This window comes from Coffea arabica, chromosome 5c (assembly GCF_036785885.1).
Source record: "Coffea arabica cultivar ET-39 chromosome 5c, Coffea Arabica ET-39 HiFi, whole genome shotgun sequence".
NCBI lineage: Eukaryota > Viridiplantae > Streptophyta > Magnoliopsida > Gentianales > Rubiaceae > Coffea > Coffea arabica.
The window spans coordinates 6,750,425-6,822,513 of NC_092319.1; the positions used below are offsets into that span (position 1 = coordinate 6,750,425).

At 34.6% G+C, this 72,089-nt stretch overlaps 2 protein-coding genes and 1 pseudogene across 2 annotated transcripts; 2 read left to right on the forward strand and 1 right to left on the reverse strand.

The window, feature by feature from the left end:
• The first annotated feature begins 23,889 nt into the window (after nt 1-23,889).
• Nucleotides 23,890-33,348, forward strand: LOC113690896 (V-type proton ATPase subunit C-like). Its single transcript, XM_027209016.2, has 12 exons — nt 23,890-24,029; nt 28,128-28,265; nt 28,401-28,469; nt 28,590-28,717; nt 28,801-28,900; nt 29,663-29,730; nt 29,883-30,024; nt 30,280-30,396; nt 30,504-30,629; nt 32,252-32,335; nt 32,451-32,530; nt 33,040-33,348. The coding sequence occupies exons 2-12, from the start codon at nt 28,146-28,148 to the stop codon at nt 33,134-33,136; spliced, it is 1,131 nt and encodes a 376-aa protein (XP_027064817.1). The 5' UTR covers nt 23,890-24,029; nt 28,128-28,145; the 3' UTR covers nt 33,137-33,348.
• Nucleotides 33,349-55,527: 22,179 nt separating this feature from the next.
• Nucleotides 55,528-59,087, forward strand: LOC113690132 (putative disease resistance protein RGA3). Its single transcript, XM_027207957.2, has 2 exons — nt 55,528-58,443; nt 58,799-59,087. The coding sequence occupies exon 1, from the start codon at nt 55,570-55,572 to the stop codon at nt 58,426-58,428; it is 2,859 nt and encodes a 952-aa protein (XP_027063758.1). The 5' UTR covers nt 55,528-55,569; the 3' UTR covers nt 58,429-58,443; nt 58,799-59,087.
• Nucleotides 59,088-60,335: 1,248 nt separating this feature from the next.
• LOC113690049 (pentatricopeptide repeat-containing protein At4g16470-like) lies at nt 60,336-70,268 on the reverse strand (annotated as a pseudogene).
• Between the last annotated feature and the right edge of the window lie 1,821 nt (nt 70,269-72,089).

Below are 72,089 nucleotides of genomic sequence, written 5' to 3' on the forward strand. Positions count from 1 at the left end.
GTTTTCCTTTCAAGTCAAATGATGACTTAATATGAGATTTCTTGTCCACATGGTTATCATTATATAGTGAACATCAAAGAACATACTTGTTCAGGTAGGAGATAGGAGTTGACAAGAATTCCTTGTCCCCATGCTATTTCGGCACTTTGGATAGCTAAGAAAAATCCAATGTTGTATGTATTTAGTTAGTACATAGTAGAGAAATACTTCAAATACTAGGAAGGATGTATGTGTCTAAAGAGTGAACATTGATTTTAAAGATCCAAAACCACCTACATTTAGTAAAGCACCTAGAAGACCAAATAAACAAAAGAGAAGAAGTGCAAATAAGGTAAGGCAAGCAAAGGAAAACGAAGAAGAAGAAAATTAGCAAAGTTGGGCAAGTGATAAAGTGCAAATGCTGTCTACGAAGAGGTCACAATGTGAGATCTTGCAAGTTAAAAAAGGATGAGTAATGTGCGACATCTACTGAAATAGCCCCTATAGCCTCCCAAGTTCTTGAAAATACCACTACACATGTTGAAGACATCTCCAGAGATTACAATGAAAATGAAGGTCTGGTTTATATGTACTCCCCAAATATTTGAGTAAATTCAATTGATAAGGCAGCTAAAATACCAGTAAGTATTATATTTGTTTATTATTTTTATTGCTTCAAACTTTCTTGAACTCACTACAGGTTCTATTTCTTGCTTTTGCAGAAAATAAATAAACAAAAAAAAGGGGATAGAGCTAGACCAACAAAGTTTGTTGATGTTAGTGTCGCAGGTTTTGCCCTGTCTTCACCTAATTTGTATAAAGTTTTTGGTCCACAAAGGTTTCAAGTGAAGTATATTATACCCAAGAAAAGAAAACGATAATGCGCCTCCCAAGATCAGGACTGGACACATGCACATTGCTGCTACCAAACAAAGTGTTGCTATTTCTTCTAGACTAAAGAGAAAAAAGAAACAGCTGTAAATATGCACATTAGATGACTTAGTTATGTCTTTTGTTGATACTTTTTCTGCATGTAGTTAATTTAGAATGAAAATTGTAGTTGGGTTGTTAAACTTTTGAACAAGATCGCTCATTATGATGCTCGTCATGCTTTTGTTTTTGCCTATGGTCCCCAAACGAGTGGGATAGCTTGATGTTATTTTCAATTCCTTATTAATAGAAATGATGACAATTTTTTCAGATTGGTTTGTTAATATAGTTCTTTGTACATTAGACTGTACATTATGGAAGTTGGGGATCCATGGGCCTTTGCGGTGTGTGTGTTGCCCGTCACCTGAGGTCGAAACTATTGAGCATGTATTTGCTGCTGGGGATATGGCGAGACAAATCTGGCATTTCTTTGGGGATGCGATTGGAGTTGCCTGGACTGGGCCAGCTCTTCGCGTCTGTATGGCAGCCTGGTGGCATGGAAGGCAACAGAATAAGCTTCTGGAGTTCATCTATCAGGTTACCCCCCTGTTGATTTGTTGGCACATATGGAAGGCTCAGAATCGCATCAAATATGAAGGAAAGAAGGTCGATGGGGTTCAGAAATGTTAGTATGTTTTTGCCAATCTTCTGGAGTTGTTTCGGGTACAGTTCCCGGAATGCCGGGTTTCGTCGTTATCTTGGATACAATTTTATCAGGAGATTTCGTCCTAGCATAGGGCAGGGTCACATATGCTAGTTAAATGGGTATGGCCCTCACACAGAGTCCTAAAACTTAACACGGACGGGTGTTCCAAGGGTAACCCTAGGGTGAGTGGTGGTGGGGGGTTGCTTCGGGAAGAGAGTGGTAGGCTAGTCCTGGCATTCTCATGTAATTTTGGTATCGCTTCAAGTATGCAGGCTGAGGCCCGCACGCTGCTTTTTGGGGTCAAGGTATGCCTCCAGAGAGGTTTCGATGCCTTTGATGTTGAACTGGATTCCTTGGTGTTAGTGCAAATTCTAAATCGGACATCTCAGTGCCCACAGAGTATCTATAAGGAGGTGCAGCATTTAGTCGGGTTGGTATCTCATTTTCCACGCATTCGTCACTGTTATCGTCAGGCAAATCAGATTGCAGATATGTTGGCCAATGAAGGTTGTCGGCAGGGCCAGGATGAGATTTATCTGGCAGCTTCAACTTTACCCTGGTTAGCAAGAGGAGCATATCATCTTGATAGGATAGGAGTTGCGTCTCTTCATGTGATACGGGAGTAGTATTCCCATTCTGTGGCCTTGTAACCTTTGTCCTATTATGGAATAAATAAAGCAGTGGTTTATTAAAAAAAAAATAGTTCTTTGTACTTAAAGTACTTTTGGTGTCTAATTGAGCTATCTTTTTGCATATACAATAAAGTAAATTGCCAAACTAATGTATTTTCATTACCAAATTTTGCAAAATATACAATACAATAGCAGGGCACCAGCCGCCACATTAACAATCAAAACCGAGTCACCATGTACACTATATAAAATTATAAATTAGAACCTAAATCCTACATTTTGCATCACATTAACTAAGAGAATTGAATGCCATTATTTACAAGATTGAAAAAGCATGCTATTCTTTCTTCTTCTTTTTTTTACAAATCCAATCAAAATGGTGCCCCATGAGCGAAATGAACTATAGTATTTGCTCCCATTCGATAATTCATTCCAAGCTTAATATGAACTTTCGCTCCATTGCATGTCCGCTGTTTTTTTCGATAATAGATAAAATCAGTAGCGTAACCAATAGCAAGATAATGCAAATCCAAATTAATTCCATTTTATGACTTTTTCAATTGTTTTCTCTATCCGATTTATCCTTCTCAGCAAACTAGGTATGATATTCCTTTCTTTGCACAATTGGTTTGTCCATCCATTCAAAATATTTACACCTATCAGGCCTCTACAAATACAACCACATTCTTACAACATCAGCAAAGTGAATTTTCAAACTTTAATTACAATAAAAAATAGTAAGAAAATAAAGAATAGCTTTCTGACCATCTTAGACAAACATAGAATCTTCTTCCAGCATTATCATCCCGCCAACAAGTCGTCAATTGTGGTCTTAATCTACATCCAAAAAAATGGCTGCTGTTGTTTGATAAGTTGTCCGTCGGGTGCTCCTGAGGAATCGCTACGGGCTTTAGCTAATGGATAGGACTCCCCCTCCCCCCCCCCAACTAAATCTAGGAAAAGATTCGGAGGAACAGGTTTCCTCCCCTCGTGTAGTTCTCCTCTTTTTCATCAATAAAACAAAGCGACCGTTTTAAAAAAAAATTTTTGTTAGCCAATCAAAAATAAAAATACTTACTTTAAAAAAATATAAATTTGTATATAGTGATGAGTATGATCATCTCCATAACAATAGGACTAATTCCAACATAAACAATAAAATAGGGGGATTTTAGAGATTGAAACTAATTAAATAACTAGAATCTAGGTCCTACGCATCCCGCAAGCAACCCGTGTAAGTTGCCCTTTATTGTGTGGATTTATTAGTAGATGTATGTTTATTATTAACTAATTCATAGAACTTATTAGATGTGTTACTTTTGTTGTTATGTATTGAAGTATGTATGTTAAGAAGGGTTTGCAATAATAAAATATACCAATTGCACAAAGCAGATGTTATTTTGTATCTGTTCAACATAGTTAGAAAGGGATAAAGTAATTCTGCAATTTTTACTTTAAAAGTAGGATATGTATGAAAGTATGAAAGTGTTTATGCATTGTTTTCAAGGTTATCAATAATTAGTACAAGAAATATAACAAAAGTTAATACTATTAGCCAATTGCACCTATGTTTTCATCAAGTACAAACATATTAATATGCTATCATACGAGCCCCTGAATTCAAGAGTATTCGCCATACAACTTGTATTACATGATAAATCAAATTAGGCACCAATCCCTGGCATCCAAATTTTTGACAAGTTGTTAGCTAATCAAAAATAAAATATTTGCTCTAGAAAATATAAATTTATATATAGTGTTGAGTAGGATCGTCTCCATAGGAATTAAATTACCTTTCAACATACACAGCGAAATTGGGGGGGAGAGGTTTAGAGATTAAAACTAATTAAATAATTTAACAAAAATGAACATACAAAAATTAACTAAGATAAAAACAACAGTAATGAGTTTTAGTCAATGGAATAATATCAAAAATGGTTCAAGCAATTGATCTTTGATACAAAGATAAATTCAAATATTCATAAATAAATTAGCTATAGTTGCCAACAAGTTCAACAACCACTCTTTCCTTACTTTCTCAGTAACTAAGGTATGATCATTAATTACTTTTCTAATAAAAAAACAACCCTACGTACCACCATAGGATCTAATCTTTTAACAACATTAAGAATTAGAAAAAGCCAATTCTAATCAGCAAACACACTACGAGAATTCATTTAAATTGGATTATATACTTTCCTAATATAAACCGAATCATGTCAATCACTGGCAATATTAAAATAGCCAAACAATTACAGATTTAACTATTTCAATTGGCAGCAGACTATTGTGAATAATTAAATATTGCGTGCCTATTTAATTATACACAATAATAATCACACACGTAAGACAAAAAATATACAAATACCCATGAATATATAAAATTGTAAAAATAAATTAGATCTCACAATTGATGTAGAACCAATTCTTGAATTACCCTTTGGCTAGAAAAGTAGGCTTGGCCACTCCTCGTGAAGAAACATAGCCAAAGAGAAAAATATCGATGTTTTTTGTCTTGGAAGAAGAAGAAAGAAAAATTAACTAACTACAATGATCCTCTCGATATCTCCCTAACTTTTTAGAAATCATCTTTCTAAAATAGATTATTCTCCTAAATAAAGCTAAAGTTAGAATAAAAATTCTAACCAATTATCTTCTATCCAAATAGAGTTTCCATAGAGAATAGGGCTCTTAGGCTTTTTCTAAAGTTGTAACGAATCAATCAATCATCTAAAATTAATTTTGGGTCTCGCAACTTTTGAATTCTACAAGCTCTTAAAGACACGCCCATGCTTTATAGCAAACATTCTTCACAACAACTCTTTTAAGCTTTTTTTATTCCAAATTCCTAAAACATCAACAAAATATAAAATATAAGTAGAATCGATATGATAACATAATAATCTACTAAAACAAAGGGAAAATTAGCATCAATGCTAGACAAAATTAAGGATTCATTTAGAGCAAACGCACATTCAAGATCAAGTTTTGTTGCTTGAGCCAACTGAGTATGTCATGAAATTTACTCCATTTTTTAGTACAATGCAAATTTTGAAGCTAGGGTCTAGAATCGAAAATTTTTCTCCTGGACAGTTAAAGACCTGGCTAAAGAAGAAATAATGAAGATCGTGTTTCAATTTTATTGGTTTTAAGTATGCAATTTTTTCCTTAACAGCCGCATGTTGGTCATGTGACCCTTTCGTCCAACTTCATCAATTTGCTATTTTTGGACTAAAGATGTCTAATAATTGATATTTCGTATTCTAAATGCATTGCACCATAAATTTTGGAAATAAAATGTGTCCCTAACACAATGTTTGGGGACGGAAAGTAGAATCTTCCAAATAACTAATCTAGGCAAGTGTAGATGATCCAATAACAGAAAAGAAAGTCTAAAATGCTTGCAAGGGTGTAAATGAAGCAATGAAATGTGATGCAAGTGGGTCGAATTAAGAGGTCAACTTCTATGGAGAAAGCTTATTAAGCCCGTACAGTTGGGTTAACATGGATGATGACTAATGCCTTCCAAGATGGGGCTTATATTGTGTGCGCTTATGAATCTCCAGCTGCCAAGTGTCATGTTCTTACCTTGTCCTTCTATAGGTCAAGCACCAAGAAGTGAACAACACGGGGACTTTCATGTGCCTTCGATACTAGCTGTAGAGATCGAAGGCACATGAAAGTCGTATTAAATCTTTGCAGATGATGCTATCCTTTTTAGTGAGACTAAGGGTGTGTTTAATAAAATTAAAGTTTAAAAATTGAAGTCTAAAGTTTGAATTCATTAAATTATTGAATTGTTAAGTATTAAATCAAATATGTTTGAGTATATATCACATTTAGTAATAAGTGAATAGTTTATCACTTAATTTTGAGAGTAAGTTTTATCTAAAAAATTTAGTGTCGCTTAAGTAATTCAAATGCTCAATTTTTTGTTATCAAATGCGTTTGAATATATTAAGATCTCAATCCATTAAATTTAAATATTGAATTGGGTTATCAAACAAGACCTAACTATTTCTCTATGTCAACCATCAAAAGGCTGCTTGAGGATTTCTCTCTTATATCTGGACTCTCAACCAATTCAGAAAAATAAAAAATTCTCTTCTCCCCAAGCACTCCACGCCATATCCGAGAATCCATTGTAAACCAGTTTTCCTTTCATGAAGTCTCCACTTTTGGCAATTATTTGGGTTTCCCTATTACTAAAAATAAATTAAACAAAATTCAACTCAATTTCATTCTCAAAAAAGTCCAAAACAAACTGAAAGGTTGGAAGGCCAATCTCCTTTCCTTAGCTGGCTGGAAATCTATCATCCAACAAACCTCTTCAGCCATCTCTGTTTACTACTCCTGATGCACCCCCCCTTCCCCTTCCAACTGGCCTCCGCAAAGCTATTGATTGAGAGTCAGAGAAAAATTCCTCTGCCCAAAATAACAAACTTCATTTATTCTCTAGGGATAATGTTTGTAAACCCAAGAAACCAGGTGGGCTTGGCCTAAAACAGACAACCCCTGTTAAGAAGACTACCATGTCTAAATTCTATTAGCAAGTTCGTAGGAACACCCATAAAAGCTTGATTTCAAGTGGTCTCCAAAGAATACCTCCGAGAGGTAAGAGGACAACTTGATGGTGAAATCCACTTTTCAAAAAAAAAAAAAACAAGTCTCCATCAACTTTAAAATATGTTTCAAAAAATTAAGAGGCCGCTCTCCTTAACCCGGAGCTGGTTAAAGGTATTAGGAATGGAGAATCAACTCTTGTTTGGCATGACAAATGGCTTCCACACAGTAACCTTTAGATCACAAATTTTGAGACCTCTTAATCAAGGTGAAGAATACCTACCAGTTAAAGATCTTTTTTGTTGATAGCCATGAATGGAATCTGGGTTGCTTATCTTTTGATTTATCCAAAAGCATTAGTAATCAAGTTTTGGCCATCCCCAAACAAGCCTATAACCCTCTAACTCTGATATCACCAAGTGCGGCACCTCAGTTGATGGCAATTTTTTCTTCAAATCAACCTACTCCTTGCTTCTGCACAATCAAATTCTCACCTCTTAGAGAACTCCAAGATTGTGATTGGATTGGCATCTTAGAGTCCAAAATAGAATTAGACACTTCTTATAACTAGTCTTGCATAGTCATATCCCTACCAAGCACCTCTTGTTCAAGAGGAAAATTACACTTGATGATAAATGCTCCTATTGTGCTCTAGAAAGCGAAAACCCTGACCATGTTCTTAGAAAGTGCTTTCATGCAAAAACTTTTTGGAACCAAGTCAAGCCCCCCTTCTTCCATAAACCCCTCTTTAAATTTGATTATTGGCTCTATCAAGGATGTAATGATCACACATTTTCCCCTTTCACAAATGTTTCATCGAGAGCTATCTTCTCTCTCTTGCTAGATCCTCTGGACAAATAGAAATAAGAGAGTTTTCGAACCATCAAAGACTCTGCCAAACCCTTTCACCTTCGTTGTTAATATGGCCACAGAATTCTCTTCCCTTGACCCTTACCAAACCCTCACTCACCCACCTAGGATATTGACGCATGTTGGCTGGCAACCGCTGCCTTTTAAATGGTTCAAAATGAACTCTAATGGATCTGTCTCAAGAAATATAGGCTTGAGAGGTTGTGGAGGGCTTATTTGGGATCACAATGGCTGTTGGATCAAAGGTTTCTCCAACAAACTAGGCCTGACTAACAACTTAGTTTCCGAATGTTAGGGATTAGGTGACAAACTTGAACTTGCTAAGTCCTTTGGCATCAATAAGTTGGTTGTAGAATTTGATTGTGAATCCATTCTAACTATGCTTTTTGATACTAATTCAATGTGTGATAGTCTGGACCTATTTTGCATGATTGCAGGACATTGATAGCAACATTCCAGCAAATTAAAGTCAAGCACATCTACAGAGAAGTAAACTGAAAAGCTGATTTTCTTGCAAAGAAGGGTGGAAGTCTTTTGTCAAATTTTTCACTCTACCATCAATGTCCTCCTCAGCTAGGAACTTTTTGTGTGAGGATTTAAGGGGCGTTTCTTTCCCCAGACAAATATGTGAAATACTGACTTAATTTCTATTTATGCAATCTTTTTATTACCAAAAAAAATACTAGCTATTGGCAGGTGTTGTTTCCTACTCTATTGCCTATACAACTCTGCCGACTGGACCTATCTGTTATGACCACTTGAGTTTCGTTTGCCTTTCTTTTACACTCACAATCAATTTTCACTAAGTTTTCCATTGATCCCATTCCAAGACTCTTACCTTTTGACTATCTCCTTATAAGAAAGTGGGCAGCTAAACCTAAGCTAGCGTGCCAAGGCAATCGTGAACCTCAATTTGAACTACCAATAAAATGATCCTTACTTTTTTAAATCTAAGGTAGGTAACTGGTACTAAAAAGGATTGCCGATATCCTTAGCCTGAACCCAAGTCCTATTCTAAGCATACGCTTTGATAAAATTGAAATTTAATATTTAATATTCCTTAGATATCACCTTTTATAAAGTAGTTTGCAAGATTGTTGGTTAAAACTCAAGATTCAAGCAAGGAATTGAGGTTGAAGATGAAGTTTTCCTTTCCCTTTTTTCCCTCAAGAGAGTCGGCCAAGCTTGGAAGAAAATGGAAGGAATTTTGGTCAATTTGATTCTATTAAAGAATAAGAAAGATTGTAGTCAAAGTCAAATCTCCAAGGGTTACGCGACACTTGGCTCACTAACATTAATCCTCATTTTTTTTTTGTCTTCCAAAAGCTAAACTATCTAACTAACCTCTAATTATCCTTTAACACCTTATAAAATAATATTTCTTTATGCAAAACTCCTCCTTATCTTCAAAAATTTATCGCACTTGCTGCATTAACGGTCCCACTTCCATAATGCATTTCGAATTTAACATGAACTAATTAAACAAGAAAAATGATTTAAAAACTTGTCTCACTTATAAAATATCTAGGTAATTAAGGTAATAAAATAAAGCAAAGAAAATGTATTCAAAGAAATAATATAAAATAAGAAAATTTTTCGAATCCTCACACTCTCTCCCTCTTAAAAAATTTCTTCCTCGAAATTTCTCATCTTGATTAACAAACAGTTCAGGGTATTTCTTTTGCATTTCTTTCTCCACCTTCCAGGTTGCTTCTTCTACCCCATGATTTCTCCACAAGATCTTTACCAAGGGATTTTGCTTGTTTCTCAGTTCCTTAACGTTTTGGTCGAGCAACTGCACGGGTTTCTCCTCATAGGTGAGAGACTCATCTATTTCAATTTCTTTTGGTTGTAAGATGTGAGTTAGATCATGATGGTACTTCTTTAGCATTGAGACATGGAAGACGTCATGAATCCTTGACAAATTCAGTGATAGTTCGAGTCGATATGCCACCTTTCTAACTCGTTAGAGAATTTTGAAGGATCCCACAAAACTTGGTTGAAATTTCTTTCCTTTACCTGCCGTGACACTTCGCAATGAAGTGATGTTAAAATATACACAATCTCCAACTTCGAACTCCAAATCCTTTCTTCGATTGTCCGCATAACTCTTTTGCCGACTTTGAACTGTTTGAAGTCTATGTGCATCCTCCATCCATGACACTGTTGTTGGATCTAAAATCTTCCTTTCCTCTACTTTGTCCCCGTAAACAGACGATCGACACTTTCTTCCGTAGAGATCCTCATATGGAGCTATTTGAATAGCTGAATGGTAGCTATTATTATAGACAAACTCCATCAACGTCACGTGCTGGCTCCAACTACCTCCAAAATCCAAAATACATGTCCTTAACATATTCTCGAGGATTTGAATGATTCTTTTCGATTGTCCATCGGTTTGGGGATGATATATAGTACTAAGGTTTAGTTTGGTTCCTAAAACTTCTTGCAACTTTTGCCAAAATTGAGATACGAATCGGGGATCCCTGTCTGAAACTATACTCACTGGGACTCCATGCAATCTCACAATTTCATCCATATACAGTTGAGTCAACTTTTTCATAGAATACTTCATGTTCATGGCAAGAAGTGGGCCGATTTGGTTAACTAGTTGACGATTACCCAAACGGCATCATAACCTCTCTGCGTCTGTGGCAAGCTTGAGACAAAATCCATCGTTATATTTTTCCACTTCCATTCAGGTATCTCGAGGAGTTGTAACAAATCAGGGGATTTTTTATATTCGACTTTAACTTGTTGGCAGATAAGACAAGTTTGGACATATTGAGCAATTTTCTTCTTCATGTTATCCCACTAGTATAACGCTCTTAAATCCTGATACATCTTACTATTATCCAGATGGATCGTATACTTGGACTGATGAGCTTCCTCCAAAATTTTCTTTTTTAACATTGCATCCTTTAGCACCACTACTTGGTTCCGATATTTCAAAATTCCCTTGGAACTCAAATTGAAATCAGACAACTCCTCTTTTTGCACTTCTGTACCACCGAATCTTTCTTCTGAGCCTCTTTAATTTGATATAGTAGAGTGAATTTCACCGTTATATTTTCAATGATCACCTTCTGGCATTCAAGACAAGAATTCCACTCGCTAACTTTTTCTAACATATTCCATTCCTTAATCATTAATCCAGTCACTTGAGCCTTTCGATTTAAAGCATCCACCACGACATTAGTCTTTCCAGGATGATAGTTAATCGTACAGTCATAATTTTCTAAAAATTTCATCCATTGACGCTGCCTTATATTCAAGTCCTTCTGAGAAAATAAGTACTTAAACCTCTTATGATCCGTATAAATCTCAAAAGTTATCCCATACAAATAATGTCTCCATTTTTTCAGAGCAAAGACAATAATTGCTACTTCCAAGTCATGGGTCAAAAAATTTTGCTCATGACATTTCAACTTTCTAGAGGCAAAGGCAATCACGTTCTTATTTTGCATTAATACGCACTCCAATCCTTCTCTCGAGACATCGGTATATACAGTAAAACTATCCTTTCCATTAGGTAAAGGTAGAACTGGTGCCACAGTCAATCTTTTTTTCAATTTTTGAAAACTAATTTCACTTCTAGTATCCCACACAAAACTACCATGCTTTTTTGTCAAATCGATTAAAGGACCGGCAAATTTTGAGAAATCCTTAATAAACTGACGATAATATCCTGCCAACCCTAAGAAGTTACGAATTTCAGTGAAATTTTTTGGTCTCTTCCATTCAGTTACTACATCTACTTTCGCCGGATCTACGATGATACCATCTTTTGAAATCACATGTCCTAGAAAAGAGATTTTCTCCAACCAAAACTCACATTTGCTAAATTAGTATATAACTGATGTTCTCTTAAGGTCTGCAATACAATCTTCAAATGATGCTCATGCTCCTCTCGAGTTTTTGAGTAGACAAGAATATCATTGATAAACACGACTACAAATCAATCCAAGTACGATTTGAAAATCCGATGCATCAAATCCATATATGCGGTAGGGGCATTGGTTAATCCAAAGAGCATGATTGCAAACTCAAAATGTCCATATATAGAGTTAAATGCAGTCTTTGGTACATCCTCTTTCCTAATTCGCAATTGATAGTACCCCTGTCGGAGGTCTAATTTCGAAAATATCACTGCTCCTTGCAATTGGTCAAATAATTCATCAATATGTGGCAGAAGGTACTTATTTTTAATTGTTATATCATTCAATCCCCGATAGTCTATACATAACATTAAACTTTCGGCTTTCTTCTTAACAAAGAGTATCGAAATTCCCATGGAGATCCGCTCTCTCATATAAATCGTTGCTCCAATAAATCTTGCAACTGCAACTTTAATTCCTTAAGTTCGGCAGATGCCATCCGATATGGAATTTTAGAGATAGGTGATGTCCCCCGTAACAAGTCAATTTTAAATTCTATCTTTCTTTTCGGAGGTAAAATCACTAATTTCATCAAGGAATACATCCGGATATTCTACTTTCAACTTATTGGTCGGAGTATTTATTAGAAAATTTAGGAAATCTTGCGTTCCTTTACTTAGTAATTTTCTAACTCGAATACCTGCAATAAGTGCAGATGAGACTAACCTACCCCTTATATCTAACCTTAAGATTGTCTCCCTAGGTATGCGAAATTCTACTACTTTTCTCTTACAATCCAGTTGAGTATCATATTTAGCTAACCAATCGATACCCAAGATAATATTGTACCTCTTAATGACTAAATTTATTAAATCCCCTATAATTTTCTCTCTCCAATCCAATTTCATAATTTTTATAAACCATATTAGTGATCAAACGTTGATCACCCGTAGGAGTACTAACTTCTAGATCATATGACAATCTAGCAAGTTTCATATCAATTTCACACATAAAATTAGGGTTGACAAAGGAATGGGTAACACGAAAATCTATTAACATCTTAACTAAACAATGGAATACAGGGATCATACCTTCTACGATCTCAGATGAATCAGGGACCTGATGTTGCTCTAGCACATATACCTGAGTCGGCACTTTTGGTCTATTCCCGTCCACTTTTGACTGTCCAGAATTTGTCTTGGTTGACTGCTGGGTCCCATTCTCTTCTCGAGGTAGAACTAGACAATTGGCAATCTGATACTCGGCACTTCCACAGTGCAAACATTTTGTTTCTTTCCTCTAACAATTTTTCTCTGTATGATTCGACTTCCCACAATATCCGCAGGAAACACGGGGAGCTGATGCTGAACCTCCGTGTGAGGCACTTCTCTATTGTCCTCTCCTGCCTAAACCTCCTCTTGATGGGGCTCCCCTTGGTGTTCCTAGAAGTCTTATTCCGCCAGTTCCCCTTTCAAACTTAGGAGGTGCATTCTTATCCCCTTGTCCTGAGCTACTATCAGGTATACCCCGTTTTTTTGTTTGAAAGATTCTAACTTGTAGTCTCGCACTTTCAACTCGTTGGGATTTCTCCATGGCATCACTAAAGGTATTGATTTAGGCTACTGCTAAATTCTTTTGAATCTCAACATTCAACCCTTGAACAAATCGCCTTATTCGCCTTTGCTCGGTCACGATTACTTCGGGAGCAAAGTTAGATAACCTAATAAATTGAATTTCATACTCCGCTACAGTTTGAGCTCCCTAGCAAAACCTAATAAACTCATCCTCCCCTTTTTCCTGAATCAATGGTGGAAAATATTTTGCATTAAACTCTCTCATGAAATTTACCCATGTCCTCGGGATTTGCTCTCTTTCCTATTTTATTCATATCACATTCCACCAGGAACGAGCTGCTTCCTCAACTGGAAGATAGCAATGGTCACCTGTCTCTCTTCAGTATAATGCAAAACTGAGAAAATATCAATCATTTTCTCTAACCACCTATCGGTCACGTCAGGGTCTGGTCCTCTAAGGAATTTTGGTGGAAAAAATTTTTGAAATCATTCGAGAGCTCTATCCTCGCCCTCCGCATGGTTCCTTGAATTTTCGGGTTGGTTAATAGAGTTTTGCCCCTGACAATCTACTATTTGGGCTAAAAGATCAGTCATGCACTGGATAGCTGTGACTATTTGGGCGTTAGGATCGACCCCCGGTTCACGATTCTGTTCAGGTACTGGTTCACGATTACCCCCTTCATTCAAGAGTTGCCTAGATCCATGCCTACGGTTTTGTCAACTACGTTTATCCTCCATTTATTTTTAACCAATTTAGGATCACAGTACAAATACAATATTAAAGATATATAGATACATGGACAAGTCACAAGAAGTATAAACAAGTCAAAATTAAATATATTTAACACAACTTTATCATGCATGTCACACAGTAGCAGTCAGATACAAGCAAAAGCAATCCCATTAGAAAGGTAGTGGGGTCATAACAAAAACACAATGTACAAAACTAACCCCAAAACTATAAAAACATCCAATTAGAAGTTTTCCTAACTATCCCGCACATTGGATCAAAACATGGCTCATAGGAGCTCTAATTTAGTTCCCAATCGAGCTAATGGACTCTCTTTCGTGAGTAGAACTAGGTGCATCTCGCTCTCTAGGGGCTCCGTCACCCCGAACCTCCACAGGTGCGTTAGCGTTAATCACTTCCTGGATTAGTGCTTCACACTTATCAATAATACCTCCAGACCGATCCCTAATGTCTCTGACCACTCTAGTGAGGTGGTCATTAACTATCTGTAGCTGTTTTCTAAGAGCATTCGTCCTCTCCTACTCCATCATGATGTCTTCCTGGAGCTCCCGAATCTTGTTGGCCTATATCCTTATAATGCATCTTATCTTCACCATCTCAGTTTAGTCCCTAGCACCGTCAAGCCTAAGCCTCCTCCTCTCCTCTAATATTGCCAAAATCACATTATTAGTATAGGAGTAGTTTTGGCAACGACTACATCGTCTAGTCCGACTAGCAGTACTCCAACACCAGATCGATCCTCCGAGCCTCTCCTCGTAATCGATGACTCGAAAGCGCCTCCGAGACGGCTCATCTCCACCCTCTCCACTGGCTCAGTCCATAACCTACAAGAATAAACACAGTTTACAACTTAGGCAGGCTAATCACACTTAATGACACCTTAACACGTCAGACTAAGTTCCTTAGAATCAAATTTCTATTTCGTCCAAACCATTTTTAACATAAACTCTGATACTAACTGTGACAGCCCCACCTTCTATTAAGATGTACTTTAAAGGTTAGCGGACTGCTTGCATAACTCTCACCAAGACTACTAAACCGAAATTCACATTTACCACACCAAAATGCACAATTTAGCTTTAAATAATCAATCCATACTATATACAATGGAGTCTATAATGATTCAACTTAAAGTACAAGCCAGAGTATCCAAACTTATACAAATACAAGTGAGGTTTACTAATACAGAGGAGTTTAAACAAAAACAAACTATAACTAACTCAACTCTTTCCTCAAAATTCACGCTCCAAAAATTTTGCCCCCTGAAAGGAAAACAAAAGTAATAGAGTGAGTTTTCGCTCAATGAGGTGCCAAAAGGGTCACGCAGTCAAGAATCATACAATTACAATTTTAATCGATCACATATAAGTATCAAATAAAAATATAAGTAAACACCCCCACTTAGACAAAGTAATTCAAGTAAAAGGATACAGATGGCTCTCAAGTGCCAAGTTTCCCGTTGCATTAATTTGATCCAAACCAGTTGACACTCCGTCAATGTTTAAAGAAGCAAAATCATGACCATAGATTCCCACTTTATATCAGTTTCCATCCACCAAACATACCCCTTAACAGTGGCGGTAATACTCAAATATACCAAATATTAGAAATGTTTAGTGAATTAGTAATAGTTTCCTTATGGTTCGTCATTCTACCTCGACCAAACATTTGCTAGCTCGATTTGATTGACTACCAATGAGGTTTGATCTCAAATTTCACAATAAGGTCATTGGATATTATCTTCCAAACGACATCAACTCATGCACAAATAACAAATCCAAATTGCATGGCTAATCAATCAAATAGTCAGGGGAAACGAGTGTGATAAAGTACACCCTCATTCCGTTCAGGATAAACTAAAGTTACAGTCATTCAAGTCATAAATTTCAAGCATAAGTAAATCGGTTAAACAACAAGTCATGCGAGTGGTACACTCACCAATTCAAGCAAAAATAATGTTAAAAGTTTCCTTCCAAATTATGTCCTTGATCACCGACAAACTCTAAGAACAACCAAGGTAAAATAATTATGGTCCCCATATCCAAAACCAAGTGAATGGAATTCATAATTTAGGATAGACTATGAGTTGTATGCCTATCCAAGTTAACTACTAGTGCAAAGGTGCAAATGCGATTTTGGAGTGAAAAGAAACATTTGGACCTAAGAACATGAATAAACAAAGAGTCTTCATGTCAATTCATGGCTAGAATTTCCGGCAACAAAATAGCTAAGAAGACAACCAACCTCAAACTTAAAGTGAAAGAAATGCAACTAGAAAGCACACTAGAAGGAACCATCACTTTTCCTCTTACTTTTCACATGATTTCATCAACATTTCAGCTTATACGCTACCATCAAGGTGCACGCAAGAAATCACATGTAACCTAAATTCAAACCAACCCAAAATCATCCCTCTTATCTCACTTATTTCACAAGAGAGGAAGTAGTAAAAATTTCAGCAGCACTTCCCTTGTTTTCTTTACTTTTCTATCCAAACTCAACACCAAATTTTATCTCAATTCAACTTCAATCACAACCACAAGTCATAAGCTATTAAATACACTCGATTAAGGCCATAAAACCATCCCCAAATAGCCAATTCATGGCTCAAATATCAACCACAATAAAGCTTAATTTTGGAAACCCTAAGCTGAAATTTCAACTACAAGCTGAAATTTTCCTTAAACAAGCCAAACTAACATATAAAAGCTAGATAAATAACATGATAAAGCTATCAAATCATGGCCAAGTTCAAGCATCATATAAGGGTTGAAATTTAACCATCAAAGTTATAATTTTCATATCACCACTTCAAACCATGAATTTTTCCATGTAAACTACCAAAATCAATTTCTAAAACCACTAGTATGCAAGTATTAGAAATAAAAAGGGTTTCTTGCCATAGTTACCTTGAAACTCCAAGAAAAATGGAAACCAAGTGCTTCTTCCCCAAAAATCTCTCTACTAAAGCCTTTAACCTTCCTTAGATATCACCTTTTATGGAGCAGTTTGCAAGATTGTTGGTTAAAACTCAAGATTCAAGCGAGAAATTGAGGTTGAAGATGAAGTTTTCCTTTTCCTTTTCCTTTTTCCCTCAAGAGAGTCGGTCAAGCTTGGAAGAACATGGAAGGAATTTTGGTCAAATTTGGTTTTATTAAAGGATAAGAAAGATTGTAGTCAAAGTCAAATCTCCAAGGGTTATGCGACACTTGGTTCACTAAGGTTAATCCTCATCTTTTTTAGTCTTCTAAAGGCTAAACTATCTAGCTAATTTCTAATTATTGCTTGGCATCTTATAAAATAATATTTCTTTATGCAAAACTCCTCCTTATCTTCAAAAATTTATTGCACTTGCCGCATTAGCGGATCCCACTTCCATAATGCATTTCGAATTTAACATGAACTAATATGTACAAGAAAAATGATTTAAAAATTTGTCTCACTTATAAAAATATCTAAGTAATTAAGGTAATAAAGTAAAGTAAAGAAAATATATTCAAAGAAATAAAAAAAGTAATATAAAATAAGGAAATTTTTCGCATCCTCACATTATCCATGTATTGCGACGATTTGGTTTTGGGGAGAAATTCATAGACATGATATGGAGGTTACTGTCAAATGTTTAGTTTTCAGTATTTGTTAGTGGACCATCTTATGACTTTTTTAAGTCTCTAAGGGGTCTTTGTCAGGAAGATCCCTTATCACCAATCTTGTTTATTATTGGAGTGGAGGTGCTTTCTAGGGGGTTGATTTTTTTTATCCATGCAATCGAATTTTGTAGGTTTTAAAGTTCCTAATAATTGTCCCCGTATTACTCACTTGGCATTTGCGAATGATGTTATAAAATTTGCTAATAATGGAACAATTGTTACTAATGACAAGTAGTGATGGAACAATTGTTAAAAGAGTAGCCAATGACTCCACAATGATGGCAGACTTTAAAAACATTCTCATAATAGCATTTGACTCGCACTATTCGTTCTATTCTTAACTTCAAGAGAGAACTACTGAGAAGAGAGTCTTTAGTGAATAGCTAGACACCAGCTCAAAGGTATTGTAAGTTACAAGAAGGTCCCTCCTGGAAGTCAATCTCCTCTACTTGTCCTACAATGGACACTAGGAATTCACCATCTTCTCTGTTAATATATTCTAGTGGAAAGCCAAGAATGTGACAGCCCCACCTCCCCCTAAGCCGAACCAAAGGGTTCGGCGGACCGCCTGCCCAGCTCTCACTGGAACTCAGTCGTTCACTTCAGTCATTAAATAAATCCGGAATAAAACCACAGGAATACATATAGCAACAATTCAAACTTAAAGCGAAACTTATATACATTTCTATCTCAAAAGGGAGTACAAACGACGAATATATAAAGGTTCTCAATTCTTCATACGTCCAACCCGTGCCAAAAGGTAGGGCGAGAACCATAAAAAAAAAAAATCAGAAACTAGTCTAAGCTAGTCTATACCGGGCTCTCGTCCTTACTCGCCTTCCCCTATTAAGGAAAACAAAACTAAAGGGATGAGCTATAAGCTCAGTGAGGTTCTGACCGCATAATCACATAAGCAATCCAATACATTAACCATAGATAATCAATAAGTCAAGAAACATTTACAATGAAAGTGATAATAACACATTCGTTAAAAGCATACGTGCTCACAGGGAGCCATTCATTCATTCGTTCATTCATTCTCCTTTCATTCCCTTATTCCTCCAATCATTTGAAAATGCATTTTTGTAAATAAAACCCCTCATTTGCATTGACATTCGTTCATTCATTTCATTCACCCCCTTCTGGACGTTGGTCAGGCTCCACCAGACTACAAGGTAATACTCGAGTATACCAAACATTCACACAATGTCACCATATCGCTCGACCGAGTCCGCTTCTGATTCGAGTCGATCGGTAACGAAGGGTAGGGCCCAGTTCAGCCAAAAGGCTTACATTCATACACAAGTAACGTTTCAATCATTCAATCATTGAAAATTTTACATTCGTCTAGGTCGAGTGTGATAAAGTACACACTCGCCTGTAAAACTCGTTTTGGCAATCATTGAAGGCACTTAGCACATTATCGAATAATAATAACAAGCCGTGAAATCATGAAGTCAAGAACAATATAACAAACAAGGAACACTTACCTATTTACGCAAAATAATATCCAAAATATCTTGTCGAATAATACAGTCAGTCACCGATGAACCCTAATATAATCAAAAGAACACATTATGTTTCAACCGTCAAAGATTTAAGTGATTCAAAGAAATTCAAATACGTACTAGTATGAAATATAAATCTGGTTTTGGTAGTGAAAAGAGTACATTGAAACCAAAGGACATGAGTAAAATATTTGAAAAACTTATGCTCGCTCGTAAAACTTTGAAATATCCATTTGAGTCGAAGAAATGAAGAAAACGTATTTCTATTAGTCGTAAATTTTCATTTTTCTAAATGTACTAGTTTCGGCCAAATTCAAACTTATATACCTCGATAAAAGAAGACACAAATATCCTAGATGGTTCATATGGTATTCGTTCTCAAATCGTTACCTAATCCTTGAGTGTAAATTTGGGCAGCACGCCCTTTGTATTTACCTATTTTCTAGTCATTTATGGCTTCATTCTTTTCCTCAATCAATCCCAAAGTCATACACAATATAAATTCATCACAACAGCCGTTCAATAGGCTCAAAGTCATTCAAATACAAAATTTAGCTAGGAAAAGGATCGGAAAAGAGCTTTAAGCTAAGAAACCAAAAAGGCAGATTCACTGCTACTTAGCGTATCGGACATAACCGAAACTACGCTTATTGGATTGAAGTACAAGTTATACCATTTCGAAGTTAAGACAGAGAGCTACAACTTTGATGCAGACCACTTAATCCAGTTCGTAGTGTATCTAGGTCAAAATTTCGAATTACAGAACCAAAATCTCATTTTCAGGTTAGTTAACCGCACTATACGTAAACGACAATAACTCAGGCTATCGAAGTCCGATTGAGGTGTTTTCAATTGCGTTGGAAAGCTGAAACATAGGGATAAAAGTTTCATGTTTTGGCCAAAGACTGGTTTGGTACGGATCAAGATGAAAAACGCAGCCAACATGAAGAAATGTTAAAACTGTCTATTGAACGCTACCTCGGGCAGTCTCAAGGGTATGTTTGTCTTTTCACAAGCTACAGTACTCGGATTGGGCTGAAATTTTGCAGGAAACTATAAAACATCATTCTCTAACAACTTTCATGTTTTGTGCTAAGCCTAATTCGGCCTCTAACATGGTCAAACAGTGCCGGTCAGAACAGGGGAGGTGCAAAACCGAAAATCTGGAATTTATGCCTACAAGTGCCAATCTTCATATTCCCATCATAATCCATCTAAAGAAGAAAAAATATGGCTGTTCAATACAAACCCTAACTCACCAATTCTCCCAAAATCACTACAACTACTTTCATAGCTACCAATTTAACCAAATCATGAGTTATATAACAACTTAAACAAAAGTAAAAGAACCAAAGATAAGTGACAGCCAAAATACCTCAAGAACAAGCTTTCAAAGGATATCCTCCACCTCTCTTTGAAATTTCTAGTTCCTTAAGCTTCCCAAACTCTCAAACTATTGATTAATCGGTTTAGATTTCTTGTTTTCTCACTTAAGTGGATCAAACTCAAGATGGATTGTGGTTTCTTGCTCTTGGCTTTTCTTCCTCTCTCTCTCGGCTGGTGTACTGAAAATGAGGGGTAAATTGAGTAGTTTTTTGTGATAAAGATGGTGGAAATTAATTAGTCAACAAACCAATAGATGGCCGCCACTTGTTGCTTTAAGATTAACCTTCACATTTTGTCCTTTTTCCTAGTTTTTTTGGTCAAATATTTCGGCCAAGCTTAGCTGAAAAATGGGGTGATATTTTACACTCATATCAATGGTATTGTATGGTAGGAAAGTGGTGGTCAAATGGTGTGTTCAATCGGTAGCGAACGGTACCCGTCGATTCGAACCGTTTTTCCTTAAATCGCGTATACTAGGGTTCTAACTTCTAATTCACTAACTTTATTATTACTTCTAATCACTCTAAATCACCAAATTTAATCCACACTCTGCACCGGATAGTCACACTATGGATAAACGTAAAAACCCTAATTCACGCTAACTTAAAAACGAAAAGTGAAACCCTACTTTCTAGGTTCACTTGCACTTATTGTGGGTTGATTGGGTAGTAGGGTTATTATAAAATAATAATTTCCAAATAAAAGGGAATTTTTAAGAAAAATATAAGGAATTTGCACGTCCTCACAAAGAACTTGCACCATATTAAGATTTAAATGATTACTATGGAAGTGATGGTTGTATCAACAACCCACAGATGCAAGGTAAGAAGTGCACCATAAACCAAATATGGACAGTTATCAAGAATAAGTAACATATGTTCTACTGAAGAAAATCTAAATAAGAAGTTACCCTCCCTCAAAAGTACCTACACTTGTGGATGCCAATATAACTCAACCCACTCACATAAAATATCAATGCCAAGATGGCGATAGCCAGTTAGATAACCTAGGTCACAAAGATCAAATCTTGTTATATATCGTTAGATACTAGGGACTGGTGGACCACAAAAGGACCCCACCAAGTTACACATAGTTGGTTGGGTACAAAGGAAGTACCAAAAGGGACTTCACTACGTTCATTTGAGTTGTTGCTGCCATACTCTAATTCACAATTCTCAACTCATCCTAATAGATGAAATCTGCCAGCACATCCATTAAAATAGAAGAACCACCGCAAAGCAATGACCATTTACCAGACTTGGTTAAATGAAACTGAACCATACATAAGTGGAATATACCGGATAATAGATTCTGACATTCAAAAGTAGAGGTATAATATATGAAGGAGTAATGAATAAGAAAGGAGTAATGATAACATTGTGAAGATTCAAAGATGCCATTGAGTACAACAGAGGTTAGAATATGGAAGGAATAGGATAATACTTGAAGAAGAAAGACACTAGAAAATAAACGATATGCTTTGGTGAGGAAAGCTCCAAAAGGAGATATGCTCTCCCAAAGGAACTTTTAACTTTGTTACTAAAAGCCAATGCCCTCGCTCTCCCACTGCCCCGATGCAAAAATTTTTTTTTGTTAAAAGGCAAGAAAACAATAATATTATCATCATCTAGTTATGCTTAGGTTTGCCAATAAACTTGTTCAAGATATTAAAGTAGGAAATAGACTCCCTAGTGCCTTGTAATAGTTGCCACAAAGTATTGTTAAGACAAGGATTAAATGCACTAAATTGTAAACCTTTCTGAACTTTTTTTGTAGTTGCATTTTACTCTTCTGAACTCATTAAATAAGCACTTTGCCATCTATTTGATATTTTAAGACCAAAGTGCCCTTAAGATTTTATTTTGTTACTTTTTTTTTTTATTGATTCCCTTATTTTTCTTTTTCATTATTTTCTTTTATTTTTTATTTTTTTATTTTTTTTCCACTTCCCTCACGTCGCTATTTCGCTTCACTTTCCTTTTAGAATTACTTATTTTTATGCTTATTACAATATTATAATCATCATTTACTTATAATTTAATTTTTTTATTTATTTGTGCTCTTAGAAAATTTAAGACAAACTATATAACGTAAAAATTTGATATATCCCTGTCATTATTAAAAGGTATCTATTATTAGCAAATTGAATATTTAAAAAGATATAACAAACCAAAACTTTCAATTACACCCCAAATGGAAAAAAAGGAAAAAGGAAAAAAAGAAACTAAACTTAATCTTCCATCCTCACTTCATAATAAATTCAAAAATCTTTTTTTTTTTTTTTGCAATGATATTTGCCTAACCTACTCTTACACTTTGACAAAATAGGAAGACCATCTCTAATCCAAACTAGTTCATTAGCATGCTGGATGGACTTATTCCTAGAAAATCATCATGAAAAGAATGCAAGTGAGGAATTAGAACTCTTGATATTGAGTTGAAGAGAGACTTAACTCTCATGTTGCTGGATTCAAGTCTCTCTTAGTGGTTACTAGATAGTCTCATGGTACCTTATAAAAAAGAAAAAAAAAAAAGAGAAAAACCCAATAACTCCTTGTGTTGCACCCGTTAAAAAAAAAAAACTCATTCTGCACTCCTAAAAAAAATCCTATCAGTTATATTGATGCACTATTGGATGTTAAAAAAATCTTGTTAATTACATTGACACGCTATTAGATCTAAAGACATGATAGGAGAACACAATTTTATATGCATTTGCTCTCAATTTTTAACTTTTTCAATGTTTTAGACGATTTTAAATTATAATATTAACTACACATAATTATTTGCTGATAATCGACACATCTTTTTTTTCATACTATTGTCCACAAATTAATTTCTAAACTCTTAAGTCAATTCCTGTGAGAATAATTGACAAATAATACAAAACTTTTATAACCACTCTCTCTCTCTCTCTCTATATATATATATATGTGTGTGTGTGTGTATATATATATCATCTGCAAAGTATTATTATGAGCAAAATAATTTTTTGTCATATTCATTGCATCGTAATACAAAACTTTCATATAAGCAAATAATACCTCTTTATATATAGCTGTTGCATAGTACTATTATGAGCAAATAATTTTTTGTTATATCAACTGTATCGTAATACAAAATTTTTATATAAGTAAATAATACCTCTTTATATATCAGCTCCATAGTACTATTATAAGCAAATAAATTTTTTTGTCATATCAACTGCATAGTAATACAAAACTTTTATATAAGCAAATAATACCTCTTTTTTTTTTTTTTTTAACTGACTGCATGGTAGAGGAACATATCAGCTGCATAGTACTATTATGAGCAAATAATTTTTTTGTCATATCAGTTGCACCGTGATACAAAACTTTTATATAAGCAAATAATACTTCTTTTTTTTTTTTATATATATATATAGCTGCTGCATGGTAGAGGGACCTTTTTCTTATTTACATATATATATATATATATATATATATATTAATAACTAAGCATTTAAAAATTAAAATCTGAGATCTCAAAAGGAATACTGCTACTTGACCTCCATTTACACTGAAAAAATAACAAAAAAAAAACCTACTACTTTGGAGCAAAACCGAAACAAATCAGAAATCTGAGTCTCAAGATCTGTACAATAGTCTCTCTTGCACGGACTAATCTCGTCAATCTCCGAGGTAACCTTCTTCCTCTGCATCATTTAATCCCTTCTGCTTTTTATCGGATTCGGAGATATCAAATTTTTGTCCATTTTCTTTTTTTTTTTCCCTTTTTAAATTTATTTCACCACTTGTTGCCTGGTAAGTGTTTGCTTTTACCTTTTTTTTATTTGGCAATTATATTAGTGGTAGTGTTTTTCCCAGAAATTTTTAGTAATTCTATTCAGGTATTGCGCAATTGTTCTGGGGTGAATTTTCTTTTATAATGTGCTCTAATTTGTCGTTATTTAGTTCATTAATTGCTTCGAGAGTTATGAGTTGAATAATTAGGACTGCGATTTGCGTTTTGATGTAGGTTTATTGCCCTGAGGTTATTGATTGGTTGATAAGAATTTTGGGTGTTTTCTGATTGTTTAGATTTGTTTGAAGAGAAAGTGATAGTGATATAGCATTGTTTTCGGGATTCCTTTTGGGTTTATTGTTGTTTGTTCTGTAGAGCTTTTTGGACGAAAATTGATATTCCGGTTGTTTGTTCCAAGTGATACTATCGGAAACCTCAGGGGAGGTTGCTGAAATGATCCCTTTTATCTTTTCGACATTGTAAAGCTTCAAAGCAGATTGGGAATTATCAGCTCAAAAGCAACCAAAGGACTACCGTGCTTTAACTTTGACTTCAGTAGCCATCTCCTCCCTCGAGTGGATCTGCCTTTTCATTCTTCTTTCCTCCCTCTCCTCTCCAAATTTCACCACTGCCCGTGCGATTGATGAGAAAGCCTCCTCGTCTTCTTTGCCCTTTTATTTTTCCCTCTCCTTCTCTTGAATCTCCACCACCCACTTGCTGTTTAGTGAAGAAGAGTCTTCAAAGAGAATTGATTTTGGTTTAAAGATTGATTTGTTATAGCTGTCTTTCTGTGCAATTTCTCATTAATTGTATGTGGATAAATTTTTTTAAAAAAAAAATTGTTTTCACCCTTAAAGTCTCTGAAAATCATGGTGAAAGCCTCTGTTCATGGATATCTATGTGTCAATATGGGTTGACTGGGTAGAGTTGGCTGCTCTTTTGAGTCCCGGAGTCGTTTCAGCCCAAATTTTCCTAGTCTGAATGAGTTTTCACTGGATCTACTGTCTCCGGGATATGACAGACCGTTTGTGGAATGGAGGCTGAAGTTCCAGTGACGACTAGGTCGGGTTGCCTCGGACTCGGCTGAGTGTTTGAACCATGATTTGAATAGAATTGCGAGTGAAATAGCATTCTTTTTAAGTTTAATGTTCATATATCTGGGGTTCTTTTTTGTTTGAATAGGTTTTCTGATCCCAATATTGGAGACAAACCAGTCAAACCCTATGCGAGACTAACCAGTTGCTACTATTAATTTGTATAACTAGCATCAATTGCATGGTGGAAATAGAGGTCGAAAATATCATAACTTTGGATGAATATTGAGATGGATAAATTGAAGTGAATATTCTTTTTTTCCTTGGGTCATTTTTATTTGGTAGCACACTTAACATTGCTATATGCTTGAACTATTAAAGTTTTTTTTTTAATTTCTTCAAGGGTGAATACACCAATTGAACAAAATAGAAATCAGGAACTTTTCAAACCATTTTCATTTCCCCTGTAAATGGTCTAATGAATCAGCAAAAGCTCCAGTTTGGCAGTTTTGCTGTGAAAATTTGCTTTTGATTAAAAAGCATAAATCTCTTCATACTCTTTAAGGTTGGATTCATTTTGCTTCCTTCTTCTTAGCTTGATTTGGCAATGCATGCCTTGGTTAATTAGTCATATTCTGATCCTCTGAAGTATTTCAACTTTGCCAGTATATTCACATTCAAATAGGTATATGGTGCTTCCAAGTACATCTTAAATGAATAGTTATCCTTGAGGGCAGTTTGACAGTGATTTATGAATGACATAAATTAGTTGTTAGATTTATATTAAAATATATCAGATGCAAATTTTCTTGCCATTGATATTGCAAGAGGTATATTCATATATGCTGTGCTGTTTAACATGAGCACATCAACTCATGCAGTTTTAAGATGGAATTGGTGATTTTAACTTTGCAAAAATTGAGATGAGATTGCATATTAAGGATGTCGTAGAACTCTGGAAATTTAGAGTTTGTTGGGTGAATTAATCCAACTGAAGTTAAGTGAGTAATATGAAGATCCCACATAGTTTCCTAGGCATGTGGAGCAGGACTGCAGCTAAACGGGTTTGACCCTTATAAAATCTCAGGTTAAAGATCCTCAAAAACTATGAAGTCTATACTTCTTGATCCACTACGTTATCAGACTGGGTATTTCCTTCTGAAAAATTTGTACACAAAATGCTGTGGTTTCTCCTCATTGAGTTTTTGGCTGCAGAAACAAAGACTAAGCGTTTAATTATAATGGATCAAGGCATAATCACCTCCCAGTCTAACAATATGGCATAATTATTTGAGGACAGGCCTAGGCTAAGCTTATTCTGATGTTTTTCTCCATTCTAGCCATCTTGAGCCAGCTGCTAGTTTGCTTCTCATGTGAATCTTATATGGCAAAGCGGCTTGTTTCTGGTACTCAAAGCTTTGTTAGTTATCTGCAATGCAAAACTCAAGTTACATTAAAGAAAAGAAAGTCTATAGTTGGCTCCAGAAAAGTTGGAGAAAGTTATGAGGAGCTTTGCTTGCTGAATCATTACATTCACCATATTACTGGCTACATTTCTCCCTTGCATGCCAGAAACTTAATTGTCTTTCTTGGGGGGCCGGGGGGAGGGGCTGGAGCTTTCAGCGCCTTGGATGAGCTATCATTGTAGGATGAAGCAAATATTTTATTACATTTGAAGTTTTTCCTGGAACATTGGTAATGTGATTTGATTCTTACAAAATCAAATTATATATGTGAAGCAAATGTTGCATGTGACAGACTTCGAAGTTGACTGCATGATTTCCCAGGCCTTAAAGTAGTTTTGTTTTTCCTACTCTTCCAAACAATTGATGGTAACCTTTTAACTTTTCCAGTCATACAAAATTCAATGTATTGATTTTTTTTTTGTCTGCTATTTTGTGGGTCTTGTTTGAGCAGGAAATCTGGTTTTGCTGATAGATCCAATGGGAAAATCCAAAATGTCTAGTTAAACCTGAAAAGGTTTTTTTTGCATCAATAAGCACACAAGAAGAGAACCCATTTGATTTTTTCATACTTTAGTTGCTAAGCTTGAAGTCAAGTATTCAGATTTTGGTCATGACCTAATTGAAATGCATGTTATTGCTATTCTGTGATTGGGAGGAAAAAGCTTCTTGGAGGCTCCAGTGTATTAACATATCTCTTAATAGGACTCTAAGCACAAAGGATGAAAAACAGTAATATTGACTGGTTATGAAACATTATCTTGGTAGTCTCTTGAGTTGTAATCGTAGAGAAGATGTTAACCTATAAGGAATTAACTTATTTTGATCCTTGTGTATGCTTGTTTCTATATCCAAGAATAGTTTTTAATAGAATAATATTATTTTTAACCTAAAAAAGAAAAGGAGGATCTGAAATTCTTAGTTGTGATTAATCCAAGCTGTGGATTTCAAAACTGAATTTGAAATCATTTTCTCAAATTTTAAAGCTTGTCCAAACAATGTAATTCAAATGCAGAGGATTTCAATTACTTGGGTTTGAAATCCAATCATTTCAAATTCTTCTCCAAATCAAATCTATTGATCCAAACGCAGCCTAAAGGTTTTTGGACAAAAATAGATCAAGAAAGCTTCTATATCTTTGGTTGACTGATAGAAAATTTTTGGCATATTCTGACAAAAATAGATCAAGAAAGCTTCTTTATCTTTGGTTGACTGATAGAAAATTTTTGGCATATTCTGATTTTTTGACATGACTCGAACGGAAGTGATACAGCATTATTTTCTGCTTTATTGTTCATTGATTTGTAGATGCTTTTAGCCGAAAAATAAAAAGAGTAGCTCTTTTCTTTCTTGTAGAAACAAAAACTCTGAACTGCGAATGCTGCTGCCCCTGGCTAGAAAATGAGTTTCTGATTTGTATTGAAGTGATTTCATAAATAGCTCTTGTCTTGTTATGGATAACTAATATACAATCCAAAATTGACTTGAATAATGGCAGATTTCTGTGCTGAATGCAATGACAACACGGTATTGGATAGTTTCGCTCCCAATCCAAAACAATTCATCACCTTCTTCCCTTTGGAGTCGCCTGCAAGAATCAATTTCCAAACATTCCTTTGATACCCCACTTTATCGGGTACTGAGAGCTATTCAATTTATTCTCTGACAGATAAAAACACACACACCTTGCATGAGATATGTAATTGCTAGTTTAATTTTGTGGATCGTGAAAATGACAATTAATTGATTGCACTTAAACACTTCTTTGCAGTTTAACATTCCTAATCTTCGGGTGGGAACACTGGACTCGCTGTTAGCACTCAGTGATGATCTTCTCAAGGTACATTCTTTATTTCTAATTAAAGTTTGTACTTTATGTGTCTACTGCCACTGCTACAAAAAACAGTCATAGAAGAGGATAGAAATGAGATGAAGCTGAGGTGTAATGTAATACTGGCAGAATAACAGCTTCATTGAAGGAGTATCTCACAAGATACGTAGGCAAATTGAGGAATTGGAGAAGGTTTCAGGTGTGGTCAGTAGCTCTCTCACAGTCGATGGGGTTCCTGTTGACTCATATCTTACTAGGTACCTTGAGATTTCATTTTTAAGATTATTGAAAGTGATTCCTTATTAAAAGTTGCATTCACTTTTGTTTGATTCTATGTTAGATTTGTATGGGATGAAGCTAAATATCCAACAATGTCACCGTTGAGGGAGATTGTGGATGGAATACATACACAAATAGCCAAGATTGAGGATGACCTTAAGGTAGCGATCATTTTTATGTGTAATTATTAGGATATGGATGTCTAAGCATTTCTATGTGCATATTTAAGGACTTAAGTTGTGTAGGAGTATTGTAAATAGTGGTTGATGTGCAAGTTGTCTCATTCTGATGTGTGTGTAAAAGAATTTTCTCTCTAATTAAGTATTATTTATTATTTTTATTTTGTATAAAGGCAGGAGAAAGCTTAGTATGTTATGTTATTACTGTAAGCATTTAGGTTTTAAAACTGAAAATGCATCAATTTGCAGCATTTGTTTGTCAATCTTGTTTGCTTATTTGTTCTTTGTCTTGCTTCTTTCATTTAGCTTTCAATGAACCTTTTTTTTTTTCTGTTGGGTTGCTTAGAGGGGAAATATACCTGTTAAGTCAGATATGTACCATGTATTTGGTTTATCATCAATCTATTGATTTTACCTTTTTCGCTTATTTATTTGTGAGTTGTGGTACTTTAAGTTGAGAAAATATGTTTCAGTGTCAAAAGGTGAAATAAGATTTTTCCTTGCTTCTTGGTTAAAACCTGGTGCTCTCCAATTCATAGAGGTTACTACTGAAATCCTCATAGACAGGCTCTTTGCTTCTGTTTCTCCAGTTTCTTGCTTGTTGAGGATCTAAAGTGTAGTAGTTTTATTTAACTACATCAACATCTGTTCATCTTTTTGGTTCATCAACCTTTTTTAGCCTCTAGCCTTTGAGGTTGGAGATCATTGTATCATGTTGATTAAGTTGTGGATTGTATGTGATAGGTTCGTGTTGCTGAGTACAATAACGTACGTAGTCAACTCAATGCCATTAACAGAAAGCAGACAGGAAGGTATCACCTGTATTTATTGTTCAGTGGATCAAAGTAGTATATATATTAACTTGCTGGATGGTGGAAATAGGCATAGCTTTATCAAGTATTGAAGAAGTAGACAGATTGTATGAGCTTATTTCTTGCTAATTTTATAAATTAACCTAATACAGCTTAGCAGTTCGTGATCTATCCAATTTGGTGAAGCCAGAGGATATTGTCACTTCTGAACACTTAACCACACTGCTTGCTATTGTTCCAAAATATTCCCAGAAGGATTGGCTGGCGAGTTATGAGACACTCTCAACCTATGTGGTGAGAACTTAGTTATATGTTTCTGTTTGACATTCGTTGCTTTTGGTGGTCCCGCTCTGTGTATGCATGAAGCTTTTGTTGAGATATTTCAATCAAGTTGAGTTTTATAAGAAATGGGGCTTGTAACATGATACAATACTTCATTCCTTGTGTTTTTTGTCTCCGTTTTGTACATCATGTCTCTCTTTATTCTGCTAGCAGAGTGCATATTATAGACATAAAGAGTACTTTCTCATGTGGAACTTATTGGTTTAGGTCCCAAGATCCTCGAAGAAGCTGTATGAGGACAATGAGTATGCTCTTTACACTGTTATACTGTTCAGCCGTGATGCTGACAACTTCAGGACAAAAGCACGTGAAAGAGCTTTTCAAGTGAGTTAGTCAATCTTGTAGGCTATTATTTATTGGAAAATCTCTTGCTAAAAGCATTGAATGCTTTAAGATCGTTTCATGAAGGTTTTGCTATAAACATTGGTCAGATTCGAGATTTCGAGTACAATTCTGAAACGCAAGAGAGTCGGAAGCAGGAACTAGAAAAACTGATGCAAGACCAGGAAAGATTTAGAAGCTCTCTGCTACAATGGTGCTACACCAGTTATGGAGAGGTAACTTGCTCTGTGACAGGTTTTCGAAAAATTTTTTCATGATTTTCTATTTACATTATTAATTGTCAAAATTTGCTATAGAAAAAAGAAAGTACTAAAATTGGCACTTATTACTTCTGTGATTTTTGCTTTAATTGATGTTTGTCAAAGTAATACTTAAATTTTAAGACTGGGTTTGCTGTTTCATCATGAGTTGGATGCACTTTCGAGGATATTAACTACTCACCTTACTATAATGATAACTGGTAAATGCTCCCATTTTTCTTTTGATTGACCATTTTATTCATGCATGTTACATAGCTGCAACAGTTTAACAAAGGCAAAAGAATGATATCAAGCATAGCAAAAGTCATAGCTTGCTGTCTAAAGGATCTTGTTTTAGTCCTTCACATTTGCAACGAATTATTGGTCCTTCAGTTACTTTAACTGGCTCATGGTTGTCCTGGATCAGGTTTCCTGTCATCATTTCAGCACAAAATCTTTCACTTTATTTTTTTTTTGAAGGCACAAAATTTGTTTACTTATGTTATGTTAGGGCCGAAAATCTAATCACAATCCTTTCTTTCCTAACTCACATGTCATGCTGTGGCCTCCGATTCAGTTGAAAATGACCAAACCCTGTTAACATTCCTTTCTTCTTCTACCACTTGATTAATGCATCTGGAATGTAGTTTGATGGTAACAAGAGGAGGGTAACCAGCTACTTTGGTAATAGACTGTCTGCAGTCTGTCGTGGGGTCCATAATGGACTTCTGTTAATTGTTTATCTATTTCGAGAAATACTTATGTATCATATCCTTACCTGGGGGGGAGGGATGGGTTGGGTGTTATGGGGGGAGGGAGTGTAAGCAAGAGGTCTCGGGTTCGAGTCCTCCAACTTACACTATAAAAAAAAAGTATCATATCCTTACCTTGTGTTGAAGATTCTGTCCCTTTGAGCACAACCAATAATTGAAATAACACCAATTTGCTTACATCTGTGAGTATAAATAAGAATCTGCACGTGTAATTCACACATGCTTTGGTATATTGAGTCTACCAGCTTCATGAACTAGGGGATGATGACACTGAGAGTTGTTTGCTACCTAGCAAGTATTCAGTTAGACCTGCTTAATGTATAATTCATTGCTAAAATAAAGTGGAACTCTAGTAAACTGGTCTGTCTGACAATATATGAAATGCACATGACCACAGTACAAATGGTCCTGAGATTAAAAGATAATTACGAGTATGATGGATGGTTTGATGAATTAATGTCCAAGAGCAGGCCATGTAGTTAAATTTGGCATAAAGTTATAAATGTCATGTAGCTTGAAATGTACGTCTTTTTATGATTATATGTGTTTCCTAGAGTGATGTTACAGTCTATTAGCAAATAATTTCTAGCATCAGCTGTTGTCATGTCTTTAAGAATAATTCTGCTGCTAAAATATTGAAATAAAATGGATAGAATCATGAGGATTATGGTAAATAACTTTTCTTTCCTCTTTCTGCCTTGTTCAACATTTAGTCATTTAGAGTTCCCCTCCCCCACCTCCCACTCCCCTTCCGCCTCCCTCTTTCTTTTAAGGTAGCAGCGCTTTATTGAAGCTTGAAATTTTTTGGTTGCCTATTTCCAACAGGTATTTATCTCCTGGATGCACTTTTGTGCTGTACGTATCTTTGCTGAGAGCATTCTTAGATATGGCCTTCCACCATCTTTTTTGGTAATTAAACTGCTGAGTGCTCTATGTTGTTCTCCAAATTACATTTCTGGCTATTTCATTTAGAGTTGTTACTTGAGTATTTGGCTTATAAATCATTGGAAAATTGATGTTTCAGTCTGCTGTATTGTCACCATCTGTGAAAAGTGAAAAGAAAGTGCGCTCCATCTTGGAAGGTTTGTGTGACAGTTCAAACAGGTATTAATCACATATCAAGCTTCTTTGTTTTTTAACATTGGCACATTCCAATTGCAATTGACTTGCAAAGATTCAGATTAACTGAATTTTGAGTAGAAATTTGGTTCTAAGGTCCTTATATGGCGTTATAGGGAGTAATTCTGGATCTAGTGTAAATTAGACATGGAATTCTTTCATATGTGGATTGGTGAACTGTAACTTGAAATTGTATGTTCTTGGTTGGTAAAGGTTCAAAATTATTAGTATATTCACAACTTGCTTCAGGTCAGTTTATTGTGCAATCTCTTTTATGTGCCATATGTTCTGTAGGTGGTCTACCCCTTTTTCCTCCCCTAAAGCCAACTGAGTAAATGTTCTTTTAAGTTTATTCTTTTTGTTAAACTTTGGTGAAAAAACATATAACAACATTTTGGGCCACTTAATATGGTTCCACAAATACATGAATTTGGTGTTCATCTTGAGCTGATCAAAATGTTGATTTTTCAATGGCTTTATCTGTGCAACTACAGCACCTACTGGAAAACTGAGGATGAAGGACCGCTTAGTGGTTTTGGGGCTGATGCTGATGCACATCCTTATGTTTCCTTTACCATTAATCTGATTTAAATCAAGTCGCTCTTCATTGCAACCAACGTCCAATACCTTGTTTATTTACTCGGCTTTCAAGAATAAGGACAGTGGCTGTGCTTGTATATCAGAGTACTATATAAACTATATTCTCTGGAAGTAAAGAATGTTGTTCGTATAGCCTCATGTTGATATCAATATTTGCGTCCTGAAGTAATTAAAATGTGTTAGATGATCTTCCTTGGTTGATATTTTGGGGGCTGCAATCTCTGTTTGAGAATCACTGTTGTAATATTGATTTTTGGGTTACCCTGTGGTGGACCTATAATATCTTAATCTGTATGTATTCCTTATGCTATTCTTTAATCTGTTTGGGCTCGTTTGGTTAAAGTAAGACAGTTTCAAATCATATAAACATGGTGCTAACACATATGACAATGCTTGCTGCTAGAACTGCTAGAATTGATGATTGTCGGTAGAATGTAACGGTAGAAAGTACGAGCATGGATTGTTCTCTGGTTCCAATCTATGGCTTATTCCAATTCTGTAGAAGTGAAGGTTTCTTAACGGTTTATAACTATGCATATTATGTATTTCAATACTATAATTGGTTTATAGAGGCATAGCCAGAATATTATTATTTGACATTAATAGGAGCTGATAACAAATTAATATGCATGAAATTTCCTGAATCTAATTTTCGACATCCATTTCATCATCTAACGGATAGGCGGAGATCATTTGGCATGTGCCAAATTTGCCGGTAAGTTTGCAATTGGAATGACAAATTGTTCTCTCTGTTCCCTTTTGTCCAAACGATAGTGCTTTATAATAAAGAATCAATATCAGTTATGTAGGAGTGGTCAACCAACCAAAATAATCCATTGAGGCTATCCCAAGCTACTGAAGGAAGGACATCTTCCATTTGCATAAGCTAGTATGGTCCATGGCTTCAGGCAAATGACCTTAGGAGAGAAGATCAAAACCTAGGGTATTGAGATTATACTAGAGGTGGCAAAATGGGCGGGATGGGCGGGATTTGCTTGGGTTTGAGATGGAACCGAGTCATATGGGTTTGGCCCCAACATTACCCATATGTGTTTTGGGACTAACTTGGGCGGGATCAGTTTGGGATGAGTTTAGATTGATCCCGCCCAATACCCAAATCCATTTTCTACATATTTTTTTTCCTTTAATTCATTTTTTATTTTTTATATAATTTTAATATTTTTGATTTATTAAATTTCTTTTAGTTTTATTAAATAAACATGCAAGTGCTTTATACTCAAGATTCCCATAAAAAATTGGATTAACAAATAAAAGAAAAGATAGATATACAACCATATTCCAACATATATCAAGATGGCCAAGGTCCTTAGGATGTTGAATATTTATCCTCATCATTGTCCAAGGATGACAGGTCTAAACTAACTAAAATGTTGGAAATTCTTGTGGATAATGACTAGGAAGACTACTAGATTATATTCGCTGGTATGACTATAAAATTTGTTAAAGATGATTTTTGAATCTAAGACTCCGTTTGGATTGACTATTTTTTCAAAAAATAAGTTTTTCAAATACAATGTTACAGTAATATACAATAACTCAAGAAACATCCCATCCATATTAGTATATCAAATATTTCAAAAAAATTTTATAGTAAAAATTTTTCATATACACTGCTACAATAAAATATTTCAAAAACACCCCTCAAAAACAGCTAATCCAAACGGAGCCCTTGTCATTTGAGCCCAATGGGTACCCAAGTATTTCCCATCCTTTCCCATTCATTAATGGGTATAGTTGGGATGTGTCCCAATTTAAACCCAATACCAAATTATAATACCCATCCCGCCCAAAGTTCCTTTGGGCATGGGTAGCCCGTTGGGACTTGGGACAAATTGCCAGCTCTAGATTATACCCTAAAGGAATGCACTGCTATTTAATCCTATAACACTATTCATTTCATCGAAATGAAGATAATCACAAAGAATTGAAATATGTTTATGTTGATATCTCTTATAGAAGCAAGACAGACAGAAGCCAGTCGGACCAGGAACTACTCCAGGGTCCAGATAGTTTCCTATTTTCGTGTGCATTTAGTTAGCATATCGTATCAAATACTCCGCCTACCAATTGTATGGCCTTTGCGGTTTCTTGTTCTACACCTTCTCCTCTCAGCATACTAAATAAAGTAGATTAAAGGTGCATGGTGCATGGGGCATGATGGCTCGTACAGATTTGACTTAACTGCTACGAAAGTGAAGGACAGATTAGGGCATCTATAATGAATTATACTCTTTATATCATTAATTTATCGTCCTTTTTTCATTACATCATCACTCATTATAGATTACACTATATAGAGTATAATAGCATGAATCCATAATCAAATACACATTTATTTTAATAATTCACAGTACATACCCTATAAATAAATAAATAAATTTTTTAAAAAATAATTCCGTTAATTTTGGAAAATAATTCATTAACTTTTGGTGAAATTTTTTACTTTTCAATTTTTTATTTTTGGAAAAATGAATATTATTAAGTTGTGAAAAAAATACATATTTTTTGGCTCTCAAAATTAATACACTATTATTCTAAAAAAAATAAGTAATTACTAAACAAATACCCACACTTAAAATGTAAAACTATCATAATCATCATAACTCAATTAATTATGCTCTATTTAATTAATTTAACTCCATTACATAACTTAAACCAACTGAAGTAGAAATAAAATTACATAATAAATACTACTTTCCATTACCATTGCCTCTGAACTGCTCCCAAATATGCTCGACCAAGTCCCGTCGAAGTTGATGATGCACTTCACGGTCACGTAGTTTCGCGTTCCTTTTAAGGTAATGTTGAAAATTTTGAATGGAAACTTGAGTCACAGGAATCGTAGGATTCTCATCATGGATTTTGGAAATTTGATGGATGATTGGAATTGGGTAAATTTGAGGGATATGCATTATTTTGCATATTTATAGGAATTCCAGAAAGTAAAAATTTTAGGTAATTTTGAAAATTTTGATGTTTTGATTTTGTGAAGAGGAAGAATTCTCCATAGTTGGAGCATTAAATATATTTTTAAAACTATTAAAATTCTCATTCATAATATAAAAATATTAGAACTTTAGAAAAATTGAATAAGAAGTTGAAGAAAAGAAATGATGGAGTAGGATAAATACATGATGGAGTAGGAGAGTGAGAAATTGAAATGTTAACAATATTTATAAACAAAATTTTGAGAATTGAGATTTAAAATATATTAGTATTGCAATGTTGTCATTATTTTATTTTACCATTGCAAAATGGACAAAATGGACCGTTTGGAAGCTTTTGAATAAAATGGACAAAATGGGGTAATATTTTGACCATTGAAAGCTTTCGTACAGGCCTCATGCTGCTGCTTTGAATTATTGGTCAAATAGTCCACATTTCAACAGCTTTTGAGAGCTTTTTATGCGTGTAATTGATTATATGTGTAATATTCATTATACTCTCGCACCCTCAATTACGCTCCATTGTGAATGTTCTTCTATGGAGTAGAAAAGTGGACAGTGACACATGTATTCGTTTTTTTTTCTAACAGCAAAGATATGAAATTTAAGAAATAAAGAGGGTGAAGGGAGATTAAAATTTAAAATTTCTAAATCTTGAAATATCAACGTTAATCACTATACCAAGATCTCTTTAGTAGTGACATATGTATTCTCATTTCCCATTTACCTTTCAACATTGTTTGTTGAGAAATGTATCTCTCTTTTATGCATCTTCAATAACAAAGAAGAAAAATTTGATAAACCTTTTATACTTAATTGATAAGTTGACAAAAGATACACATGCTTCCATTGTGGAAGTTTTTCTTCCAAATCGTTATGTTTTAAACTCGAGCTAGAGCAAATACCACAATGAGGTCAAGGGTTAAGATCAAAAGTTTCAAACAACTTGACTGGTAATAAAAGACCGATAATGTTACAAAAGTACTAATTATAAAATGACTAAATAATGTGAATAAAATACAACAAAACATAAAAGGTTATAAAAAAAGCAAAAAATTAGAGAAATTGGTTTTTTCCGCCGGTTTCTCCTAGACGGGGTTGACTGTGTCAATGCCAGCTCGGGCTTTTAGTGACCGTAATCCAACAGATAGCCATTCAATGTTTGCTTCAACTGGTCTGTTGGCACATTCAACTGTAATCCAACTGACTGCCATTCAACTGATCCATCGGCCAATCCCAGTTTTTAAGTACACATAAATGGCCACATGCTTTGAGATAAATTTTGTTACTCAACTTTTCATACTTCTTTCTAGATTTTTTCCTCCAAGTTTATGTTATAAGAATTGAAATCATGCAGTTTTGACATTACTATTAAATTCAATGATGTATCAGCATAAATTCAAAAGTTTATTTGAAAAGGTAAATATCGTCCATGTCCAAGATCTAATTCAGTTGATACAAACATTTTTTAATAACTGTAAGATTGCTAATTCGACTTTTATATATATCCTCTATCCCGTTTATAAGATTTAGAGTCTTCCCTTGTACACTTAAGAAAAAGGGTAAGTATCATCTTTCAAAGAAGTTGGATGGCTTAATTAATCCTAAGTCGACGGGATGTAAATCCATTAGATTAATAGAAAAGAGAAATAAAAACTCAATAAACTTCTAGACAAATATCCTGGCACAACCTCAACCTTTTATTTAAAAAATAAACTGTCATCCCTCAAAGGAGTTAAATGCTCAAATTAACTTCTAATTTGACAGGACGTAAATTCAGATAAATCGATAGAAAAAGAGAACTATAAACTCAAGTAACTTTTCAACAAATATCTCTTGGTCCACATTCTTTTTGCCAACCAGAGTCTGGTTGATGCATTTATGCGTTCTTTATGCCAACCAAACTCTAGCCAAACTTGGTTGATGAAGTTTTCATTATTCCTTTTTAGCCAACCTAACTCTACTAGATGCATTTATGTGCTGACGGTTATATCCATCATCTTAAGTCAAAAAAACTCATAGTGACTATTGAACAGTACCCCTGTGGGGTTTCTATCCCACATCGGTTCGGGGGGGGTTTGGGGTTTGGGTTTATTAAGGTCTGCGGGAGCCTTCAAAAGTTGCCGGCTTTTGAAGGTTTCTCGCAGGTCAACTTTAGTAACGAAAAAGTCTGAGTTTCTCAGTCATCGGAAAAAGACAGAAACCTCGGGGAGGTGATCTCTCCATTTCAGTGGGTGTCTGGGGGGTCTTTACTTCTTAGCAGCGGGGCACCCCTGTGGGGTTTCTATCCCACATCGGTTCGGGGGGGTTTGGGGTTTGGGTTTATTAAGGTCTGCGGGAGCCTTCAAAAGTTGCCGGCTTTTGAAGGTTTCTCGCAGGTCAACTTTAGTAACGAAAAAGTCTGAGTTTCTCAGTCATCGGAAAAAGACTATTGAACAGTAAAAATCACTCTAATTAAGTGATGTTGTAGTTTGGTGGATCTATTTTCTACCACTATCATCCCACTTTTGCTTTGGAGGCCAATAAATGGCAATGACCTTAAAAAAAAAAGAAAAGAAAAGAAAATGGTGGGGTGGGGAGTCTTATCTCAAAGTTGTAAAAGTGCAGTAGAATGTCAATACAGGAATATCTTAAATTAAGCATCATCCTCAGTCCTCACCTAGTTTAATTTGCATCCATGATTGCATTTTAATTGAAATTGAAAGATTAGGATATTTGCTGAATTTTCAAATAGTAAAATCTCCTGACAGTTAGTGCACTCTTTGTGCCAATCCGTTTCCTAACTCATGGTCTTATGTGTCTCATACCAGAAATGATATTGAACAAAGCATCGTTCATTAAGTAGGCTAGGCCTTCAAACGCAAAGGTTTCAGCTAGTGGATATGGTAAACATGGCTTAAGAAGATCTGAAAAGGAGTGATTTATTTAGGTGAAAAATTTTATTTCCCCCAGGCCAACTATAGAGCCATTTACAAGAATAAAACGTCCAAGAACCAAAGAGTAAACGTGCTAGCTAATCACTGTGTTTCTCCCAATATTAAGTTATCTCTATATTCAAACAGGCAATGGTAATATAATTGATTCTTTATCCCTTTTTTCGTAATACTTAATTCTTTCAGTTTAGAACGGGAATTTTTTTTTGCTGATACTCGATACAAACAATTCCATCAAGACGGTCTAATTATACAAAATACAAAAATTTTTAAAACCATGCAAGGTTATTAAAACTTTTCACACATTAATAACTGGAAAACATAGTTTTGTAAAACTCTTTGCCTTCGTATACCCGCTTTTTTATTTAAGGGTCTTTGCCTGGAATACTACACCAATCCAATGTGCTAAGGCTGTGGATATTTGGCTCATATCATACTGTATTTCGAACTTGTAACGAACCAAACCAAACAACTATCACTACTAATGTGTTGTGGATTCTTGAATAATCTGTATCAGCCTGCCAATTTGCATTTCTCACAGCCCTACGCACTCAATGATGTGATGAGGATTGAGAATGAATACTGCCAAAGTATTTCACCGAAAGACCTCAAAGAAATTGAGGTACACCAAACATTTTCCAATCACACATTATATCAAAAAAGGGATAACCATACCCCACTTGAATTGAAAGGTTTATCACTTTTGCTGACTTGTCTATGCTACAAATGGTTCTTTTTTATAATAAAAAAAAAGAAATTTCTCACACCTTCTAGGCGTTTGCTACGTCTTGTATTTCTCTTTTTCAGTGCCCCCAACTTGTTTAGGTTCATGACAGTGCCAACCTAAATCTTGGAAAAGTGTCTATCCTTGTGATATCCATATGCAAACTTATACTAGCGCATGCACTTGTATAAAACTACAATGCACATCCCTTAGGATTTGTCATAAGCATAAGAATCTCCGCTTTGCTTGAAATTGAACTTACCTCCTTGAAAGTTTCATGACATGACAGAATTAGTCCTTTGATCTGATGGCAAAGAGAGAAAAAGAAAAAAGAAAGAATCAGCCCTTTGATGTTATCAACACAAATATAATTCCACATGAATTACTTCTAGTACTACCTGTATAATTTTGTAGAGAACCATATGTTATTATACTTAAAATATGAAAAATTTGTAGAAAGGGCATTTATTTTATAAAGATGGTACAAAATTTTGACTATGTATTAATAAAAATATTGTACTAGTTTGCGTAAAAAATAAATACACTTGTCACGATACTTTTGATGATATATTTTATACGAAAACAAGTAACATTTTCATTTATAATTGATAGTCAAAAAGTTTTGTCCTCTTAATGAAGGCTCCAAGGACACTAATAATTATACAGTGCCCAAGATTTTAGAAAAGTTGCATGTAATATGTGAGGACTTGAAAATTTGCTTATATTTTCTTATAAGTCTCTTTTATTTTAAATTAATTAATTTATAATTTCTTTAATACTAATTACTTCCCTTAATAGTTGTAATAAATAATAGAGTCAAGAGTTTTACTTTTATTTTAAAAGTTAGAGTAAGTTAGGGTTTTGGTTCATTTTGGTAGTGTGATCAATCGATGAGCTGTGTGTGCTAAATTTGATGGATAAGAGCGGGTATTAAGTAAGAGCAAGTATGTAATTAAAAGGGCTAAGAGTAAGTTAGTAAATTATAAGTTAAAACACAAGTACAAGAGAGTTAAGGAAATAGCCTTGAATCAACGTGCGCCGTTTGTTACCGATTGAGTAGACCACTTGACCAATACTCTGTTACCCTAATCTTCTTGTTTTTATTTCATTTAATTTTTCCCAAAATTAACCCTAAGCTGGCCAAAATTCTTGATCAAGAAAGGAAAAGAAAAGAAAAAAAAGGAAAAACTTGGCCTTGCCAAGTGTCAATGATCCAAGACATCTTTGACCAAGAAACTTTCTTTCCTTCTTATCTTTCATTTGGCCAAACTTTCCTTCAATTTTTTCTTGTCTTGGCCGAACCTTAAGGGAGAGAAAAGAGAGAAAAATCCTTCAAATTCCATCTTGCTTTCTTGCTCAATCCATGAGAGATTCAAGCACCAACCCAAATCTACACCTATTAATCTTAATCTAGGCTTGGAGGGAAGCTTTTGGTAGAGTCACTTGAGGAAGAAAGCTCTTGATTTGCAACTTATGTTGGGGTTGTGAGATTTTGAATCCGGCCAAGGAACTAGGCCTGAAATTGGTTTTGCTAAACACTAATCGTTGGTGAGTGTTCCTTGCATGTGTGTGTTTTAAATAACTATGTGAAATATTTGTTTGAATGTTAAATGTTTTGCAATGATTGTTAAAAAGGATTCTCAATGGACGAGTGTGTACTTTATCACATTCGACCCAAGTGGAACTGAATTTTCAATGATTGAATGTTACTTGTACATGAATGTAAGTCTTTGGCTGAATTGGGTCATAGCCCTTCATTGCTAGGTGACTCGAGCCAGTAACGGACTCGGTCGGGCGGCTGGTGACCCCAGAATAATGTTTGGTATACTCAAGTATTACCACGAAATCAGGTGGAGAACTGGCTAATGAATTTAATGCAATGAAATCAATAAATGAATGACATGAACACTGAAGGAGTTTTCACTTGCAAATGTTTTCTAATGTCGGATGGATAAGAAAAATGGCTGGCGAATGAATGAATTAAATGAATGGCTCCAAGTGAGTACGTATCTTTCCAATGATTGAATGTTTATTTCTTGAAAGACTGTTTATTACTATGCAAAGCGTGCAAATTGTTAAATGTAATACTTCCATGATTTTTCTACCTGATTGCTTGTTTGGGAATCCCGCTGAACTTTTAACTCATCCCATTAGTTTGTTTTCCTTACAGGGGTAGAGGCTGGGTTAAGTAGCCGTGAACTAGTGTATATAATCTCTCGTACTCGTACTTTTGTAGATGAGATGTATTTGGAATCTTTAAAAATGTAATCTTATGTTTTACTCTTGGATTGTAAATTAAGTTTGAATTGTTGGTTGGAAATGAAACTTTTGTGTTAATTTTGAGGCTTGAAAGGCTATTTCAAGAATGTTAGTGAGTGAGTTCTGGTGAGAGTTGGGCAGACTGTCCGCCAAACCCTTGGGTATGCCCTAGGGGGAGGTGGGGTCGTCACAAGTGGTATCAGTCCTCTTATCAATCTCATGCCGGGAGAGGGTTCTCGGACTGTGGGAATTGACCTGTAAGTGTGGAATGAATCTCTGTTGTTGAGAAAAATTAGATATGCATGTTGGATAGGAATCTTAAATGTGGTTGATTTTCTCTTGAGATTGGCCAGCTCGAGTGGTTGTTTATCTCAATTCATATCTTTTGATGATTACAAAACAAACGGATGTTACTAATACTTTTTGTAGAAACTCTTTTCAAAAATGGCACTAAACAGGTTTGAGGACTTAGAGCAAAAAGAAGATAAAAAAGGGTGAAAAGTGCTGAGGAAGATGTCGGAGGCACAAAAGGAGAGTATCGGACGTCCGACATCCATTGAGTAACTTTGGACGTATGAAGAACTCAGACTCGAACGTCCGAAGAAGACAAGCCAGGGCTTCTACGATTACTGATCACGATCGGACGCTCAACACCTGAGCATCGAACGTCCGACAAGCGTTGCTGCACTTCGGACGCAACACATTGACGCATCGGCCATCCGAAAGAATTGAAGAGGAACCTCCAAGTCTGCATCTTACCCTCGGACGCATGGTGAGAGGGGATCGGACGTCCTAAGAGGTTCAAGAAAATTTCTCGAACTCACTGACCTCGCTCGGATGCATAAAAACTGACTATCGGATGTCCGACAGCACCAACGGCTAGTTGACTCTTCAGATGCATTCTATCCATTGACAGCATTAATTGAAGAATTTCTTGGTCTCCTATAAAAGGAACAAAGTCAACCACCTCAAAAAAGCTTTGCACATCAAGTCTACATCAGATCGTGAGTGTTTCAAGTGTTAGAATACTCCAAAGGAACATTTGTATTCTTAGCTTGTGCAATTTTCTTGTAGCTTTTCAAGTGTGACACAGCTTCTTCAATAGTGTAGCATTGTGAGGGTTATCCGAGTGTTTGTAAAATTTCCTTGCTTGACCAAGTGAGGTTTGGGGCAAGAAGGAAGTGATCCTTCCCTTATACATAAGAAATTGGTTGCAAGATTGTTCAACTTGAAGTAGCTTGTTATAAAAAGTGTTGTTCAAACTCAGTGGAGTTTGAACCCTGGTTTGTTTCTCTACTTTTGTCTACAGCTTTACTATATAAACTGTTCACTTCTTCATTTCACGAACACCTGTGCTTTCTTGTAAACTGATCCTTTGTGTGGTCTTTGAGAAAAGAAGGGTAGGCTTGAAAAAGAGTGACCTATATCTTAGCTGGTTTTAGAAAACCTAATTCACCCCCCTCTTAGGTTGTCTTCGATCCTTACAATTAGTATCAGAGCTTGGTCTCCTAGAAATTAAGGTTAATCGGCTTGGGAGTAAATATGACAACCAACAATGCCATGTTCTTTGAGGGACAATCTGTCACTAGACCTCCAATGTTCAATAGATCAAACTATGTGAGTTGGAAGGAAAGGAAGATTATATTCTTACAATCCATTGATATTGAGTTGTGGTTTATTGTTAGTGAAGGTCCATATGATGCGTCCATATGATGCGACTATTGTTGATAAAACTACTCATAGGCTGAGACAAAAAACAAGAAGTGAGTTGACTGCTGAAGATAAAACTCATCTCACTCTAAATGCCAAGGCTATGAATGTTCTATACAGTGCATTAGATTCAAATGAGTCCATTAGAGTTAAAGGCTGCAGATCTGCAAAAGAAATTTGGGATAAATTTAGAGAGATCCATGAGGGAAGCGAGAATGTGAGAGAGCAAAAGAAATCCATTCTGGTCACTAAGTATAAATCTTTTAAGATGGAGCCTCATGAAAACGTTGACAAAATGTATTGTAGATTTAATGATCTGATCAAAAATTTAGAGGTGCTTGAGAAGGAGTACTCTCTAGGTGAGAAGAACAGAAAAATCCTGAATGCTCTATCAAAGGACTAGGAAAAGTAATTGCCATTGAGGAAGCCAAGGATCTGAATACTTTACCCATTGAATCTCTGATTAACTCTCTAACTTCTTACGAACTGAAACTTAAATCTAAGATGCAGGATGAAGAAGACACCAAGGTAAGAAAGAGTATTGCTCTGAAAGCGTCACAAGACGAAAATGAAACAGCCTCGCAGGATAGAAATGATTTGGAAGGTGATGACAGTGATATTGCACTCATCACACTAGACTTCAAAAGAATACTCAATAAGAGAAAATTCAGGAAGGCGGATCCAGTAATTCCTTCACAAATCAGTCTAATGACTTCAGAAACAAAGGAAAACTGGAGTTCAATAAGAAGCAGACTGATAAGTGTTTCGAATGTGACCAACCAGGACACTATACAAATGAGTGTCCAATGAAGAAAAAGAAGGAGAACAAGGTTGAACGAAAACCAAAGTTTAACAATTTTCAAATCACCTGGAATGATTGCAACTCAGAAGGTGAAATTGAGGAAGAAGAAGAATCTGCTCAAGTGACTTTCATGGCCATTGGAGATGAAGAGGTAACATAATGCAATTCTCAAACTGATAGTGATAGTGAATCTGATGTTGATGTTAATTCCTTTCTAGAAAAAATGCATAATAGCTTAAAAGAATCCTATGTTAGAAATAAGGAACTAAAACAGAAAATTAGCTTTCTAATACAAGATAATGCAAATCTTTTTTGACAAAACAAAGGTCTTAAGCACGAAAATGAGAACCTGAAAAGGATTGAAACTGATGTGCTTGCTGAACTTAACAAAAAGACAAATCTCTGTGACACATTCAGAAGTGAACAATGCAACCTAAAAAGGAGGATGGATGACTTATGTCAATTGTTACAACATATGAAACAGAACCGTCTTCAAAAGAATAACACTGAACCTCATCTTAACACTCATCAGACAAGATTGAATTATAGTAAAAATGAGTTTAATATCTACAAGAGAAGGCAAGTCAGATTCATTAAACCTGTTCATTTGATTGATCCAATAACTGTATGCAATTTTTGTTGTCAATTTGGTCACATGAATAGCAACTGCTATGTTAAGAAAAACATGAGAAATGGAATGAGATGCATGTGAATTGTTAGACATAATGCTAACCATGAAGGACCCAAAAAGTAATGGGTACCAAACATTATATTGTGGACTTCTGTGAAGGTGAACTTGGATAACATTGCCAAAGAATCAAAATGGTTCATTGATAGTGGATGTTCAAGACATATGACTGGTGATGCATCACAATTCATTAAACTCAAGCAAAAAACAAGTGGAAAGGTAACGTTTAGAGATGATAACAAAGCCAAAACTGTTGGTATTGGTGATGTTGGTAAGAATGGTCAAACCTTTATCCACAATGTCCTTCTTGTTGACAATCTGAGCTACAATTTACTAAGTGTTAGCCAATTGTGTGATAGGAATCTGTTTGTATTGTTCAAGAAGCATGAATGTCTCATATTTGACTCAAAGTTCAACACTGTTTTCAAAGGAAAAAGAGTTAATGATATCTATGTAGTTGTTCTTGAAAAAATTGATTCATCCTATCTCAAATGTCTCAAAGTAGCAAATGAGGACCCATGGTTATGGCATAGAAGGCTTTGTCACTTCAATATGGATTTGCTAAAAGAAATTTCTAAAAAGGATCTTGTTAGAGGTCTCCCAAAAATCAGATTTGAAAAGGACCGGATATGTGATGCTTGCCAATTTGGAAAACAAGTCAAGATATCTTTTAAACCCAAAAAATGTGTTTCTACTTCAAAATTACTAGAACTTTTACAACTTGATCTGTTTGGTCCTACACAAACTACAAGCCTTGGTGGTAAGAGATTTTGTTTTGTTATTATTGATGATTATTCCAAATATACATGGGTGATGTTTCTTGCACATAAAGATGATGCTTTCAAGAACTTCGTATCACTGTTTGCTAAAGTTCAAAATTTAATTGGCTTGAAAATTATCAAAATTAGAAGTGATAATGGCACTGAATTTCGTTTTTGTGGCTTTTCAGATTTTTGTGATAACAATGGCATTACACATGAATTCTCTATTGCTAGAGTCCCCCAACAAAATGGAGTTGTAGAAAGAAAAAATAGAATTCTCCAAGAGGCTTCTAGAACCATGCTTAGTGAATGCAATTTATTAAAGTATTTTTGGGCTGAAACCATAAACACAGCCTGTTATACCATGAACAGAGTTCTCTTAAGACCAATTTTGAACAAAACTTCCTATGAGCTCATGTTTGACAAAAAGCCTGTTGTTGGTTACTTTAAAGTCTTTGGCTGTAAATGTTTCATTTTGAACATCAAGGAACACCTTGGAAAGTTTGACAAGAAATCTGATGAGGGAATTTTCTTGGGATACTGTGAAAACAAAAGAGGCTTCAGAGTCTATAATCGTAGAACACTGATTATAGAGGAGGCGATACACATTACTTTTGATGAATCTAATGATGACATTTCCATGAGTTGTGGTGAAGATGATGATACAGGTGTACAAGAAGAATTAAAGAAATTAGCAATCAATGATCATGGCTCTGCTTCACCAGAAATTGATTTAAAGAATACTGATACTCAAGACAGTCCAGCTGGAGAAGTGAATGACAGTGATACCACTACTCCTAATGATCTTCCAAGAACCTGGAAATTTGTCCAGAACTATCCCAGGGAGCTTATAATTGGTGATCCATCTGAAAAGGTCAGAACTTGTTCTTCTAGACACCTAGTAGATAATCTTTCCTTAGTATCACACTTTGAACCTAAAAATGTTGTTGATACATTGAATGATGAGCATTGGATTTTAACTATGGAAGAAGAGTTAATCCAATTTGAAAGAAATAAGGTTTGGACTCTAGTTGCTAGACCACAAGACCATCCTATCATTAGCACAAAGTGGGTCTTTAGAAACAAAATAAATGATAAAGGGGAGGTTGTTAGAAATAAAACCAGGCTGGTGGCTAAGGGATACACTCAAGAAGAGGGAATAGACTTTGATGAGTCCATTAGAATGTTCCTAACATTTGCATGTTTCAAGAATTTTAAATTATTTCAAATGGATGTTAAAAGTGTCTTCTTAAATGGCTTTATAGATCAAGAAATCTATATTGACCAACCTCCTGGCTTTGAAAATGAATCTTATCTAGATCATGTTTTTAAATTCTCAAAAGGTTTATACGGATTAAAACAAGCTCCTAGAGCATGGTATGAACGTTTGAGTGGGTTTTTGATTGAAAATGGTTTTAAAATGAGCATTATAGATACTACACTTTTCACAAAACAAAACTCACGAGATCTTTTAATTGTGCAAATATATGTGGATGATATCATATTTGGTGCTACTAATGAGAGTTTGTGCAAGAACTTTTCCAACATCATGCAAAAAGAATTTGAAAGTATAACAAGTTTAACATTACGCTTTAGTTTTCAAAAGTTTGTTTACTCAATTTATTGTTGTTACTGTGCTATTTACCTGTATTGTTTGATTTAAAGTCTAATGAATTGAACAAATTATATATAAAAGTTAACATTAATCCAACAAGAAAAAATTTAGGGATAATAAACTAAATGCAAATATTTTTTAGCTTTCATCTATTTGATATTTTTGTATAGTAGATAGTGACAGTTGTCGAGCTTTGTAATAATAAAATTCTATTCACAAAATATATAATCAAGTACAATGGTAAGTAGGGTCGTCTCCTCAAATATTAGGAAAAATTCATTTCTTTTCAAGTGAGAATTAATTGGGGGAGTTTGGAAATTCAAAATTAATATAAATAATCAACTTAAATAAAAACAGTAAAACAGAAGAGAATTAAAATTTAATCAATAATATGTAGCTCTAGCCAAGGAGAAAACTTTAGAAGTGGTTCATACAACTGCTCATTGATGCAATAATTATTTCATCTATTCTTTAACAAATAGCTTATAACTGCCAAAACAAAAAGTGACAATTTGCTTTTCTGTACCGTGTCGAGAGTTAAGGTATGCCGGTTAACTACTTCTCTAAACAAGAAATAGCCAGTGTTGTTTGATTTGGACTGGACCAATAGAGACAGTGAACCGGCCTTCTTTCCGAGTTGGCTTGTAGTACAAAATCACAAAAATCAATCAAAATCGTAAAAAATCGGCTAAACTAGTAACCCGATTCGATTAATTGACCTAATTTTCAAACTTTTATTTCTTATTTTTTCCAAGCATAATTTAAGTTACTTAAATTGTAACACTTTTATTTATTAATAGGAGTATAAAAACACCACCCACTTAGTATAAATACCAAAATCACTCACTTTCATGAATGATCTCTAAATCAAGATGTTTCATCCCTATCATCTTTATCAATTTAGCATTAGTGATTCCAACTTGTATTAATTTATTTTAATTTAGTTTTTCAAGTAGTTATGAAAAATGGATATATTTTAGTCATGAATTTACATTTTTATATATAACTATTAGGTGTATATTTGATTACAAGTCTAATATTTTTGGAACATTTTGAATGATTGGCCGAATATAACCAAGAACTTAATTTCAATATTTCTTAAACTTATAAAAATATAAAATAATTATAACATCATGCGGACGTCAGCAAATTTTTTATAACTGTTCAATCAATCCGACCAGTTGACCCCTGACCAAGTAGTTTAGCCGAGTCGCTATCGATTTGAGTTTAACAACATTGGAAATAACGCTACAAAAGAAGAGAGACGAGCGGCTACTTGTTTCTGTTTTGTGTTGAGACTAATAATAATCTCCCTAAACAAAGATGTCCCTATTTTTTTTTTTTTGGTATAACCCACAGGTGTCCGCATTCGTTTTACTACAGTCTGCGATTAACCCTGTTCGAGCCGGGTCGGGCCCATAGGGGGTAGCTCTCTCAACGTCATTTTTTCCATTCCCATGGGTTTCGAACCCGAAACCTCATGGTTAAGGGATGCAAGTCCCTTCCATTTGCACCAACATCTGTTGGTAAGGTGTCCCTATCAAAAAGTCAAAGAAGCAAACTCCTCTTGTCTCACGTTTCTGCCTTTCCAAACTACTACCACTATCCTAATTTTCCTAAGAAAAGGATATTTCTTAAATTAACAAAAGATAAGTTAAATTGTTTCCTAATACAATTCGGAAAGAATGAAGACCAATCATCTCGGAACAGGAAACATGGTTCTAAGGACTTCGACTTGAACTAGGAAACTGCAACGCATGCGAATTTGGATCTCTCTGGACTTAGGTGCACCCACGTGGAACAGGATAAGAGTCTTCTACTAGAAATATCTTCATTAAACCACTTTTTATTTTTTTTTTCTTGTCATATTCCTACAATCAACACCAATTGTCAAATATGAGTAGAATCAGTCTAATAATGCAATATTTGGCCAAAATCACAAGAAAATATTAGTAATTTCATTAACCAATGTGTATCCTATCATATATCGTGGAGAAGATGCAATTTTTTTTAGTAATAAAAGGGAAATAATATTAAGTTATAAAGAATACAAATAATAGTAAGTTATAAATGGTCTCATAAATAAAAGATTAATAATATTATTGCACTCACTTTTTATGCATTTTTAATTTTGACTGCCCTTTATGGGGGCAAAATGTGTACTTTTAAGATTGAAAGTCATAAAGTGTGTCAACTACAAAAGTTCGGGGGCAAAGTGTGTTTAACCCCCAATATTTATTGAACATGTGATATGACGACAAGAAGTCTTACTTGGAGAGAAACATGAATCAACTCTACTCTTTTCCCAGTAACTATATAAATTAATTAGTTACAACTTGTAAAAGTTTATATAAACAAATCTTAATTCTCAATTCGTAAGACCTTGAGTTATGATCTATAGACCTCAAGTTTAAGTGACCATTGGGTAGGTGATATGAAGTGCCACACTTGATCCATTTCGCAAAAAGATAACAAAATTATATAAAAAAGGTAAATAAATGAGAATTAAAAAATGAATGAGAAAATAACAAAGATAAAACAAAAGTTCTTCAACAATAATTGTGTTCGAAGAGGGATTACAGCTTTCAGTTTCAGACTGTATAATAGACTAATAGTAATAGTAATTAGTCAATAGACTACTAAATAGGTTTTTCTCTTTAAATATATTTATTTAATAAATCTAAGCCTCTTCAAAACCAATACTAATTACTAATAGTCTAATTAAAAGAAGGTGGAATCCCATATCCATTAGGGATAAAAACATTATCATATGCACAACTATCACAAAGTTAGGATGACTCTTTAAGCAAGTTTGGACGAGAGGAAAACCTTTGAATGTGTGAGACGTATATTCTTCAAGCAGTTATAATTGTCCAAGAGTTGGCTTCTAATTTTAGAAAAATTTCATTTTCACAATAAATAAATAAACATTAGACAGTAATAATAAACCAAAAGAACAGAAAACAAAATGTGGAAATGAAACCATTTATTAAAATATGATCCCTAAAAGACATTGAAAGATTCTTTGGCTTCGCAGTTAGCTTCCTTCACTTCATGCTCTTTGACCTTTGATGGGTTCTCAATATAAGTGCAAGTTTAATCCAAAATATACTCATTTGACTGCAAGTATACATGTCAACTAGTAATTTATGGCATAAATCGGGTCGATCCTACGAGGAACAACTTTTACAAGTACTAGGTCCTTTACTTGCTCTATTATTTAGGCTAGCTATCAATAAAAGCAATGAAAATCGCAATACTAACTAACTACCTAAATTAACTAGATTACTCACAAGTAAACAATGGAGAAATTTCACTAAATACTTGAGTCTAAGGAAATAGAGTTCACTTATGGCATCAAAGATACAAGTAAATAGATTTACCTCTTATTACTATTCTTATTTAACTAGGGATTCATTTTCATATTTATCAAAACTCATTCTCATGATGTAATGGCCTAAACTAGACTAGTTTTCCCCATTCTCACGGTGAATAACTAGATCTACTCTGGTTTTCTTCATTTATGTTGTTCCATAATTATTATCAATTTTCATTGAATAACAATAACTAAAAATTTGCTATTGGTGATCAAACAATAACAAGTTATAAGCATGTATAAATAGACAAGTCAATATAAGATGTAACAAGTGTAAATCATATTCAACTCATATCAAATGACCATAAGTCTCATCTACTTCCTAGATTTAGAAATTTAGCTCCTCATGTGATAAAAGATAATAAAGAGCATAATTTCACTGCATGCAAACATAATGAATCACAAGTAAAGAGAAAGATAGAGAAAAGCTTAGCCAAGATGAAGAACAACCTTCCAATCTTCTATTTCTTCACCAAGATGAATGATACAATGAATTTTCCAAGTTTTTCTTGCAAGTTCTTAGTTAGAGAGAATGAGAAAAGACTAAAACTAAATTCTACCAAAACTAGCAAGAACTTCCTAGAACCCCCTCTCTCCTCAATGATTCTTGCATATGTATTGTTAGAAGAGTCATAAAGTGGTTAATGACAAGACATAAATCTCATTTTTTCTTCCCTAATCACTCTTGAGCATATGCAGCCGAAATTCTTGTCTAGAATTGAGTTGGAAAGCAGTGTGAAAATAGAGCAAGCTGCAGAACAAGTTGCAAAAAAATAGGGGAGAATACGTGGCTCCTTAATACCTGGCTTAACTCGCATATTGAGGTAGCGTATTGGCTTCTAGCTTGAATTCTCGATTGTTTTCTGCTCCAATTCATCACTAATACCTCATGCAAGATGTTCATGTTGTTGTTCATACATTCCACCATCAATACTTGCATTTGATGCTCTTCTACTTTCCAATTTACGATTGAATCAAGCGCTAAATGACTTCGAATCAGATCCATCTTGAACCAACGTTGAGAGTTCACCTCAATTTCTGCAAATATAACCAACTTTTACACATTAAGTTGCTCAAATAAAAACTTGCAAAATATAGAAGACTAGGGAGCAAGTTACATCTTAAAACATCCTAATTTGTACTAAAAACACACACCAAATGCTACTAATAATCATATATAATAAACACTTATCAACTTTTTTCTTGTGAGATAAATTATAACTAAAAAATCTTTAAAATAGAAAGAAACTTGAAGGAGAGTATTTGGTGTCTATAGAAACTTGAAGTCAAATTAGGGTATTGAAAATGTAATGTAACTTGAAAGAAAAGACACTAGAAATCTGTAAGCATTATAATAAACTAAAAGAAAGAGGAATTTCAAACATAATAAGCTCAATAGCTCTCAATTCTCCCAACCATTTTGTGTTACCAAGGTATCCTTACACAAGATATTTGTAGGTAGGGAAAATCATTTTTCTAAAGATTATTACATTTAAAATTATTTATGCAACTATTTTAGTACTTGATTGTACAGACAAAATCTCAAATATTAGTCATGACAACATTTATGTGATGGATTTAATGCCCAAAAAATTTGACGTAAAATAAATGGAAGTTATTGGTTTGTCAGCAAAATTGAAATTTGCCTGAGAATGGTAAAAGAGTAAAGAATAGACCAAAGAAGGCCAAAAGAAGATCCTTTCATTGTTCAATACGAAAAGAATTGTTTAAGGGTGGATGTTAGCCATCTCATACATTGAACTCCTCAGAATTTTGTTTGAAAACTTTGCAAATGATCCTAAGAATATGGTTCAAGCAAATTCAGGTATAGGTAGATCTTGAATGCATGATAGTAACATTTTCTAAGTTAGTTACAAATCTCATCTTATAAAGAATTGCTTTGCTGCAAAACTAAAGAATCCAAAAGTTGGCTCACAATTATTGCCAGATGCTTATTTAAGAGAGAGAGAGAGAGAGAGAGAGGGAGAAAAAACGGCAAAAGCTTAATAATGACATAAAAAATAAAAGTTTAAACCCTTAAATCCAGTTAGTTTTTTTTAGCAGGAAAAAATGTGAGATTTAAGAAATGGGGAGGGGTAGGGAATTTAGAAACCATGATCTCTAATTCCTGGAGTCTCAATTTTAACAACTAGACTAAGTCCTTCAAGGCTAATTACACCAAATAGTTCTTGGTGAGAATTTCTCCCAAGAAATAGTAACAAATTGATCCATAAATACTTTTCAATTAGCCATGTTAAGCAGGAGTGAGCAATAACTCTAATTAATATAAGAACATAGAAGAAGTGGGGTAGGGTAGGGAAATTAGAACACAAAACCTCTAATTCTTGGGGTTTTAATTTTAACAACTAAACTAAGGCCTCCGAGGCTAATTACACCAAATAGTTCTTGGGGAGAATTCTCCCAAGAAATTGAAACAAATTGATCCATAGATACTTTTCAATTAGCCATGTTATGTAGGAGTGGGAAATAACTCTAATTAAAATAAGAAATATATATATATAGACACACATTTCCTTTTATTTAGAAAAATTGACACTTGGTGCACCAAATAAACTTTTCATTCCACAAATCTAACAGTGCTTCTTGTAAGGATAAGAATCCTGATTTGAAGTGTAATAAGATCCTTCTAACAAGTCCCAAAGTGGTCATTGGCAACACTTTCATCAGATTTTTGCACTTTTCAATCAACTCATCTACAAAAAAATGGGATAGATTAAGAAGAATCATGGATAAATACGCGACCTTACTTTTGCCTTTATTCTTGTGTGCAAGGTTTACGCCAATGTTGCTTGATTCCCAACAACTGGAATATGAACATCAATTGTTAAAATAGATCAATAGGAACGATGTATTGGTCAATTGAGTGTAAAGGAAGGAATTTTTTATGCTTTTTAATCTATAAATACCCGAACTTATTCTACTTCATCCACTGTCTCACAAATTAAATTGTAAGGCTTCTTTTTTTAATGTTCATTAAAATTAGAAATATATAGTCTAACTTAACCTAAATAAATATTAATCATGACATAATATTGATCATTAAACTTGTATGATGAATTTAGTACATGATAAAACTGTCTGATGAGCATATATTTAGGTGAAATGTGATTATTAGCGTTGCACGCAACAATGAAATTAACGTGGATATGGTAAAAGAGAAAAGAATAGTAAAAAGAAGTCCAGAAGAAAATCCCTTCATTGTTCAATAGGAAATGAATACTTTAATGGTGGATGGTTTCCATCTCATTTCTATAGCTCAGAAATTTGTTTGAAAATCATGCAAGTGATTCTGTGATTATGGTTCAACCAAATTCATATAAGAGGGAAACCTTGAATGCACGGTTGAAATATTCATCTAAGTCAGTTACATATTTCATGCACGTACAGTATCAAAGTCGACAAAGAATTGCTTTGCTGCAAAGCATAGTAAGTAATCCAAAGTTAGCTTCTAAATTTTTATCTTCAAATTGAAATAAAGAAAAAAGAAAAAGTTTAGTAGTGACCTGTAATCGTTAAGAAAGAATATATATATATATATATATATATATATATATATAATAACCCTCAAATTTATAAAACCCTCAATTGCATGGAAATCCTATGCAATTGTTAGTTTTAGCATAAAAATTTATATGGTAGAATGAATCAAGTATTACAATTGAAAAATTTTAATATCAATCTTCAAATATTCTAAAAATGTCAAAATTCCATGTAAATCAACATATAATATAGTAGAACAAATAAAACAACAGTAATAAAGCAGATTATGTCCTATAAATTAATCATGGTAACTAAGTCAAATTTATATTAATTATATTCTATTTTGACATCTAAATATTGATTATAATAAATATTGGGAAAAAATGAACATTCCACTCCAACTTGTGTACTAGACACTCTAGAATGACAATTTTTTTTACCTACCATTATGAGCATTCCAGCACATGAAACAAGAGGTTAGAGTATCCAATGAGTCCTTGTTAAAATGTTTAAAAAGAAATTGTTAACAAATAAAAACAAAAGGAACCCTTTAATGCAATGGTTATATGACCCTTTTATAGATCATCTATAGAGTATAGAATAGATACTTTATGACAAATCACATTATCTGAAAGAAAAAAAAGAAAAAGATATGATAATGATCACATGTTGCATTTTAGTCGCTTTTTAGATTTAATTTCATTTCATTTGGGAAAATTGACACTTGCTGCCTCAAATAATCTTTGTATTAAAAAAACTGGCAATTCATTTTGTAAATATAAGAATCCTGACAATTCGTTTTACACTTTTCACATGTTTTACGCTTTTCAATTAATTCAACAACAAAAAAGAGGGATACACAACTTTGCTTTTCTCTTTATTCTTGTGTGCAAGGTTAACGTCAATGTTTTCTGATTCCAAACACTAGAATAAGGAATGCTTTATTCTTTAATTGAGTGTGCATCAAAGTAAGGAATTTTTATGCCATCCAATCTATAAATGGCTGAACATATTTGCTGTTTCTAATTCTAAACAAACAAACAGTTTTCCACTTCGAAATACACAAATTCTCAGCTAAAAACCAAAGCAATGGCTGAATTGTTTGTTCCAAAGATAATAGATGAATTGGGTGATGTTGTCGTAAAGCAGCTCGGGGAGAAGATTAACCTGGTGATGGGGGTTGAAGAGGAGGTGGCAAATATCAAAAGAAAGTTAGAAACGATACAAAATGTGCTCCAAGATGCAGAAAGACGAAGGCTGAAGGAGGAACCGGTCGGGAAGTGGCTAGAAGAGCTTGAAGACATAACATATGAGATGGACGACGTCCTGGACGAATGGAACATCAAGATTCAGAAACCAAAAAATGAGGGAACTCAACAAAATGCCAGATTGAAGGCAACATTGTGGAGCAAGGTTCGTTCCTTCATCCCATCCCTTTGTTCTTGTCTTAAACAAGTTCCTGTTCGTAGTGATATTGCTTCGAAAATAAAAAGCATAAGTGAAAAGCTAGAATTAACTTTGAAAGAGGCAGATGAATTCAAGTTTATTACAAGTGGGGGGGTTCCTGATTCTCAAGATTTTAAGCGAATTATGACTACCTCAATCATAGACGAATCAGAGATCTATGGTCGAGCATCTGATAAGGATGCTTTACGTAACCAAGTATTATCTGAGAGTAGTAGTCAAGGAAGAAGGGGGGGTCAAGTTATCTCTGTAGTAGGGGCCGGGGGTAGTGGAAAGACCACACTTGCGCAGTTACTCTTCAATGATGATAGAGTGAAGAACCATTTTGAACTTAAAAAATGGGTTTGCGTATCAGATCCTTTTGATGAGAAAAGGATCGCCAGAGCAATTCTTGAGAGTCCTGAAAAGAGTTCTCTGGGCTCGTTAGAGTTGGAACCACTGCTCCAACTGTTGAAAGAAACTTTTTCCGGTAAGAGATTCCTGCTTGTCCTAGATGATGTCTGGACAAAGGAAGACTCAAAGTGGAAACCTTTCCAATACTCTCTCAAGGATGGTGCTCCCGGAAGTGTAATATTGGTGACAACTAGGAGTCTAGAAGTGGCCAGAGTGGTGGGAACAACTCATACTCACCAGATGGCTCTGATGTCTGACTCTGATTGTTGGCTAATAATCCAAAGGATAGCATTTGGTGGAAGATCAGAAGAGTGGTCTAAGAAAAAGGAAAGCATTGGGCAGAAAATTGCAGAAAAATGTAAGGGGTTGCCACTTGCTGCGAAGACTATGGGAAGCTTGTTACGGCTCAAAGATACCGTACAACAATGGCAGAATGTTTTGGACAGTGAGATATGGCAATTGGAGGAAGCAGCCATGGAACTTTTCCCTCATTTGTATTTAAGCTATAACGAGTTGTCCCCAGAGCTGAAACGTTGCTTCTCATATTGTGCTGTCTTTCCCAAAGATCATGAGATATATGTAATGGAGCTTATTTGGCTGTGGATAGCACAAGGCTATGTTCGCCCAAGACGAAGAGGTGAGCGCTTGGAGCTAGTGGGCCGCGAGTACTTCAACAATTTGGCAATGCGTTCCTTTTTTCAAGAGTTAAAAAAAGTTGGTGATGAATATCAGAAGTGCAAGATGCATGACATAGTGCATGATTTTGCACAATTTCTCACAAAAAATGAATGTCATGTACTTGGTGGAATTGGAAGAAATTCATCTAGTGAAAGACCACGTCATCTAACAATTTTGGAAGAAGGCACTGAGGAGGAGATGTTTAGTTCTCGAGTCGTTGATTTTGGATGGCTCAGGAGCATTTTAACTTTTTCTGAAATTGGAAGAGTAGTAGTTCCCCAAAATCTATTCCGCAGCTTGAAATGTGTGAGAACCCTGGCTTTATGTGATTGTGAGCTAGATGAAATCCCAGCCGAGATCGGAAGGTTGATTCATCTGCGGCACTTGGACTTGAGTGATAATCGTTTCGTGACGCTGCCAGAAGCTATATGTGATCTATATTATTTGGAAACTTTTTATATCAATGATTGTGAAGAGCTTTCGTGCCTTCCTGAAAGGATTGAAGCCCTTGTACACTTGAGGCACCTTCACAATGATAATACTGATGAATTACGTCAAATTCCACAAGGACTCGGGAAGCTAACATCACTTTGTTGTTTGACTCGGTTCATCGCCAGGAGCAACTTTGATGATTTGGCAATTTTGAAGGATCTGAACCAATTGGAATCATTGCGCGTCGAAATTGAAGGAGAAGTAGATTTTGGGAGTGCGGAACTTGGCAAGAAGGTCAACATGCGTGGAATGGCTTTGATCTTTAGCTCTGGGGCCCACCTTATAGAAACTCCAAGTTGCATTGAAAGCATGGAACCGCCTCCAAACTTGGAAGGACTTGAGCTAGATGGCTATCCAGGAGTCCAGTTACCGAGTTGGCTTGTGACGAAGCCTCTGGTCAATAACTTGACGAGGCTATACATTGAGAAGCCCCGCAATATCTCATCCTTGCCTGCCTTGTGGAAGCTATCATCCCTAGACGAGCTTTGGATCATGGGACTGGAAAAGCTGGAATGTTTGGGTAAGGAATTCTTCGGAGGCACAAAAGCACTACATGAGAATAGTCTTGATGCTCTTGATACATTGTCAAACTCCGTGTCATCATTCTCAGCTGAAGCAGTGGCATTTCCGAATTTGAGAAAATTACATTTTGAGAACTGTTACAATTGGACACGTTGGGAAGACTCAAGTGAAGATGATGAAAAAGTTGCGGTCTCTGTCATGCCAAGCCTGGAGGAGCTAAAATTTAAGTATTGTGCAAAGCTTGAGGCTCTGCCACATCGCATCCTCAGAAAGATATCATCTCTCAAAATTTTGGATATTCAGAGTTGCGACAAGTTGAGGAATCGTTACTCTGACAAAACAGGAGATGACTGGAAACAAATATCACACATTCCTCAAGTTCACATATCCGATTATTAGTATTAATCTACTCAGGTATGGTTACTCATACATTTTTTTTTTTATGTGCCTATCATCTTTGAAGTCAAATAATTACGACTTATAGAATTACAACAAACTAAGGCCTGCTCTGTAGAATAAGACATGTGCTTAATAAGAATCACATGTTAACAAAGCCTTATGTATAATGAAACTATGAATTATTCATTAATAGTTTAGAATGGTTTTTTTTTTTTTATTGAGAAGATGCAAGTCATTAACTAGTAAATACAACACTAAATTTCAAACAATATCTAACTGTAAACTCTTGAGTTTGGAATTCCATTTTTCTCTTGTCCTTTTATCCTTTTATTTTTTATTTATTTTTTTGCTTTTGCCCTTTGTTTTCCAGAAAATTGCTCATTGATGGCTCAAAGTGAAGCTACAGCAGAAGACTTCGAGGGATCAACCTCTATGTCAACTTTTCACTTGGGTTCATGTAAAATTTCAAATAATTGTAAATATGGTTGAAGAGGCACATCCACTTACTTTGTTCAAAATCGTTTGTTGAAAGCGTATGTAGCCTTACAAATTGCCAAATTGAATTTCAAGTGGTTACAAAACCAGTCTTTATTTCTTCAAATTATTATCGTCTTATTGTATGTAAGTTTGTGTAGATTTAATAAAAAAGAAAGTTTGTACATTGTGCTTGTCTATATAGTGTATTATTGACAATCTATTATTAGCGCACCTATTTTATGGTATTATTCTAAAAATAACATGAATTCAAATTTGAAATTCAATAATACACATGTAGCATACATCCAAAACTATTAATAATAAAAAAAATCACTACATTATGAGTGTATAAAAAGTTAATCCATATTCTAATGGTTAAAAGTAAACAAATTGACACATTATTGTTTATCTTGTTTCCTTTCCTAAAAAATGTTTACATAGATAATTAGAATAACAAAAACTCATACTACAAAAGTGCATGTACACTTAAAGGCACCAAAACTCATGATACTTTTATAGTAGTAGCAGCAGTGGTAGTTCTAGCAGTAGTAATGACAATTTCTTTATTTGTTAATAATACTTTCTTCTAATTAGCTTTTTTTAAAAAAATTTTAAGAAGCGAAGGAATAGAATTTAAGAAGCGGGGAGAGGATAAGGTGAGTAGAACAAAATATCATAATAAATCTTGACAATTTCATTCACAAGCCAAAAGTTACCACCAACAGAATTTTGAACTTGAAAGCTTGTAAGACATATCATAATAAATCAATTATTTACATACTTCACATATATGAACCAGTTTAACAAACTATCCATATTCCATAATTGAATATCATCCTTTGTTTATTCACTATTATATATGTTTAATACTAAGTTGAAAATATGCCTTCCCCATCCCTGCTTCCTAATCATACCCCTTCCTGATAGAAACCATTTTTAAAAAATAATTGAAAAATTCAGACATGTAATTAGCTATCTTCAAGTTGATTGGAGATAAAATAGACTTTGACACATCAAATTTCATTGCATTTATATTCAACTCCAGTAGTTAGTTATCTTTTGATTCTTTCTATAAAGGCTATTAAATCATTTAATTTAATCCATAAAACTCACATTTTAACTGTGAAATTGGGCAGCCCTAGCCGAATGACTTTCATAATGGAAGTCACTACTATCTCTCAAATAGACATTACCTGATCCAAAATTCATCTTTGAAGAAGCAAAATTGGTACTTCGTGTTCAGCTTCCAGAAAATTGAAATATGAAAGAATTCTCAAAGAAACAACAAAACCTTGCTCAATGCTACTAGATTGCTACTAAAGTTACCAGGCTTGACAAGAAAATGGCACTGGTTTCACCAAGTAGTTCATTTACAAATTGACAAAAATCGCCACAAACATCAAATTAGAAACCAAAGTAGTGCATAAGAGTGTAGAAGAAACCGTTTATAAGGTTTATAAAAATCCCAACAAGTACTCCGTGAAACCCAATGTAGCAAGGAATCAATCATTACAAGTGTTACAGGATGGACCTATTCTGCCTGCTGAGAATTACAACAGTACAAAGCTCTGGTGCTGGCGGACAGCACCTGCTTCCTAAAATTTCAGATGGTGTTCAAACAAAGAAGCCATTTCAATCTGCAATACAATTCAAACAAGGAAACAAATTCATCCTTGGTACCGGATCATGAATAGACATTATTAGAGAAGAAAATGCAGATCAGGAACATTTATTTCTAAAATATGACACAACTCATTATTTTGCCATTAAATATTCTATGACAGCAAAAACAGACTCTTCCTGCGAGAGTTTCTCACTCATAAGATCATGACCTAAAGAAGGACAAGATTATGAGCAATGATCAATCAGAATTTGATTTAGAAGCCTACCGATAACTACATGCACTGTCATATTTTAGAGTCTTGCTGTGAAACGCTGGTTGGGAAGCCACCAATATCACAGAGATCCACCAGTGGTCGTTATGGAGTTTAACCCCTTATTTGCCTTATAACTCCCAATTTTAACTCAAGAAGTAATGCATTTTGGACGATTGATACCTCACTGCGTCAGTACGAAGCCGCTTTCCAAGCATTACCGTTGGCTGTATTCTACTAAGTTATATTGAGAGAAGGCCTGTTGCAAAGGCAAAACCCAGTATAGGCAGAGGCAACCATAATCACCCCTGTCCGGTGGATCCGAACCAGAAAGAAAAAAAAGGGTTCTTGATTGATGACATTTGATTTGAAAGGAACACAAACCAGATGCTATCCACAAAGCAAACAATTTGCTAGACAACAAATAAATACTAAAAATGAAATTGACTTATAGAAATGGGGGTACCAATGGGAAAATTGTAGAATACTGATAGAAATTTGACCAAAAATTACCCACAGGAAGATTATCATATTCAGCAACATGACAATTATATGATGAACTCTTTTATGATTTTCAATGCAGTAACTCCCATGAAAAACAGCATAGGAGATCAGAAAGGTCAACCATGAGTTTCCGTTGAGTTGTATTAAGCAAAAGAGAAATTTCATGAATTTACCAAGTAATAGCTTCTAGCTGTAATCATGATCAAAGTAATTACTAAAAATGGTGGTGTACTACAAAATAGAACTGTCATATAACAGTCCGATGAAAATTATTTCAAGTTATATGCTCCTTTTAAAATATGTTGAATCCACCTTGGTTGACAAGCAAAATGTCGTCATTTAGCATTCTTGCAAAGTTGTATATGGCAAACCAAATATCATATGCATGTTCAGGCAGTTGAGACCAGACCAAGACGCAGCTCTGTTTCTCAAGTACAAGGTCAATTTCAGCAAAGCATACATTCTCATATGCCTCAGTACCAAGCTTTTGTCTGAATGATGAAAGATTCGCCAATGGCCAGCACGGCAATTTTTCTCCATCGTGTGTAACAATTCAATCCAATGCATATGACACTGAGGATGAAGTACAGGCTAAGAGTTTAAAGCTTTCAGAAGTTCTCCCCTCCTCAAAAGCAGCATTCGACACATAGCATTAGCTGCCACATAGGCGATTGTGTTCCTCAATCTTTAATCTGATTACTTATATCAGTATGATATCCCATATCTTTTAGAACACAAGTCAGATCTTCAATCAATTGATATAACTCCCCAGTTTACTCATGAGTATTATGCTTCATAAATAAAAAGTGAGCCTCCCTTTGAATTTCAATCATGCTATGATCAGGCTCCTTCTTGACACCAGATTCATTCATCACACTACTAATCTCGGCCACATTATCCCACAATGAAATAGAAGCAGAAGCATTTGACAAGACAACATACTTTACCAAGTCCATATTTCCATGAATTTTACAAGCTCCAAGTAAAACACCCCATACAACTGGCTGAACAAATCAAAGCATTGGTTAACCTGCCAGCAGGCCCTAACAGATCAACCATAGATGCATAATATTTTCCCTTTGGCTGAATTCCATAATCTCTGTGAAGTACTCCCACCTTTGTTCACCAAACCTACATAATATTTAACATGATGTCCATATCCAGATATTAAAGCCTTCATCAAACATCCTGTGAAAGGATTCTATAACCTGTACCACTCTTCCATGGTGTCCATATCCAGATGTTAAAGCCGACCAGGTAACAAAATTTCTATCTAAAAACTTCTCACATACAAGACGCCCTTCAGAGAGACTACTGCACTTGAAATAGATATCCATGAGGGCACTATTAACTACAAGATTTCCACTAATTTTGCACTTGATCCACAGAGCATGGGCTTGCCTGCCCTGTTCTAGCATTGCTAAAGAAGTACAAGCCCTAAAGACTGATGCAAAAGTATAGTGGTCTGGTATCAAACCATTTTTTCTCATCTTATGGGACATGCTCAAGCCCACCTCTTCCAACCCTTTCTGCACATAGCTTGCAATCATCGAACTCCATGAGACCGAGCTTTTCATTTGTAACTTATCAAAAAGAATACGGGCTAGATTAAAATCTCCGGCTTTTGCATGTAAAATCAACAATTTAACATTTAGATATTCATTGGGAACACATCCAGTGATTACCATTTGCAAATGGATTTTTTTTCCCATAAAGTCTTGCAAGAGAAGAGAATGAGTTTCCGATTCTACTTGAACCCGTGCATGGCATAACATCCCAACAGCTTCCACTACTCTTCCTGATAAACAGAGATCCTTCAAAGTCTTATCCAAGTGAAGGGTAATCTCTCTCGCATCAGCTTGAAAACTGGGAATGTCATCAACAATGATTTAATTTGACAGCTAGAATAACTCTATTTCCCCTGTTCTTCTTCAGAGAAGAGGAACATCATGTGGAAAAATTATCCATTCTAGTTGTATTAATACCAGTAATTGCAATCACATAATATGCTCAAGTTTTTTTTTTTTTTTTTTTTTTTACAAAAGACAAGACTTTAAACTTTAGTCATTTATGATACATAAAAACACTCACTATTTGACTCTCATGGCCTACATTGATACCATTTACTTCAGCTATAGAAACAATTATATACAATCCCTTATGCAGAACCCACATAAAAAAAAGGTTTTAGTGTATTAATACAGCGAATTATCAATATGGCTCTTGCCCAGGCACGTATAACTGAACCAATTTAAACTTGTATTCATCCTCAGCACAGAAACCACATATATTAGTACAAGTTATGCAGAAAAAAGAAATTAAAATACATATTTTTGCTGTATTAATACAGAAATTTATCAAGTTTTTATATGTCAGAGCATTCAGTTTCCACTAAAAATCCAACAAACTAACTAAAAAGTGCAAGATTATTAAGAACACAATCAATGGCAATCAAGATATGGTGATTAATAAAACAACTATGAAATTAAAAAGAGAAAGAAAAAAATGGGAACCTTACTTTCCATTGCTGCTCTCCGTCTTAATCCTCCTGAGAAGAGTGGAAGTTTTTCCGGCGAATATGGGTCCAACAATCACGTGAATTTCACCGGCAATTCTAGACATCCATTGAATTTATTTGCAAATTCTAGACACCCATTGAATTGATTTGATTTGTTTCTTTGCAATAGTTAGTATATCCTCTTGAAATTCTAGACACCCAGTAAAGATTGTTCTATGAATTTCTTTCTTGAACCATAAAATTCATTTTTAATTGTTCTATGAATTTACTTCTTTCTTTATTGAATGTTTGGAGATGCCAAGGATTTTAGGATGATAACTATTGCAAGAAAACGAAGACCTCCTAAATAGGACATTGAAGTTCCAATTAGCTAAGTATTGGCGTTTCCTATTTTAATCGGAACGGTTATACGTATCAGCCCATATATGGGTTATTATCATTTATCCCCTTAAATTATATCACTACTATCAGTTTACCCCATAATGTTATCTTTTAGTCACTTTAACCCATAAGTAATTCAACTCAACATATTAAGAAATTTTGGACAAAAATACCCTATTATTTTATTGCATTACTACATTGTTATTATCACTTTATTCGTTTAGATTATAGTGATACAATCACTTTAGTTCCTAATATTATTTTTTAGACATTTTACTTCATCGTTAATCTAACTAGTATGGTCAAAAAATTTTAAATATATTTACCCTTTTTATATATAATTAAAAATAAAAAAATTGGAATGATTATTCTTCCTTTTTTTCACTTTAAGAGATCAAAAAGCATAAAAATAAAAGGGTTTTCTCAAATTTTTTTTCACACTTATTAATACTCGAAAAAGAAAAAGAGATGGGAAATAAGGAGATGAAAAATTAGATTTTGCAAAGAAAGAAAATAAAGAAAAGTATAACATTATCGTATTACTTTAAGGTTGTCAAGATTAGGATTGGAATTTGGTAGTAAACAGAAAAGTGAAATAATTTTAAAAAATAAAAGTATTCAATTCTTTCTTATTTGTAATTTAAAAAAAAAAAGAATTGAGCTCTCTCTCTCTCTCTTTCTCTCTCTCCCTCTCCCCTCCCCCTCTCCATCTTTCTATTTTTTTCAATATTAATAAGATTGCCAAAAAGAAAGAAATGAATTCTTTGACTTTTTTTTCTTGATACTAAAAAGGAGAAGAGTCACTCTAAATTTTTTATTATTTTTATTATGCAAAGAGGAGGGTATTTGCTTCTAAAGTTTTTTAACTTGCTAAGTTGGTTTAATGGTAAGATAAACTGCCTAAAAAATAACTTTAAGGGGTAAATTGATAATGAAACTATTGTTTATGGGGGTAAAGTGATAATCATTTTAAGGGTTAAACATGTCTTTTCACTTTAATTAACAACTCCGTTAAGTTTGACCGTTAGTTTTTGGGGTAAAGTGACTAAAAGATAACGTTAAGGGAAAGATTGATAGTAGCACTAAACGTTAAGGAGATAAAGTAATAATAACCCCGCATTTTATCTGGTATTTTGTATACAAAGACTTGCACTTACTATATTATAACATGTAAAATAGAAATAAGAATAGACGCAACTCAGACTCAAGCTCGAAATATAGTTGAAGGTGAATTTATCTAGGTTGTGAAATTTACCTTTTCTATTGTTAATTAGAACATTCATGTTTAATTAGTTTTCTGGGTGTTAAAATTCTTATACCAACATCATTCTACAAGTGCATAACTATGCAATATACATCCCACCATCTTAATATCAAGACCTAAAGTAAGTCGTATCTTTTTTATTTTCCTTGTTTGTTATTGTAATTTGTACCTTATTCCTGTGCATACAGTACATCACAAAAAGGTGTTTTCCCATCTATTTTTATTTTTCTAAAAATAAAGAAGGCAGAGAAGTTGAGGGAATATGTTGAACTTCTACTTCTTTTTCTACTTGTCCCTTTTCATCCTGTTTAATTCGTTTTATAATTTCTTCAATTTACAAAAGTATTCAATACAACATATTAAACACTTTTCATATTTTCTTTAAATATATTAAAGAAAGCTTGAAATGGTCTCATGACCACTGATGCACTCCACTCAAACTTAATTATATTCTGCAATTTCTGTTGTAATGGATCTTTTGTTCCACTCCTTGTTCTCCTAACTATTATACTTTTTATTATATTACTATTTTTTTTATAAACATCATATTATAATTCTTTTTTTTCCGTAAAGATACAATTACTATTAATTGAGCAATACATAAAATTTAATAAATTTTAAAAATCAAATTACACAAAAAAATTATTTTTATGAATTTTTTATTTTTCTTTTTTTGAGACTATTGTATTTATTTTTTCCTATGTTTGTAGTTATTTAATAGTAAAAAAAAAGAATTGAAATATGACATTTATGGAAGAAAAATAACAATATAATAAATAGTCAGACAGAGTGGGGAACAGGGAGTGAGATAGAAGATCTGCTGCAAATTTCATTTGGATTCTTTTTTCTAAGTTTTGAAAGAAGGATTGTATTATTTTAATATTTTTTCAAAATTTAGATAAATTATGGTTAATTTTATGTTAGAAGATACTATATACCAGAATTAGAACAATGAATTAGGACCACCAAAAATCTCAATCATGTGCAAATAAATTCTAGACAATGACTCAGTTTTTATATTAATATTTGATTGTAACATTTCTAACATCTAATACGGTAATTTAATTATCTTTAATTATCTTATGTACGTTACAAAGTTTCTTTCTTGTGCTAAATCACCAATGCAAAGTTTTTTTTTCCCTTCCCTTTGGAACTTTTCCCTTGTTTCCTTTCTTAATCTTTGTCAATGCGTCACAGGCTCGAAGCAAGTTTTCCACGAATGGAACGCTAGCCTTGCTGATTGGCGCTTTCCCCTATTGATGCATGAGTACTTGGGAAAGCTGAAGCTGCCATTGTTATTTACATACTAGCAATAATTTTTGTTTCACAGGATTTTTGTTTTATTTTGTTCACAATGACAGTTGTAAATAATTTGTTGTTTATTTGGTAAGATATATGAAATTAATAGCAAGTTACTAAGCAACTTTTTTTTCTGTCCAAAATAAACAATAGTTTATTGTTTGATAAGCAATAATGACAATAGTTTTACTAATATGATAAAATATATTTCAATACCAAATTTATTCTTTCTAAATTAGAACAAAGTGTCATCATAATGCTTTTAGAGTTGGTGGCTTTTTGGATTCGTGAAACTATCATAATGCTTTTCAATAGCAGTTTTAGACCTTTTTTTTAGTTAGTATTGCTTATAATACAAAAAAAAAAAAAAGAAGAAGAAAAGGATTGACAAATAAAAATTAGATCGCATAAAAAATTCTCAAAAAAAGTCACTAGTTTAACAGTTAATGTTGGTGTTTATAGTTCCACAGTTTCACTAGGAAAAATATAGAAAAATGAGGAATAAGAAGAGAAAACGAAAAGAAAAAATAATTATAAATCCCATTCTTTGTATATGGATACCAAACAAGTGAGTCTTATTAAATGTTAAGGCTATTATTGTCATTTCAGGTGTGTAAGGGAGGCAAGTGTAATTTTTAAAACCTTGGGAGAACTCAATGAAATTATCAGAAACTTATACCTATGGGAAATGTTTGCATGCCATTGAAATTTGCTGGTCAGTTTTAATGACCATAAACTGAACTTCTCACATAAATACTAAGGCTGCGTTCGATTCTACAGAATTGGAATTGAATTGAAATTGTAACATACTGCAATTCCTTGGTTTGGCAAATACATAGAATTGAGCAGGAATTCATTTCGAATTCCAAATTCTTTGTTTGATTGGGAGAAGAATTCATGGAGAATTGGAATTACTTAAATTTAAAATTGAAAAGATATGTTCCTTTCAATAATAATAATAAAATGTTAACACAATCACTTTGTGGGAAAAAAAAGGAGATAATTTGCACAACTTTTTGATTATTAAAAACAAAAATCTTTATATCCTATCATGTAGTCTATACTAACTTTTATAGATTTATATAACTATTATATCATGTTAATTATCAAAACATTGAAATTATTCACTACCAAGATTACATCTAGAAAATGAAGCAAAATCCAAAAAACGTGTACAAAATGCTTGTCCACGTCACCAAATCAATACTTACTATGTAATCGTTAATTATGATCTTACCAGCTAGAACAAATAAATACAAATTTAAATAATCTAGCATTAACATTTTGGTCTTTTAGTCCCACTAGGTATTCTGCCCTGACGCTATGCGTCAAGTAGCTAGGACCTGATATTTTATTAGAATGAGTTTGAAAAATTGGAGGGCAGAAAGAATTATTCAACCCACAGGAAAAGCCAGCAGGGAAAGGTTAGGCCGTGGTGGTGGGTTGTACTGGTGTTAGCCAGGTGTTGTTTGCATGCCTGTTTGCATGCCTTTGCAGTATTTGGTTTCTAATTTACCTGAGTTGGGTTGCTACGTCAGCTGATAATCACCATAGAGACATTCAATCAATTGGAAATATCCCAAAGGTATAACACGCAATAGAATCAATCTAAATAAAACAAGACACAATCTAATCACATAGAGATAACAAGCCACTCTCAAGATCCTTAGGAGCAATATAAACTTAAACTAAATGAAACAGATAATTTGGGGAAGCTTAAACAAACCTATCATCCCAATAGACACAATTTAGCAAAAAGATTCAATTATTACCTAAAACCATCTATTGGGGAAGCTTCAAATGCTTGAGACATGGCTTAGTACAATGGATATCTTTGACTTATCTTACATCAGAAACATTGCTAAGCTTAGATCAATGATACAGAAGCCAAAAGCATAACTATGATACAAAAGTAAAGCAACTAAAAAAAGAGAAAGCATGGCTTGTATACGAACATCAAACATCCAATTTGCAACCAATGAGTAGTAACGAGTAGTAATGCAAATTTACCACCAAAACCAATCCCAGTTCAGAAATATCCGTGAGAAAAACAAAACTTAATCCAATGCTTAGGCTCCATAAGAATTGAAAGGAAAGAATCCGAAGTACAGCATGCAAAATACCTGCCAGATTCTAATTCATATAAACCTCAACATGATTGAAGAACACACATGCATGACAATCAACAATAGCAGAATAATACAAGACCAATTATACCTCATATCTAGCATAAGATCAGTTCAAAGTACCGGAGATTAAGAGAGAGTCCCAAAACAGAGATTGATGGGCATTAAGTCTCATAGGATGCAGAGAAAGGGATTGAATCAGCAAAATCAAATTGGCCTTGGTGGAGTGAAATGGATATAAGACAGGTATATGAAAAATAAAAAGGGATTGAATCAGCAAAACCAAATTGCCCTTGGTGGAGGAGATGGATATAAGGTGGGTATATGGAAAACAAAACTGATGAGATTGGTACTTCAAACTCTGCCAGTCATAGGAGAATCGAAGATCCGGTTTTGCATTTGCTAGGGGATTTTAGATAGAAAACAGTAGAGAGGAGGAAGAGGAAGAGTGGGAAGCAGAGTTTATCAGTGTTTTGCCATGGAATTGCCGTATGTCCTCCAGGTCGTGTCTTAGCAAGCTACTTGTTGGCATCATAAAACACAAAAACAAATGCGAAAAAAGACTACAACTCACCTTACCCAACACAATTAGCAGCTCGCCCTCATATATCCGCTGCCGAGCTTTCTTAGTTACACATCAGCCATTCATGCAAACCAACAAAACAAAGTAAGGCTCACATAGAACACCTGCAGAACACCTAAATACTGATGAAAAATCCTAAAATCCACTTCAACATTTCAACACATCCCCAGATTAAACCGCACCACTGTCAAAAACAGCAAAAATTAACCAGCTCCTGCAAATAACACCTACCAAGTCACTTGCTCCTTCCTAGACTTAATCGGCCACCATGAATTTCCCCACTCTTTCTAGAACACTTAAAAGTCAATTATGGATGAAGACGCAGTGGAGGAGGCAATCAAATTGGAAGATGACGAGGTGAAAAAAGGACCGGTAGAGCAGGCTAAGAAAAGACTGTAATGGAAACTGCAAAGCTTTCGAGCGGTGATTCTTGCATCTTACCCAATTCACCGCTAAACTTGTTGCTGTTGAAGAACAACACGTGGAGAGCGGTGAATTTCCAGCAAAACCACTCCCATCTAGCGCCAAGACACCGCCCACTAAGGCACTAACCAGCAGCAATTGCTAGCAAAACAAAGAAGAAAGCTAAGACCGCCCACCGCCCACTAACCACCAGCAATTGTTGACTGCCAAAATTGTGAAATTCCAGCTGAACCATTGCCACTGAATGCTAAAAGACCAAAACAGCCCTCAAAGTCACAACAATCACGGTATAACCGGTCTATTGCGCACTGTTCATAAGCGATTCTCGCTTTATATATGTAAGATTTCTAAGAGAATAGAAATACATATAGTTAATGACAAGTAATGCTATGTCCCTAGCCTCTAGCCCCACGGTTAGTCATTTGCTGCAAGTTCTTGTTATAACAGATGCAACAAACAGGAGAACAAACAAGAACAGGCAAGAACACTAGAATAATTTTTGGGGGAAATCGGATTTTTTTTATTAGGGTCCGGAACGAATCAGAAGTTTTTTATACATAATGAATATAAGGCGTATATATATACAACCAAATAACCAAATGGACTGGACCCAAAAATAGGTCCAAAACCGAGACCCAAACTAAAACGGATACGGTATCTAATATATTCCGTAAGCTTCGTTGCCCCCCGGGCCCCCCAGCCGGGGCGCGTCACCTCCTGGACCCCCGACTCGCTGACCGGGCAGTGAGACCTCCGAGCAGCTTAGCGAATCGCCGTAGGTCGAAGGTCTGATTCAAGGCATTCCAACAGTTCTTTTCAGTGGACAATCACTTTTCAAATTCCAATTCAATCTACAAAATAGCTTGGTTTAGTTGCTCTTTGAAATAGGCAGTAAGGTGGTCTGCCTCTGCATTCAGGGCCGGAGGGAAGGGGGGGCCAGGGGGGGCAACCGCCCCCCCTCCAATTGTAAAAAAAAAATTTCTAAGTAAAAATTTTTTTTTATATTGTTTTGCCCCCCCAAATATTGATAAAAAAATTTCACTTTGCCCCCCCTCCAATTGTTATAAAAAAATTTCTAAGTAAAAAAAATTTTTCTTATATTGTTTTGACCCCCCAAAATATTGATAAAAAATTTCACTTTACCCCCTCATAAGGACCCAAATCATAATGTTTGAAAGTTATTTGAACTTTATCCAAATAACAGAGACTCGCCCCCCTAATTGCAATTCCTAGCTCCACCACTGTCTGCATTCCTTATACAATTGCTATCATGTAACTCAAGCAAGATGCTGTATAGCAATTGCTATCATGAGAGATGTTATTAAAGTTAAAAAAATTCTTCTCAGGTCAACCAATCATTCTATATCGCAATCAGCAAAGTAGCAGATGGCATTGTAACGGACAAAAATAATGCATAATCTATTAATTCATGCAAAAGACTAGGCAATCAAATGCATATCCAGTAAACAATACAACATGACGTAAAAGTATAACTGATTTTGTTTTCACTACTAACTCTTCCAACTGCATAATATAACTGGCAAATGAGTTTTTTGAATGTTTGTTTAAAATTTTACCATCGTTTACTGTAAAAGTTGTAGTAAAAGTTGTAGAAAAAATTTTTAAGATGAAATTTTTTTTTGTTCTTTTCTTTTTCTTTCTTTCTTTTTCTCTTTCTTCCTTTCTTTTTTCTTTTCTTTCCTCTCTCCCCCTCAACACCACCACCACTGGAGTTTGAGCAAATTCCAGAGCAAAAGCTCCAGCGGAGAAAGAGTGGAACGGCCAAGGAAATAACAACAACCCTCGCTTCTTTATACAATCAGACTAAAGGAAAGAAAAAATGAAAAAAAAAAGAAGAAACAATTCTAAGAGTTCCAGTGAGAGCTCTCCGCCTTTTGTACATTCATCCGTCCCAACACCAACGCGGCCACCACCACTTCCTTCTTCTCAGGTCTTTCAAAATCTTTTCGAGAAAAGTAGCAAAAATAAACATGTATATTCCCTTTCCGGCACTGCACCACAACCTCCGCCTCCGCCACCGCCTCCTTCTAATTCAATATTCAATAACTTGTTTAAAGGCGGGAGGAAAAATTTGTAGTAAAAGTTGTAGAAAAAATTTTTAAGATGAAATTTTTTTTTGTTCTTTTCTTTTTCTTTCTTTCTTTTTCTCTTTCTTCCTTTCTTTTTTCTTTTCTTTCCTCTCTCCCCCTCA

Coding starts and splice junctions, on each gene's coding strand:
- LOC113690896 (XM_027209016.2), top strand. CDS start 28,146: ATGACAACACGGTATTGGATAGTTTCGCTCCCAATCCAAAACAATTCA. Junction 28,470..28,589: donor TCAGTGATGATCTTCTCAAG/GTACATTCTTTA, acceptor TAATACTGGCAG/AATAACAGCTTCATTGAAGG. Junction 32,336..32,450: donor GCCTTCCACCATCTTTTTTG/GTAATTAAACTG, acceptor TTGATGTTTCAG/TCTGCTGTATTGTCACCATC.
- LOC113690132 (XM_027207957.2), top strand. CDS start 55,570: ATGGCTGAATTGTTTGTTCCAAAGATAATAGATGAATTGGGTGATGTT.